Here is a 72,089-nt window from a genome sequence, read left to right on the forward strand (position 1 = left end):
TCCGACCGTGTCACTCAATTGATCAGGACCTGAATATCCTCAGACTATAAATGTGGAATGAAAAATGTTTGTTCTGTTTGTGAGAAAATATTTCAAACATCAGTGTGACTGGAAAAGCACCGAGACACACACGCACCTGAGTGAGTCCGTTCCAGTGAACTGACTGTGGAAAGAGCTTTAACCAGTTACAGCCTGAAAAAACACAATACCATTCATGAAGGGAAGAAACCATACACATGTTTTGTGTGAGGACGAAGCTTCATTTGATTGTCGAAAGAGGAAATGCACAAAGACACTGACTCCATGGAGATACCGTGGAAACGTGGAGATTATGGAAGTTGGATGTTCAACAGTTTAATGAGAATCGAGCCAAAGGAGCAAAGAGTAAGTCACACAGACAAGATGAGCTCTGGAAGAGCATGATGGGAGATAGCAGGAAAAGAGGGAAAAGATGTGAGTTCAGAATTTGGACAAGAAACGACTTGAGGCAGTTTTACAGAGTGGTTTAGTGGAAGAGGAGCAGCAGAATCAGCTGATCAGATTGTTTCAATGTGTGAGGTTTTCCAGCCATTCCTGCTGGCTGGATCTTCCAGTCCCACAGGTCTCTCGGTCTGCTATTCCGATTCATTGGTTGTCTCATTTGGTTCGCTGTCGGTCTCTTGAGGTCTCTGGAAGAACTGCCAGAGCCTCATTCACCTGATGAATTCCCTGGAGCGGAGAAACTAGGACATCATCTTCACAGGCTTGAACACGTCATCGATGAAGATGAACATCTTGCCAAGGCCATCCCCACACCCCCACTACTTGCCTTCAAACATCTGCGCAACCTCAAACGGACCATCGTTTGCAGCAAACTACCCAGCCTTCAGGAGAACAGCGACCATGACACGACCCAATCCTGCCATGGCAACCTCTGCAGAATGGACCAGATCGACATGGGTACCACCATTACATGTGAAAACACCACTCACCAGGTACCCAGTACAGACTCGTGCAACTTGGCCAACGTTATCTACCTCATATGCTGCAGGAAAGGATGTTCCGAGGCACGTTACATTGGCGAGACCATGTGACAACGGATGAATTGACATTGCGCGACAATCGCAAGGCAGGAATGTTCCCTTCCAGTCGGGGAACACTTACTCAGTCAAGGGCATTCAGCCTCTGATCTTCGGGTAAGCGTTCTCCAAGGCGGCCTTCAGGACGCGCGACAACACAGAATCACAGAGCAGAAACTGACAGCCACGTTCCGCACACATGAGTACGGCCTCAACCGGGACCTTGGATTCATGTCATATTACATTCATCCCCCCACCATCTGGCCTGGGCTTGCAAAATCCTACAAACTGGCTTGGCTTGATACAATTCACCTCTTTAACCTGCGATTATCCCTCTCTCCAGTCGCACCGTCCGGACCTGTAAAGACTTAATTATCTGCAAAGACTCGCATTCAAAGAACTATATCGCATCATTGAATTTTTCTATATATGTGTTTGTGGAATCCACCTCTTCATTAACCTGAGGAAGGAGCAGCGCTCCGAAAGCTAGTGATTCTAAACAAACCTGTTGGACTTTAACCTGGTGCTGTGAGACTTCTTACTGTGCCCACCCCAGTCCAATGCCGGCATCTCCACATCATAAATCAGAAGCATTTAATGCTTCTGCCAGTTTCCAACCAGGCACCTTTTGCTCGTTAGGTGAATGTGATAACATTCACATCCACAGAAACAGCTGGCAGCACGGTACCCAGTGGCCCTGTGCAACGTTTAACTGCACAGTCTTGCTGCAGCTTTCAATGGTTCGGCTGAGAGGCCAGGTCCCTGATTACATGAAGACAACTGTTCCTTTAAAACAGATGTCTCAACTTGTAAGACCATAAGATATAGAACTTACGCTGAACTTTAGCATTTGTTCAGTAAATATCTAACGGAACAATGTTTTCTGTTCAATTAATGCATCATTCTTACCTTCCGACTGAAAATTTCCACCAATTTTACTCAATATTTGTTTCATTATTCAATGTTGAACATCAGTATATTTATTTGTTATATATGACTTCATTTTGAATTGAATCGGTCTCGAGTCTTCACTCTGAATAACTCTGAAATATACACCATTGAATTGCAAACATGACTGACCAAGAAAAGAAAGCGTTTCACTGGGTAACAGAAATCCCATGAATCTTTGTTGAGTTTGACCACAGTCAGCTTTTAAACAAAGTCAAATACAATTAAATGGAAGTGAATTGAGAATTATGTGTTGCTTATATGTGACCCGTGTGTTTTGGTGTGAAACATTCTGCAGCCTAAATACATGTAAAAGAAAGGAGGGGAGACAGCAAATCCGGACTAAGCCTGGATTTCCACATCCCCCGGGTGGCTTTTCCTATTTCTCGATCATTAAAGTCGAATTTCTCAAGGTGTTTCAGTTAAATCTCTGCCATTTCCTCTAATTCAGTTACAGTATTGTTTGTGTCTGTCTATATGAGCATACATTACCATTAGGTTTGTTTCAGACGGTGATTAAAATGTTAATCTGCATCTACAAAGCCATTAAATTCTTTAGTGACCTGAGCAAACTGCCAAGATCCGCACTTTGTTTTTCCATGTGTGAAATGATTTGTCTGGACTGTACGCAGAACAATACTTTTCACTGTACTCGGTACACGTGACAATAAATCAAATCCAATCAAAGAAACAGTTTCTTACTCATCTTCAGGTTGAACAATGAGCCGCCTTAAAAATTATTCATTCATGGGAGGTGGACGTCACTGGCTGGGCCAGTATTTACTGCTCATTCCAATGGCCCTTGAACTAAGTGTCTTGTGAGGCTATTTCAGAGGGCACTTACAAATCAACAACAACATTGCGTGGATCTGGAGTCACGTGTAGGCCAGGCCACATAAGGAGAGCAGATTCCCTAAAGGACATTTGTGACCCAGACGGGGTTTTCTAACCATCATGAGACTTTTAATTTGAGACTTTTATTCAATTTCATTATCTGTCAGGCAGATTCAATCCCAGATCCCCACCCAGAGCATTAACCTGGGTCTCTGGATTACTTGCCCAGTAACAATACCATTATGCCACTGCCTAGCCCACATAGTCTCGGCAGAATATGATGTCTAGTAACTTCTCAAAATTACAAGGAATTTATTTTTTCAAACAAATTCTGATAGCTCTGCAGTTTCTGGAAACATTTTCGTTGATCGTGTTATTTTTAAAAATAAAGATCTAGTCTTGACAAAATAATTACCTAACACACCAATTCACTAATGATAATCAATGTTCACTACTGAATAATCATTAATTTAATTGCTGTTATTTGCGATGAAATCAATACATAGTTAATATAGAAAAGGTACAGAAGGTGAAATGGCTGCAGGGAGCCACATGTTTGAGGTATAAAAGGGCTTCCTTGACCATGTTACTAATGACAGTGAATACACTATGAAAATAACAATTTTAAAATTAAATGTGATTACACATGCGTACTTACAGCTTCCTACATTACAACAGTGAATATGTTTCAAAAGTACTCCACTGGGCAGCATGGTAGCACAGTGGTTAGCACTGTGGCTCCACAGCGCCAGGGCCCCAGATTGGATTCCCGGCTTGGGTCACTGTGCCAAGTCTGCACGTTCTCCGTGTCTGCGTGGGTTTCCTCCGGGTGCTCCGCTTTCCTCCAACTAGTCCTGAAAGATGTGCTGTTAGGTAATGTAAGCCTATTTGTGACAATAAAGGTTATTACTATCATCGGATTGAAAACACTTTAGGAGGTCCAGTGGTAGTGAGAGGGTTAATAGAAATGTACATTTGTTCTAATTGCTCTAGTCTGCAAACTCGGATATATTCCACTCGGTGTCCTCACCAGAATCATTGATAAAGATTGAGTCTTAATTTTGTGTAATAACCACGTCATTGACACCATTTTGAATACTCTGTGAACCTCCAGATACACCATAACCACAATTATTTGTTGTAAAACACAGCGAGTTGTTGTGATTTGGAATGCACTGTCTATAAATGGTGCTGGAATCTCATTGGACTGTAACTTCCAAAAGGGAATTTGAAGAATTCTGAAAAAGAAAACAAAATAGTCGAACTCTGGGATTAAATGGGTCGTTGCACGAAGAGCTGGCACAGGGAAAATGGGCCAAATAGACTCATGTGCTCTAGGAGCCTTATGTCCATGTACAACGAGTGGTAACAACCTGGAACCTACTGCCTATGAGGGTAGGAGATGCAGAGATGACGGAAGAATTTCAATCGGAAATTGGACAGGCACTGAGAGAAATAAACCCACAGGGATTTGGGGAACGAACGGGGCAATGGACAGACTGGCTTCCTCCACAGGGAGCCGACACGGTCTCAAAGGGCTGAATGGCCCCATTCCTCACCCTCCAGATGCTGTGATCTCAGGAGAGAAATTCAGCTGCTCCAGTCACTCCAAGTAACTGGAGTCCCTCATCTCTGGTGCCATTCTAGCACAATGGTTAGCACTGTTGCTTGACAGTTCCAGGGTCCCAGGTTGAAAGATTCTTATTTGAAGGATCTTATCCTGCTGAACTACGACAAGTTGTTAGATTCCTACTTTTATTCGACTGTGTAAAGTTGAAGGAATTTATATTATTCCTACAATTCGGTTACCAGTAACACTTTGCGATTACTGGGACTCAGCAGAAATTTAAGTTAAAACTTCTCAGGTGCCAAAAAGAATTGTTTTTTTTTCTTCTATTGATTACAATTTGAAAGTAATTTAAAAGGCAATTCGTAGACAATTTGAAGCTTTCAGAGAATCAAGACATTATCTTCTTGCTTAGGCAGACAGCTCAAAAGTAACTTTTAAAAGGTCAAAGTCTGGAAATGAAGCATGAAAAAGAGAGAGAGAGCTAAACTAAAACTAAACGACGTCAAGACTTCAAAAACACTCTCCAAAACTACACTCCAAAAACACACTAAACACTACTACAGAAACACACTAAAACACGACATCACTACAAAATTCAGATGAACAGACAGACAGACTAAAATGGCGGGGGGAAACTTTTCAGTTATACCCTTCCATATCTGTCTTAAATCATCTAATCATCTAATTAAGCTAGCTTGGCTAATGTAACAATGGAGACTTCATGTCGAGAAAGCTGGAATCAAATATATATTTGATTCAATGTTTTATCCATTAAAATGTTTCGGCCTTATAAGCTATGGAATGTGGTTCACGCTGTAATCACTAATGGCCTGAAAAGAGAACAATAGAGCTTTAGTTACTGGACTCCTGCCACCTCGTTGCCATGGAATTCAGCCCTTGTCCTTGACAGCAGCACAAGTATAGTGTCAAACTGTCTTGCAACTGTGCTGTTTTAATCTATGATGGAATTATGCTGTTTCATGTATCTATTGAAGCTATATGTTTTGAGATGACCTGAGGTTATGGGTGCTGAAAATTTTCATTTTTAAATGGGTATTTAAAACTGGGGCTAAATATTTATGTTTAAACAGCTATCTTTTACCTATACTAGTTGTATTAGAAATACCTGGCCTCTACACAGGTTCGATTCCCGGTTTGGGTCACTGTCTGTGCGGAGTCTGAGTGTCCCTGTGTTTGGGTGAGTTTCCTCTGGGTGCTCCAATTTTCTCCCACAAGTCCCGAAAGATGTGGTTAGGTGAATTGGACATTCTGAATTCTCTCTCGGTGAACCAGAACAGGCTCCGGAGTGTGGCAACTAGGGGATTTTCACAGTAACTTCAATGGAGCGTTAATGTAAGCCTACTTGTGACATTATTTTTATTGTAAATGTCCTCTACCCCCTCTAAGAACTTCACATCCTTCCTAAAGTGTGGGGTTCATCTATAGGGTTCCATTCTAGAGGGATAGAATTGACAAGCACGGACGAAATGTTCAACTTGTTTAGAACCAGGGTTAGACTACACTGGGAGCACTGTCAACATTGGTGATCTCCATTTAGAAAAAGGAAATAAAGGCATTGGATAAAGTGCAAGATTCAAAATATACAGAACTGAGAGCATTTAACACTCAGGAAAGGCTGGGGCTGCTTTTTTCTGGAAAAGAGAAGACTGATGGGTGACCTGATGTTATCTTTAAGATTATGAAGGGATTCAATAATCCAATAAGAATTTCAGCAGAAACCTCTTTACCCAGCGAGTGGTGAGAATGTGGAACTCACTCCACAGCGAGTGGTTGAGGTGAACTGCATGAATACATTGAACGGAAACCTAGATACATACATGAGGGAGAAAGAATAGGAGATGCTGATGGGGGAAATATAGAGGGGTGGGTGGAGGATCATGTGGAATATAAATACTGACACCGACCATGGATAATCTCAGCCGGTATGGGAATTTAACGTGTGCTGTTGGTGTCACTCAGCACAAACCAGCCATCCAGCCAACTGAGCTAACCGATCCCCGTGTAAATCTGTAATAATTCCTTAAATATTAGTGATTGCCTGTCTCCCACCATACTATTTAATGTAGTTTCCCAGTGCACCTCAGACAACATGCCCCTCAGACCCTGATATTCTGTGAGAAGCATCAAGATAACTTAAACAAAAGAACCATCGGGCATCACGGTGGCGCAGTGGGTTAGCCCTGCTGCCTCACGGAGCCGAGGTCCCAGGTTCAATCCCAGCTCTGGGTCATTGTCCGTGTGGAGTTTGCACATTCTCCTCGTATTTGCGTGGGTTCACCCCTACAACCCAAAGATGTGCAGGCTAGGTGGATTGGCCACGCTAAATTGCCCCTTAATTGGAAAAAATGAATTGGGTACTCTACATTAAAAAAAAAAGAACCATGTAAGCACCATAGCCCATCGTCATGGCAATGTGGCATGCTTTTTGGGGTTTCTAAACAGAAATGGCAATGAAACATCTTCCAACCTCCAAACCCTCTTTCACCCCTTGTGAAAGGGCAGCACGGTAGCATTATGGTTAGCACAATTATTTTACAGCTCCAGGGTCCCAGGTTCGATTCCTGACTTGGGTCACTGTCTGTGCGGAGTCTGCACATCCTCCCAGTGTGTGCGTGGGTTTCCTCCGGGTGCTCGGGTTTCCTCCCACAGTCCAAAGATGTGCGGGTTAGGTGGATTGGTCATACTAAATTGCCCATAGTGTCCAAAATTGCCCTTAGAGTTGGGTGGGGTTACTGGGTTATGGGGATAGGGTGGAGCTGTGGACCTTGGGTAGGGTGCTCTTTCCAAGAGCCGGTGCAGACTCGACTCGATGGGCCGAATGGCCTCCTTCTGCACTGTAAATTCTATGATCTATGAAATGTGCAACCAGATATTCGCAAGAAGGCTCAGAGAGAATCAGCCCACTAGAGGCGAAGTTGTGAGACCGGCCAGTCCAGCAGAAAGAAACCCTCTGACCACCCCCATTGACCAACAGAATGAACAAACTGCAGTCCTGGATGTAATTGAGAACAGAAAAAATAACAGCAGAATCCAATCCCTGTAATCAGTTGTGAACTTGTTGGTGTCTCAGGGAGTGCGATGAATTACAAAATCCCTTTGCACATTGAGAGCAGGTGAACGGCCTCTCCCCAGTATGAACTCCCTGGTGTGACTGCAGATGGCATAACCGAGTGAATCGCGCAAATAGACATAAACGGGTGTGAGATAATCAGGGTTATGAAGACATGGCTGCAGGATGACCAGGGATGGGAACTGAATATATTCAGTATTTAGGAAGGACAGACAAAAAGGAAAAGGAAGTGGTGAGGCAGTGCTGGTTAAAGAAGAAATTAATGCAATAGTGAGGAAGGATATTAGCTCCGACAATGTGGAATCTGTATGGGTAGAGCTCAGAAACACTAAGGGGAAAATAAATTAGTAAAGAGACCCCCAAGCTGCAGTGGTGATGTTGGGAATGGCCGAATACAGGAAATTAGGCTGATTGTAAAAGTTCCTATGGGTACATGAAGAGAAAAAGATTGGTGAAGACACATTTAGGTTCCTTTCAGCCAGAAACAGTGGAATGTATAATAGGGGACAAAGAAATGGGTGAGCAAATAAATACATAATTTGGTTCTGTCTTCACAAATGAGGGCACAAATCAGATACCAGAAATGTTGGGGAACGCAGGATTTAGTGAGAGGGAGGAACTGAAGGAGATCAATATTAGTAAAGAAATGGTGTTGGGGAAATTTATGGGATTGAAGGCCGATAAATCCCCAGGGCCTGATAATCTGCATCCCAAAGTACTGAGGGAAGTGGCTCTAGAAATAATGGATGCATTGGTGGTCACCTTCTATAGACTCTGAAGCAGTTCCTGCAGATTGGAGGGTGGCTTATGTAACACCACTATTTAAAATGAGAGAGAAAACAGGGAATTATAGATCAGTAAGCCTGACATCAACAGTGGGAAAAATTCTAGAATCCATTATCAAAGATTTTATAGCAAAGCACTTAGAAACCAGTGGCAGGATCGGACAGAGTCAGCATGGATTTATGAAGGGGAAATCATGCTTGACGAAATTGACTGGAATTCTTCGAGGGTGTAACTGGTAGAGTTGACAAGGGGGAGCAAGTGGATGTGGTATATTTGGACTTTCAGGTGGCTTTTGACAAAATCACTCACAAGAGATTAGTGTGTAAAATTAAAGCACACGGGATTACGGGTAGTGCATTGAGATGGACAAGAAACTGGTTGGCAGACAGGAAACAAAGAGTAGGAATTAATGGTCTTTTTCAAAGTGGCAGGCACTGACTAGTGGGGTACTGCAGGGATCGGTGCTAGGAGCCCAGATGTTCAGAAGACAGATTAATGATTTTAAAAAAAATTTAAAATACCCAATTCTTTTTTCCAATTAAGGGGCAATTTAGCGTGGCCATTTCACCTACGCTGCACATCTTAAGAAGAATAATCTTTATTGTCACAAGTAGGTTTGCATTCACACTGCAATGAAGTTGCTGTGAAAAGAGTTGGATGATAAGCCATGATCATAATGAATGGCAGAGCAGGCGCGAAGGGACAAATGGCCTCTTCCTGCTCCTATTTTCTATGTCATCCCTTCCCACACTAAGAGCAGGTGAATGGCCTCTCCCCAGTGTGAACTCGCTGGTGTGTCTGCAGGATGGATAACTGTGTGAATCCATTCCCACAGAGGGAGCAGGTGAATGGCTTCTCCCCAGTGTGAACTCGCTGATGTCTCTGCAGACTGGATAACTGTGTGAATCCCTTCCCACACTGACAGCAGGTGAATGGCCTCTCCCCAGTGTGAACTCGCTGATGTTTCTGCATGCTGGATAATTGTGTGAATCCCTTCCCACAGAGGGAGCAGGTGAATGGTCTCACCCCAGTGTGAACTCGCTGATGTTTCTGCAGATTGGATGAATGTGTGAATCCCTTCCCACAGAGGGAGCAGGTGAATGGCCTCTCCCCAGTGTGAATTCGTTGATGTTCCCGCAGGTTGGATGAATCACTGAATCCCTTCCCACACACAGAACAGATGAACGGCCGCTCGCCAGTGTGAATTCGCTGATGTCTCTGCAGGGCGGCTGAATCACTGAATCCCTTCCCACACTGAGAGCAGGTGAATGGCCTCTCTTCAGTGTGAACTCGCTGGTGTGACTGGTGGGTGGATAACTGAGCAAAGCCCTTCCCACACACAGAGCAGGTGAACGGCCTCTCCCCAGTGTGACTGCGTCGATGAGACTCCAGCCGAGATGGGACTCTGAATCCCTTCCCACAGTCCCCACATTTCCACGGTTTCTCCATGTTTTGGGTCTCCTGGTGTCTCTCCAGATTGGACAATCAGTGGAAGCCTTGTCCACACACAGAACATGTGCACTGTCTCTCCTCACTGTGAATGGTGCGATGTTTTTTCAGGCTGTGTAACTAGTTAAAGCTCTTTCCACAGTCAGTTCAATGGAACACTCTCACTCGGGTGTGTGTTGTGTGGGTCTCGGTGCTTTTCCAGTCACACTCACGTTTAAAATCTTTTGAAGCCAACAGATCGGACAAATATTTTGCCTTCTCGCCAAGGATATTCAGTTCAGGAGGAATCGATTGAGTTTGTCACATCGAGACGTGACCTTTGAGATTTCGGTCTATAATTCCTCCTCTTCCAATATCCTTTGAAAACAATTAGCAAAAGTCATCATTGTTAGTACAGGATAGAAACTCAGAACAGACAATTCTAGTTCGTATGAAATGTAATTTCCTCTATTGTTCTCCAAAAGCTGTAAATCTCCATCCCGCACAATCTCACTCCATTCTCACTCTGCTGTATCTAATATTCACCCTCCCAATTCTCCTGAAGGTGCTGATTCATGTTGATTGACAGATCAGAGCTCAGCTCACTGCTTCCTGACCAGGACACAGAGATTATAATAGGAGCAAGAGTAGGCCATTCGGCCCACCAAGTCTACTCAACCATTCATTGAGATCCTTGGCCGATCTACTTCAGCACCATTTTCCCACACGATCCCCATATCCCTCGATCTCTTCAATATCTAGAAACCTATTAATATTTGTCTTGAACATACCTGATGACTGAGGCTGCACATTCCTCTGGGGTAGAGAATTCCAAAGCTTCATCACATCCTCGAGTGAAGAAATCCCTCCTCATCTCAGCTTTCTCTCTATTTTCCTACCTGTTCCCCATAACCCTTAACTCCATTGTCAATAAAATATCTGTCAAACTTGTGCTTCAATATATTCAATGACCCCCAGATACAACTGGTCCCTATGGAAGAGAAATCCAAAGACTAACAACTCCCTGAGGGAAGAGACGACTGGAAATCTATAACGTAGCTACAGTCTTATATTACAAAGTGAAAAATATTACATTTACTTTATTACACAACGGTAAATAATATATCTAATCTGTACCATGTAACAACACTGGACATATCCCTGTCCATTATTAATTTAATTGCCCTGAAATGCCAGCCATCTCCTGGGGAACCCACCCCTTTAATTGTGAACATGAGGAAAGAGACAAGCCTTTTTTGAAATAAATTTAGAATAACCAATTTTTTTTTTGCAATTAAGGTGCAATTTAGCGTCGCCATTCCACCTACCCTGCACATCTTTGGGTTGTGGAGCTGAGACCCACACAAACACGGGGAGAATGTGCAAACTCCGCACAGACAGTGACCTGGGGCCAGGATCGAACCGGGTCCTTGGTGTTGTGAGGCAGCAGTGCTAACCACTGTGCTGCCAGAGACCATCCTTTTAGTCAGTCAAATAAATGCGTCAACCTGTTAAGGAGATGGGTGGGAGGAGATGGAAACACTTTGTGCAGCCGCTAACCTTCATGTAATTCTTTTCCCCAATTAAGGGGCAATTTAGCGTGGTTCCAGGTTGGGCTCAAAGCATCAATGAGGACTCTGATCTCTGGCAAGGAAGGAAACCCTGGCAGGCGGGAGGGAAGAATTCACAAACACCCGGTGGAGGCCCCAAACCCCCCAATAACACCCATTGATTTTATTGTCAGTCTGCAGACAGGAGCTGGAGAACTGAACCCAGGCAGAGGAGAGGGAGGGAGAAAACTGGGAGTGGAGGAAAGAAATGGTGCAGATGGTGAGATGGGTTTGGATTTCAGCCCAGGGAGGAGGGAGAGTGTGTGGGACGGGGATTTACAGCTTTGGGGGAACAAGAGAGGAACAAATGTTCAAGAGAAACTAGAATTGTCTGTTTAGAATTTCTACCCTGGATTGACAGTGATGTCTTTTGTTTATTTTTAATTAAAAGTTTTTTTTTTTTTTAAAAAGAGTACCCAATATTTTTCCCCCAATTGAGGCGTAATCTTTGCGAGGCCAATTCATCGACCTGAACATCTTTTTGGATTGGGGGGTGAGTCCCACACAGACACGGGGAGAATGTGCAAACTCCGTACGGGCAGTGACCCGGGCCGGGATCAAACCCCGGTCCTCGGTTAACCAGATGGAAACTCAAATCAAACTTCACATCAAGACTTAAGTCACTCCATTCATCAGGACCTGAATATCATTGGCCTGTGAATGTGGAAGACAAAATGTTTGTCTGTTCTGTCCGTAGGAAAAGATTTTCTTTTTTAAAATAAATCTCGAGTACCCAATTATTTTTTTCCACTTATGGGGCACTTATAGGAGAGAGAGAGAGGAGAGAGAGAGACGGGCCCGTTGGAAACTAGATCTAGTAAGGGACTGCATTCCGAAATATGTTTTACCCTCGAAGTGGGTAATATTGTTGTTTTGCTTTTCTTGGTGTCCTAAGAGAGCTGCCCCGGCAGCAGTAAGCTGGTGAATGGGAGTGAGAAGGGGGGTGGGTAAAGCTGCAGCCGGTGAACCAGTTTTGGCTGGTTCGGCAAGCTTAGCTTCTGGGTCAGAGCCTGGGGAGTGGGTTTGATTTCAATTTGTGTGTCTAGGTGGGGCGTTGGTGGGAAATGGGGGCATGGGGGGGAATGTGGTAGCTCACTGATGATGACTATAGAACTGTTTTTGATTTACTCTGAGGCTAGGGGTATGGCGGTCATCTTGGGTGGACCCTATGCCTGTACTTTTTGAAGATTTGCTGGATAGTCCTTCACAGTGGAAATGGCTGATTCCGTGATTTTCATAGAATTTTACAGTGCAGAAGGAGGCCATTCAGCCCATCGAGTCTGCACCGGCTTTTGGAAAGAGCACCCTACCCAAGGTCAACACCTCCACCCTATCCCCACAACCCAGTAACCCCACCCAACACTAAGGACAATTTTGGACACTAAGGGCAATTTAGCATGGCCAATCCACCTAACCTGCACATCTTTGGACTGTGGGAGGAAACCGGAGCACCCGGAGGAAACCCACGGGGAGGATGTGCAGACTCCGCACAGACAGTGCCGGAATCGAACCTGGGACCCTGGAGCTGTGAAGCAATTGTGCTATCCACAATGCTACCGTGATGGGAGGGGCGGGGGGGTGATCCCCTAATTCAGGGCTGGTCACCTGGACCGTAAAGGAATTGGGTGAACCAGTGAAGGTCAAGGGTTTTCACTCACCTGAAGATTCTAAATGCTGGTGTGGTGTTCTTGCAGGAGACTCACTTGCGGGTTAGAGATCCGACCAGATGCGGAGGGGTGAGCCAAGTGTTTCACTCGGGCTTTGACGGAAGGGCTCGATATGCTGCAATTTTAATCAATAAAGGGGTCACTAGGGTCATTGCGGACACTAATGGGAGATACATGGTGGTCAGCGGGTACATTGGTGGTGCTGGTGAATGTCTATGCCCCTAACTGGGACGATGTGTCATTTTAAAATTAAATTGTTGGGACCTATCTCAGACCGGGATACACATCAATTAATTCTTGGAGCGAAATTCAATTGTGAACTGGATCCAAAAATGGACTGGTACAAGCCCATTCGGCCACTATAAACACAGAAAAATGGAGTGAAATCTGGACGAACCACCCAGCACGACCCAGGCACCGGAAACGACCACAGCAAACCCGGCAAAGGATAAAGAAATCTGTTCCCATCAGTAGATTGTAAAAGGATTATGGGACACAGATTTAAGATTATGAGCAAGATCTACAGGGGGGATATGAGGAAGAAATTTTACACAGTGAGTGGTAATGATCTGAACTCAATGCTTACACACAAAGGTTGATAACCTCCAGGTCCTGATAACTCGAATGGTGCTGTCAGAATTTGATGTGAGGATAGGTTGTGAGTTTCCTGTCTGCGAATCCCTTTCTAAGCCCCTGTGAAAGAAGTTTACAAAGGCATCACTGTCAGTCCAGAAATAAAATTCTGGAAAGATAAATATTTCTCCCGGTTTGAATTTACTGTGTAAATCCACCCCGACTAATCCCCTGTAAAAGGAGTTTCCAAATTAATCACTATCAGTCCAGGATAGAAATTCACCACATTCTCTCCTCCTGCTCCCTGGTCCAGGATGACCGCTCATGCCCTCCCCCTCACCGCTGCACACTGTCCCTCTTATCATCAGCAGTCCCCTGATTTTAGGGTGATGTTGACTCACGGTTGTGAGTTTCTGCCCTGGGTCTTTGTGTGGCTGAACAGAGCCTCAGAGCTTTCGACACATGGGGCAGGACGTCCAATGAGACAGTGACATCCGGAGACCAGGATTGGCTTCCTTTCCATCTCTGCCACCGCTTTGCATCATCAATAAGACATTGGGACTCAAAGGGTGAGGCAGTTTGATGGACAAGTTGTCTCCATTCTGAACAATGAGGAACAAGCTCCTCCCACTCACTGAAACATCGCCCCCGACAAAGATGACAAACGCGCATGTGCCCTGATGCACATCCAATAAAGATGGCGGCCGTTAACCCGAGCCGAACATGAGGAGCCGTAGCTCCGCTCAGTACAAACTGGGTACCGGAAACTCTTTTCCTTTTTAAAAAAAAAAAAACTTTTTATTGGCATTTCTCATATTTATAAACAATCTTCAACTCTTTTCCGAGGTTTGCGGCTTACAACAGCTTTACACAACGTTTCCGCCCACCCCCACGATCTCTCGCTCCCTCCATATTGTTAATCGCCTCTCACCGATTTCGGATCTGAAGACACAGCCCTTCTGCATCTCCATTACCCACACTGCGCATGCTTCAATCACAGCGGGCCCCACCCCTCATTCATTGGTTGGAGGACCAGTGCTCTCGGTCGGTCCTCCAGTCCTGCCCCTCCACCTTCTATTGGTCCAGAGCTGCCGTCAATCACCCAGGCATTGTGACGGTTACAGATGGTGAGAGCGGCCACAGGCTCAGACTGTGCGCTGATTGTCCAATAATAACAGTGGGAGTCTCAGTGGGACAATCAGACAATAATAGTGGAGATGGGGCCCAGAGGAGAAACAGCAAAGGATTCACTCACTTGGAGAGAAACAAACACAGTGTCTGTTCCCATAAGAGTCAGGCTGCAGTGTGTGAGTGAATATATCATTGGGTCCAATGGAGAATCATAGAATCCCCTCAGTGTAGAAGGAGGCCATTCGGCCCATCGAGTCTGTGGCAACCCTCTGAAAGAGCACGCTACCATGGCGAATTCCCCACCCTATCCACGGAACACCTCCAGGGGACAATTTAGCACAGCCAATCCACCTAATCTGCACATTTTTGGACTGTGGGAGGAAACCAGAGCACCCAGAAAGGAAATCTATGCAGACGCAGGCAAACTCCACAGAGACAGTGATCCAAGGTCGGAATTAATCATAGAATCTACAGTGCAGAAGGAGACCATTCGGCCCATCGAGTCTGCACCGGCGTTACCTGATTTGGCCAACTCACTGAAATGTGGTTAATTCTGAATTGCCCAGCAAGCCACTCAGTTTAAGGGCAATTAGGAATGGGCAACCCAGACACTCACACCCCATAAAGAATAGAGAAAATCAAAGGGCTGTTTCCAGTGCCGGTTTCAAAGGAATCAGTACTGGGCCCTTCACTCCTGGTGACATCACTGATTTGAAAGTAAATGTAGGAACACGTGGATGAAGTTTACCTGTGACACAAAAATAATTGAACACTTGATAGTGAGGAAGAAAGCTGGAGGGAAAACAAGGCAAAGGATTACATGATAAATGACAGGACAGGACTAGTTAGGCCAGAGCTAGATTCCTGTAGAGGAAGATTGCACCAGAGAGAGCACAGAGCGGATTTAAGATCATTGACCCGAAATTGACAATGTTTGCTCTGAGGAAAGTTTGGATAAACTGGGGCTGTTTTCTTTGGAACAGAAAAGGCTGAGGGGAGACCAAAATGAAATTATGGAAAGCAGCCTGGCTAGCTCAGTCGGTAGAGCATGGGAGTCTTAATCCCAGGGCCGTGGGTTAGACCCACGTTGGGCGCTTCAGCTTCTTTAATCTGAGAACATTGAGCTCAACTGTTTTATGGACGGCACGGTAGCACAGTGGCTAGCACTATTGCTTCACAGTGCCAGGGTCCCGGGGTTCAATTCCCACTTGGGACACTGTCTGCGCAGAGTCTACACATTCTCCCAGTCTCTGTATGGGTTCCCTCCCACAAGTCCCGAAAGACGTGCTTGTTAGGTGAATTGGACATTCTGATTTCTCCCTCTGTGTACCTGAATAGGTGCTGGGGTGTGGTTCCGGGGATTTTCACAGTAACTTCATTGCAGTGTTAGTGTAAACCTACTTGTGATAATAGTAAAGATTATTCTAAAGGTATAAAATTCTGGGGGATCATGGTGGCACAGTGGTTGTGTGCCTGCGTGCTGGGGACCCGGATTCAATCCTGGCCCCGGGTCACAGTCTGTAAGGAGTTTGCACATTCTCCCATTGTCTGTGTGGGTTTCACCCCCACCACCCAAATATGTGCAGGGTAGGAGGCTTGGCAAAATTAAATTGCCCCTCAATTGGAAAAAAATATAAATTTATATTTTTAAAAATTTCTGAGGGATCTAAATAGATTGGATAGGAAGGTCCGATTCCCTTTGATTAAGGGATACATATAAAAGGGGGCAGAGATTTAGTGAAGGACTAGGAGGTTTAGAGGGTGGTGAGGTTCTGTGACATGCTGCCTGAAATAATGGGACAAACCCTCATAACATTTAAAAAGTATTTAGATAGACATTTGAATTGATATAACTTAAAAATCTACAGACCACAATCTGCAGAGGGCAGTAGAGCGGAGCTGCTGATTGGCTGTTGTGGGGGAAATTTACATACGTGCATTGTGGTCACTGTAACTTGAAGGTGTACCTGTGCAAGAGACCCTAGCTGTTCAAGTGAAGGCAAGCATCCAGCAGAGGGCAGTAGAGTTGAGCTGCTGATTGGCTGTTGCGGGGGAAATTTGCATACATGCATTGTGGTCACCGTAACTTGAAGGCATACCTGTGCAAGAGACCATAGCTGTTCAAGTGAAGGCAAGCATCCAGCAGAGGGCAGTGGACCTTCACTGAGTGAGTGCTTCCTGAGAAGGGAAGTAATTTTTTTTAAAAAACTTACTGTAGGGAGTTTCCAGCTGAACCCAGTCGGAGTGAGGACTGAGTGACTGCTGGGTAAGTAGTAAAGATTTAAATTGTTTGCGCAGGCCCATAACAGCTGATTGCTGTTTTCATGTGGGGCGCAGTGGGTGCTGGTTAAGTGTTTTATTTTTACCTGTATTTAAGTTGGGCAGTTTCTAAACCCTAGACACTACACTTGTAGTGACCCCACCCTTCCACCTCCTTTAAACTAAGGGGTAGAGTGAATAACAGGTAAGCACTTTCTTTCTTTTTCTTTTTTTATCTAGAGGGGATGGCAGGGAAGGCAGTGCAATGTTCCTCCTGCAGAATGTTTGAGGTGAGGGATGCCGTCAGTGTCCCTGCTGATTTCATCTGGGCACTCATCTCCAGCTCCTCAGAAACCACGTTAGGGAACTGGAGCTGGATGAACTTCGGATTATTCGGGAGACAGAGGTGGTTAGAGATAGAAGCTTCAGGGATGTAGATACTCCAAAGAATAAAGATAGATGGGTGATGGTGAGAGGGGCTGGGAAGAAGCAGTCAGTACAGGGATCCCCTGTGGTCGTTCCCCTTAGTAACAAGTATACCGCTTTGGATACTGTTGGGGGCGGACGGGGACGTACCAGGGGTAAGCCATGGGGTAGAGGTCTCTGGCACAGAGTCTGCCCCTGTTGCTCAGAACGGAAGGGGGGAGAGGAATAGAGCATTAGTCATTGGAGATTCCATAGTTAGGGGGATAGATAGGAGATTATGTGGGAACGAGAGAGACTCGTGATTTGTGTTGGCTCCCAGGTGCCAGGGTCCGTGATGTCTCGGATCGTGTTTTCGGGATCCTTAAGGGGGAGGGGGAGCAGCCCCAAGTCGTGGTCCACATAGGTACCAACGACATAGGTAGGAAAAGGGATAGGGATGTAAGGCAGGAATTCAGGGAGCTAGGGTGGAAACTTAGATCTAAGGCAAACAGAGTTATTATCTCTGGGTTGTTACCCGTGCCACGTGCAAGCGAGACGAGGAATAGGGAGAGAGAGGAGTTGAACACGTGGCTACAGGCATGGTGCAGGAGGGAGGGTTTCAGATTTCTGGATAATTGGGGCTCATTCTGGGGTCGGTGGGACCTCCACAAACGGGATGGTCTACACCTGGACCAGAGGGGTACCAATATCCTGGGGAGAAATTTGCTAATGCTCTTCGGGAGGGTTTAAACTAGTTCAGCAGGGGATTGGGAACCTGAATTGTAGCTCCAGTTTACAGGAGGTTGAGAGTAGTGAGGTCATGAGTAAGGTTTCAAAGTTGCAGGAGTGTACCAGCAGGCAGGAAGCTGGTTTAAAGTGTGTCTCCTTCAATGCCAGGAGCATCCAGAATAAGGTGGGTGAACTTGCTGCATGGGTTGGTACCTGGGACTTCGATGTTGTGGCCATTTCGGAGACATGGATAGAGCAGGAACAGGAATGGTTGTTGCAGGTGCCAGGGTTTAGATATTTCAGTAAGCTCAGGGAAGGTGGTAAAAGAGGGGGAGGGGTGGCATTGTTAGTCAAGGACAGTATTACGGTGGAAGAAAGGGCGTTTGATGAGGACTCGTCGACTGAGGTAGTATGGGCTAAGGTTAGAAACAGGAAAGGAGAGGTCACCCTGTTAGGGGTTTTCTATAGGCCTCCAAAAAGTTCCAGAGATGTAGAGGAAAGGATTGCAAAGATGATTCTGGATAGGAGCGAAAGCAACAGGGTAGTTGTTATGGGGGACTTTAACTTTCCAAATATTGACTAGAAACGCTATAGTTCAAGTACTTTAGATGGGTCAGTTTTTGTCCAATGTGTGCAGGAGGGTTTCCTGACACAGTATGTAGATAGGCCAACGAGAGGCGAGGCCATATTGGATTTGGTACTAGGTAATGAACCAGGACAGGTGTTAGATTTGGAGGTAGGTGAGCACTTTGGTGACAGTGACCACAATTCGATTAAGTTTACTTTAGTGCTGGAAAGGGATAGGTATATGCCGCAGGGCAAGAGTTATATCTGGGGGAAAGGCAATTATGATGCGATGAGACAAGACTTAGGATGCATGGGATGGAGGGGAAAACTGCAGGGGATGGGCACAATTCAAATGTGGAGCTTGTTCAAGGAACAGCTACTGCGTGTCCTTGATATGTATGTACCTGTCAGGCAGGGAGGAAGTGGTCAAGTGAGGGAACCGTGGTTTACTAAAGCAGTCAAAACACTTGTCAAGAGGAAGGAGACGGCTTATGTAAAGAAGAGACATGAACGTTCAGTTAGGACGCTCGAGAGTTACAAGTTAGCTAGGAAGGACTTAAAGAGAGAGCTAAGAAGAGCCAGGAGGGGACATGAGAAGTCTTTGGCAGGTAGGATCAAGGATAACCATAAAGCTTTCTATAGATATGTCAGGAATAAAAGAATGACTAGGGTAAGAGTAGGGCCAGTCAAGGACAGTAGTGGGAAGTTGTGCGTGGAGTCCGAGGAGATAGGAGAGGTGCTAAATGAATAATTTTCGGCAGTATTCACACAGGAAAAAGACAATGTTGTCGAGGAGAATACTGAGATTCAAGCTACTAGACTAGAAAGGCTTGAGGTTCATAAGGAGGAGATGTTAACAATTCTGGAAAGTGTGAAAATAGATAAGTCCCCTGGGCCGGATGGGATTTATCCTAGGATTCTCTGGGAAGCTAGAGAGGAGATTTATGAGCCTTTGGCTTTGATCTTCAAGTCATCTTTGTCTGCAGGAATAGTGGCAGAAGATTCGTGGATAGCAAATGTTGTCCCCTTGTTCAAGAAGAGGCGTAGAGACAACCCCGGTAACTATAGACTAGTGAGCCTTACTTCTGTTGTGGGCAAAGTCTTGGAAAGGTTTTGTGATGAATGATATCTGTATACACATGTACCTTTAATGCGTAGGCCCCTTTAAGACCGGGTTTGGAACCCTGGGGGACTCCGGCTCCGCCCCCAGGAAGCTGTATATAAGGTTACGTTCAGTAGGCAGCGTGCAGTGAGCACACTTCTCGGCAGCTGTCTGGTTTTCTGGTAATTAAAGCCTTTGTATTATCAAACTCCTCTCCTGAGTCGTAATTGAGGGTATCTCAATTTAATTACCAGATTACATCAAGATGGACAGCGGTCTAAAGCCATAGAAGCTCAATTTGGACGCTCGGTCGCCGGAAGCCACTGAAATTTTTAAATACTGGCTCCGGTGCTTTGAGGCCTGTCTGAATTCCTCAGAGACTGAAGTTGACGGACCTCGCAAGCTGAGCTTACTACATGCCCTGGTGGGCCACCCACTATCCTCCGTGATCGAGAAAGCTACGACGTATGAAACGGCAGACATTTGCTCTCGCCCTGCTGCCAGGGCTCTGGGGAAACGCGCTCGCCAGGAACTGCGACCATAAAGAGGTGACGGCAAAAGTCCACATGAACTTCCATATTCGTGATGCTTTCATGTCCAGTATCCGATCCACGTACATCCGGCAGTGGCTCCTAGAAGACGGAGCGAAGGAACTCCAAGGCACGGTAACGCTCGCCTCTTCCCTGGAAGCGGCCCGCCAAAATCTCTGCACGTACTCCGCGGAACTTGCGAACCCCTCCAGACTCGGCCACGCTTCAGGCCTGCGCCGTGCGGCGACCCGCTCACAACGGGGGGCCCCAATGCCATTTCTGTGGGCCAGGCCAGCACTCACGCCAGCATTGCCCGGCCCGCTCCGCTATCTGCGGCGAATGCGGAAAGAAGGGGCACTTCGCGAAGGTCTGCCTGGCTGGGCCCAAAGGTCTCATCGGACCCAGAAATCGAACTCCCGGGACCACAGGCCCCGCAACGCGGCCGCGCGGTGGCTAGACACGCCTACTTCCGACGCATCGTAGGACTCGTGTGAGTCATGGGGTGGCCATCTTGGCGGCAGCCATCTTCAAAACTCAAAACATGCGACCGACGGCGGCGGCCATTTTGCAAGTCCGATTCAACCGAGGACTCTGACTGCCCGCAACTAGGAGCGATCACGCTCTATCAATCTCGGCCAAAGCACCTGCGAAACTCAATGATGCAGGTTCAAATCAACGGCCGCGACACCCCCTGCCTTTTTGACTCCGGGAGCACGGAGAGTTTTATCCATCCAGACACGGTAAGACGCTGCTCCCTGCGCACCTAATCCCACCTCCCAAACTATCGCCCTCGCATCTGGGTCTCATTCGGTCCAAATCACTGAGTATTGTTTCGCGAACCTCGCTATCCAAGGCGCCAAATACACCCGTTTTAAACTTTATGCCCTCCCTCACCTCTGCGCCGCCCTGCTGCTCGGTCTGGACTTTCAGTGCAGCCAACGAAGCCTGACCCTGAAGTTTGGCGGACCCCTGCCCCTGCTCACGGTATGTAGCCTGGCGACATTCACAGTTGCAACCCCCCCCTCTTCGCGGACCTCACCCCTGACTGTAAGCCCGTCGCCACCAGGAGTCGACGGTACAGTTCCCAAGACATGACTTTCATCAAGTCAGAGGTTCAGCGGCTACTAAAAGGGGTCATAGAGGCTAGCAACAGCTCTTGGAGGGCACAAGTACTGGTAGTCCGCTCCGGAGAAAAACAATGTATGGTGGTGGACTACCGCCAGACCATAAACCGCATTACGCAACTCGATGCGTACCCACTTCCCCGCATTGCAGAAATGGTGAACCAAATCGCCCAGTATCGCGTATTCTCCACAGTCGACCTAAAATCGGCCGATCATCAACTCCCTATCCGCCCAGAGGACCACCCCTATACGGCCTTCGAAGCAGCCGGTCGGCTCTTCCACTTCCTCAGGGTCCCTCTTGGTGTCACAAACGGAGTCTCCGTTTTACAAAGGGCAATGGATCAAATGGTGGACCAGTACGGCTTACGGGCTACATACTCGTACTTGGACAACGTCACCATCTGTGGCCATGATCAGCAGGACCATGACGAAAACCTGAGGAAGTTCCTCCAGACCGCCCGGGCCCTCAATCTGACAATGAAGAGAAATGCGTGTTCCACACAACCCGGCTAGCCACCCTCGGCTATGTCGTGGAAAATGGGGTCCTAGGGCCAGACCCCGGCCGTATGCGCCCCCTGAAGGAACTTCCCCTCCCCCGTAGCCTCAAGGCACTCAAACGTTGCCTGGGGCTCTTTTCCCATTATGCCCAGTGGGTCCCCAGATATGCGGACAAAGCCCATCCACTCATTAAGACCACGGTTTTTCCCCTGACGGCTGATGCTCAGTCAGCTTTCAGTCGTATCAAGGCCAATATCATCAAGGCCGCCATGCACGCGGTGGACAAAACTATTCCCTTCCAGGTAGAAAGCGACGCATCAGACGTCGCTCTGGCTGCTACCCTCAACCAGGCGGGCAGACCTGTAGTGTTCTTCTCCCGAACGCTCACCGCCTCGGAAATTCAACACTCTGCAGTCGGGAAGGAGGCACAAGCCATAGTGGAGGCCGTGCGGCACTGGAGGCACTACCTAGCCAGTAGGAGGTTCGACCTCGTCACCGACCAACGGTCGGTCGCCTTTATGTTCGATAACGTATAACGGGGCAAAATAAAGAATGATAACATTCTGAGGTGCAGGATCGAACTCTCCACCTACACGTACGATATTACATATCATCCGGGAAAGCTCAACGAGTCCCCAGATGCCCTGCCCCGCCACAGATGCGCCAACGCGCAGAAAGACCGTCCGCGGGCCATCCACGATGACCTCTGCCACCCGGGGGTCACCCGGCTTGCCCATTTCATCAAGTCCCGCAGCCTGCCTTACTCCACCAAGGAGGTCAAGGCCATGACCATGGCTTGCCAGATCTGTGCGAAGTGCAGACCGCACTTTTATCGACCAGACAAGGCTCACCGAGTCTCTGGGCCCTTTGAGCGATTAAGCGTGGACTTCAAAGGGCCCTTCCCTTCCACCAACCGCAACAGTTATTTCCTCACTGTCATCAATTAATTCTCCCGCTTCCCCTTCGCTGTCCCCCGCCCCGATATGACCTCGGCCTCCGTAATCAAGGGACTGCACAGCATCTTCATGCTGTTTGGTTTCCCCGCTTATATCCACAGCGACCGGGGTACATCGTTCATGAGCGATGAGCTGCGTCGAGATCTGCTAAACAAGGGCATTGCCTCGAGCAGAACGACCAGCTATAACCCGCGGGGAAACGGGCAGGTGGAGAGGGAGAACGTGACAGTTTGGAAGGCTGTTCTTCTAGCCCTATGGTCAAGAAGTCTCCCAATCGCCTGCTGGCAGGAGGTCCTACCCGATGCCCTACACTCCATTACACTCGCTCCTCTGTACGGCCACAAAAGAGACCCCTCACAACCGTTTGTTTGTCTTCCCCAGGAGGTCCACCTCTGGGGTCTCGCTTCCACGTTGGCTGACGACTCCGGGGCCAGTTCTACTCCGGAGGCACGCGAGGAGCCATAAGACAGATCCACTGGTCGAGAGGGTCCAACTACTACACGCAAACCCTCAATACGCCTACGTCGAGCACCTCGATGGCAGGCAGGACACCGTTTCCCTGCGAGACCTGGCACCCGCTGGTTCGCCCCCCCTTCCACCGATGCTCCCCTCCCAGCACCAGCAGTCGACTCCGACAGCGCCCCCCTCCCCTCCCCCAGCCGGCGCCGGCACCAATCACCCTAGACACCACGGATACCCCCCCTGCTCCAACGCGGGAAAAGGCTCAGACAACCGTGCTCCCGGATATACCACCACCGAGGACGACCGTATCTGTCGCACCACCGCCGGAGCTGAGAAGGTCGACATGGGCAATCAGACCACCCAAAAGACTGAACTTTTCATTCCACTTCACCCCCGATGAACTATGCATTTTTTTAAACAGGGGGTGATTGTGATGAATGATATCTGTATACACATGTACCTTTAATGCGTAGGCCCCTTTAAGACCGGGTTTGGAACCCTGGGGGACTCCACCTCCGCCCCCAGGAAGCTGTATATAAGGTTATGTTCAGTAGGCAGCGTGCAGTGAGCACACTTCTCGGCAGCTGTCTGGTTCTCTGGTAATTAAAGCCTTTGTATTATCAAACTCCTCTCCGGAGTCATAATTGAGGGTATCTCAGGTTTATAAGAGATTGGATGTATAATCATCTGGAAAGGAATAATTTGATTAGAGATAGTCAACAAGGTTTTGTGAAGGGTAGGTCGTGCCTCACAAACCTTATTAAGTTCTTTGAGAAGGTGACCAAACAGGTGGATGAGGGAAAAGCAGTTGATGTGGTATACATGGATTTCAGTAAAGCGTTTGAGAAGGTTCCCTATGGTAGGCTACTGCAGAAAATATGGTGGCATGGGATTCAGGGTGATTTAGCAGTTTGGATTAGAAATTGGCTAGCTGGAAGAAGACAAAGGATGGTGGTTGGTGGGAACTCTTCAGACTGGAGTCCAGTTACTAGTGGTGTACCACCAGGATCTGTTTTGGGGCCACTGCTGTTTGTCACTTTTATAAATGACCTGTGAGGAGGGTGTAGAAGGATGGGTGAGTAAATTTGCAGATGACACTAAAGTCGGTGTAGTTGTGGACCGTGTGGAAGGATGTTACAAGTTACAGAGGGACATAGGTAACCTGCAGCACTGAGCTGAGGGGTGGCAAATGGAGTTTAATGCAGAAAAGTGTGAGGTGATTCATTTTGGAAGGAATAACAGGAAGACAGAGTATTGGGCTAATGGTAAAATTCTTGGCAGTGTGGATGAGCAGAGCGATCTCGGTGTCCATGTACATAGATCCCTGAAAGTTGCCACCTAGGTTGAGAGGGTTGTTAAGAAGGCATACGGTGTGTTAGCTTTTAATGGTAGAGGGATTGAGTTTCAGAGCCATGAGGTCATGTTGCAGCTGTACAAAACTCTGGGGCGGCCGCATTTGGAGTATTGTGTGCAATTCTGCTCGCCGCATTATAGGAAGGATGTGGAAGCAATGGAAAGGGTGCAGAGGAGATTTACCAGAATGTTGCCTGGTATGGAGGGAAGATCTTATGAGGAAAGGCTGAGGGACTTGAAGCTGTTTTCGTTAGAGAGAAGAAGGTTAAGAGGTGACTTAATTGAGGCACACAAGGTGATCAGAGGATTGGATAGGGTGGACAGAGAGAGCCTTTTTCTTCAGATGGTGATGTCTCACACGAGGGGACATAGCTTTAAATTGAGGGGAGATAGATATAGGACAGATGTCAGAGGTAGGTTCTTTACTCAGAGTAGTAAGGGCGTGGAATGCCCTGCCTGCAACAGTAGTGGACTCGCCAATACTAAGGGCATTCAAATGGTCATTGGATAGACATATGGATGATAACGGAATAGTGTAGATGGGCTTTAGAGTGGATTCACAGGTCGGCGCAACATCGAGGGCCGAAGGGCCTGTACTGCGCTGTAATGTTCTATGTTCTACGAATACCTACTTTGTAAACACGATGAGCGGAATGAAATGCAACAGGAACAACAAACCTAACAAAATCCCGGATAGTAACTCTCACTACTAAGAAGGTCAGCAGTTTGCCCAGTTGACCTGCCAAGTATGCTAATTCGGTAATTTCAAAATGTACCTGCATACATAAGAGTACAACAGCAAATTATTTAACTTCCCCAATGTGATGTATAATTAGTCTCAAATTTACCCTGGAATGGTCATTTAAATTTTCCCAGTCACTCTGAAATCTTTATCCACGGACAGAACAGACAAACCATTTTACCTCCCAATGATATTCAGGTCCTGATGAATTGAGTGATGATGATGATGTGATGTTTGGTTTGAAGTTCCTGTGAGTAAATCCTCCTCTTTCTAAAGGAGTTTCCAAAGAAACTTCACTCTCAGTCCAGGAGAGAAATTCACAAGATTCTCTCTTCCGGCTTCCGGGTGAACGACGGCCGCACATGCGCTCTGCTGCACCTGAGAAAGATGGCGGCCGCGCAGGCGCCCTGTGGCATATCGCCCCCTAAACAGATGACAGCCGTTAACAGGGACCGTTCAGAGAGAAAAACACCGATGCGGCCGCCCCATTCGGTACAAACAACGAACTGTATGAAAAGTGCCGGAACCAATTTAGCAACCTGAGGAACGTAATGAAATAATGGCGGGTAAGACTACCCCCAATGCCGGGCGAGGATGAATACGCCCTATCTTCGTCACTGGAGCCAGGACGCGCCCCGGAAGTCACCTATCTGTGTGGAGCATGCGCGGTGCTGCTCCGGGCTGAGCGCAGCCGCAGTGAGAGTGAGTGCGGCTTCCAGAGGCTGAATCAGAGCCGCTGCGAGCGGGGACAATGGTGAGAACCCAAACCCCCCAATAAGACCCATTGGTTTTATTGTCAGTCTGCAGACAGGAGCTGGAGAACTGAACCCAGGCAGAGGAGAGGGAGCGAGAAAACTGGGAGTGGAGGAAAGAAATGGTGCAGATGGTGAGATGGGTTTGCATTTCAGCCCAGGGAGGAGGGAGAGTGTGTGGGACTGGGATTTACAGCTTTGGGGGAACAAGAGAGGGAAAATTGTTCCAGAGAAACTAGAATTGTCTGTTCAGAATTTCTACCCTGGATTGACAGGTGATGTCTTTTGTAAACTCCTTTTACAGGATATTGGAAGTGGAGGATTGGCCGACAGAAAACTCAAACCAAACATCACATCGAAATCTGACAGTCACTCAATTCATTGAGAGCTCAATATCATCAGGCTTTGAATTTGGAAGGAGAAGTGTTTGTTCTGTTAAAGCAGTGTGACTGCAAAAGCACCAAGACCCACCCCCAATGAGAGTTTTCCAGTCCACTGACTGTGGAGAGAGTTTTAACCAGTTACACAGCCTCAAAAAAAGTATCGCATCATTCACGGCAGGGAGACATTAAACGCATGTTTGTGTGTGGACAAAGCTTCAACCGGGAGAGACATAAAGACCCCTCACCATGGAGAAACTGTGGAAATGTGCGGACTGTGGGAAGGTATTCAGTTACCCATCACAACTGGAAGTTCATCGTCGCAGTCACACTGGGGAGAGACCGTTCCTCTGCTCCATTTGTGGGAAGGGATTCACCCATTCATACAACCTTCTGACACACCAGCGAGTTCACACTGAGGAAAGGCCATTCACCTGCCCTGTGTGTGGGAAGGGATTCACTCGGTCATCCCACATTGTGACTCATCAACTTGTTCACACTGATAAAAGACCGTTTACATGTCCTGACTGTGAGAAGAGTTTTAAATGTAAAAAGGATCTGCTGACACATCAACGTATTCACACTGGGGAGAGACCGTTTTCGTGTTCCTTGTGTGGGAAAAGATTCATTCAGTCATCCCACCTGCAGACACATCAACTTGTTCACTCTGATAACAAATTTTTTAACTGTCCTGACTGTGAGAAGAGCTTTAAAAACAAAAAGGATTTACTAACACACCAATACGCTCACACTGGGGAGAGACCATTCACCTGCTCTGTGTGTGGGAAAGGATTCAGCCGTCCATCTGCCCTACTGAGCCACCAGAGAATTCACACTGGGGAGAGGCCATTCACCTGCTCTGACTGTGGGAAAGGATTCATTAATTCATCCAACCTTCTGATACACCAGCAACTTCATACAGGGGATAGACCGTTCACCTGCTCTGAATGTGGGAAGGGATTCACACGTTCGTACAACCTTCTGACACATCAGCAGGTTCACAGTGAGGAGAGGCCGTTCACTTGCTCAGTGTGTGGGAAGGGATTCACTCGTTCATCCAACCTATTGAATCACCAGCGAATTCACACTGGGGAGAGGCCGTTCACCTGCTCTGTGTGTGGGAAGGGATTCAGTCAGTCATCCAACCTGCTGACACACCAGAGAGTTCACAGTGGGGAGAGGCCGTTCACTTGCTCCATATGTGGGAAGGAATTTTCTCATTTATCTTATCTTCTGAAACATCATCGAGTTCACACTGGGAGCGGCCATTCAACTGCAATGTCTGAGGAAAGGGGTTTACTCACTCATCCCACCTGTTAACACACCAGCGAGTTCACAAGCGACTACAAGGTTTAGATTAAAGCCTGATTGATGCTGTTAATCATGTCCAGCACTGAATAATGTTCACTCTGACAGTCTTAATCTGCTGATGAGGTTTATTATTCTGAATAAATGTGTTTGAAACGTTGTTGCAGATTTTTGTCTTTCCCACCTGAGTTTTGAACATCACTGGTCTGGAGCTCAGAAAGGACAATCTGGGGGAGGATCATTTGGCAGGAACAGAACTTCAGCCTGGACACAGTCCTTCAGGGTCACACTGAGAGGAACAAATGACACTTTGGTCTTTCTCATCACTCTTCACTGTCAGCAAAGTCCCCGTGTGGACTTAATCCTGAGATGTGTAAGAAATATGTTCCATCCGCTCTCCTCCAAATCTCAGAACCCCTAGACATGGAACAGCAGTCTTCTTTACAACTGTGTTCAGAGTCGGGAAGAACAATGGTGAATGCTGGAAATGTAATAATAATAATTGCTTATACATGTAGGCTTCAATGAAGTTCCTGTGAAAAGCCCCTAGTCGCTGCATTCCAGCGCCTATTCGAGGAGGCCGGTACGGGAATTAAACCCACGCTGCTAGCCTTGATCTGCATTACAAGCCTGCTGTTTAGCCCACTGTGCTGTCAAATCAGCGATTGGTGTAAAACTGATGTTCCTGATTGAATGCAAAGCAGCTGGTTTCAGTTTCCAGGCTGAAAATGCATCGGAATCGTCTAAAACATTTTAATGTGTTTGTGTGACAGTCACAATGAATTCATTGAATTGAAACCTACTTAAAATAGATTGGTTGACGTTTGCATTAAAAACCAGCAGGAGGTCATCACAGGAACCTGGTAACAGCAGGGAGAATTAGACAATAGTTTCATTCCCAGGTAAAGAAGGAGCTGCAGCCTGTGTCCAAGAATTCCCAGTTTCACTGATCTGTGCTTCCCACATTCTGTCCTTTTAAATAAACCTCACCCCTACCAGCCTTTAACAATCATAAACATAACCGAGAAAAGGGCGAAGCTGTGCCTGCCCTTTTAACTGGGAGCTGAGCATTGTCAGAGCTCCGACTGTCCCTTTAAGAATGTGTGATGTTTTCAGCTGAAGATTCCTATTGGCCGTTTTCTGGGTTGTCTCCTTATTCTGATCGTTCTCAGTGATCCTTGGGTATGTGAACCTGCTCTCCTGTCTCTCATTCTCTTCTCTCTCAGATTCTCACTTAACCTCTCTCCGCTCTCACACACACTCATTTCACATACCTCCCACCTCTCTCTGTCTTTCTCTCTGACACTCACTCCTTTAACCTTTCTATTTCACAGAGCGCCTAAATTCACTAAACATTTCTCTCATTATCTCTCTCTGAAGAAGCACCGAACACACTGAACCTCTCCGTTTTCTGAGTGAACATCTCATTTATGGAGACTCAATCCTTTCTCTCTCCACCTCTCACTTTCTCTCTCTCTCCCTCTGATTGGCCCTGACTCACTTTATATCTCCTATTTTCTAATAACCCTCTTTGAGGAAAATGTAATTTTGTATAATGTCCCCTTATTTCTCCCAGTGATAATCCTCAGTCCATCTTCCAATTCAGTGAACATGTAAAAAAATTAAATAACCTCATATTTTGTTGTTTAAAATGGGAAGTGAGGTGAATGTAATGCTGAGACCAGCAGCAATCTGTGTGGGTGTTCTTGATGCTGTCAGAGTGAGTTCACCCTCACAGGCAGGAAGACTGTTCACGGTGATAACATGAAACTGACGCCTGCTTTTTCATTCTCAGGTAACACAACTTCCTGTTTCTGTGCTGCCGGTTCCAATCAGCACATCTCACTTCTGAGCAGAAAATAAATCCAGGGACCACAATCTGGTGAGAACATCTGTCAGTGCAGCCGATATCTGTCCACAGAGTCAGGGCAGAGTCACACAGATCACATTGTGGTGACATTTACAAATGAGCCGGTTATTTCCGTTCAGAGTCTCCATTCCCGGACAGAACCGGCTGTGTCTGTGAATCAGTCACTGAGTTCCCTCTGCTCTCTGTAGCTGGGAACTGATAACCTGCTCCCTTATATTTTATATCATTCTTTCTGTGTTACTTGTTTCCTCCATTTCTCAGTTTTTATCTCTCGCCACCTCATCTTTCTGTTTTTTAAAATCTCTCAGTTCTTCTCCCAGTCAGTCTCTCTCCTTTCCTCTGTATCTCTCTTGATCTTTGTCTGTTCCTATTCAATTGAGGTGTTCAAATCATGAAGTGTTTGTGATAGATTGAAGAAAGAAAAAGAGGGAGAAAAACATAAAATGTTGGAAAACCCTTTTTTTTTCTTTTTTTGTCTGTAGGAAAAACTCAGCAGTTCTGGCAGCATCGGTACAGAGAGAAACAGAGTTAACATTTTGAGTCCTTAAAAATCAAAGAATTTACAGTGCAGGAGTCCATTCAGCCCATCGAGTCTGCACCTGCTCTTGGAAAGACCACCCTTCCCAAGCCCACACCTCCACCCTATCCCCATAATCCAGTAACCCCACCCAACACTAAGGGAAATTTAGCATGGCCAATCCACCTAACCTGCACATCTTTGGACTGTGGGAGGAAACCGGAGTACCTGGAGGAAACCCACGCACACACCGGGAGAACGGGCAGACTCCACACAGACAGTGACCCAAGCCGGGAATCGAACCTGGGACCCTGGAGCCGTGACGCAATTGTACTAACCACTATGCTCCGAGCTGCCTTGTGACTCTTCAGTGCAGGGTAAACCGGGATTGTCCCTCTGATATCAGGGAAGGTGAAGAGGAGATGTAATAGAGGTGTTTAAAATGAGGAAGGATTTGTGATAGTGTCGATGGGGAGAAACTGTTTCCCAAGAGCAGGAGGGTTTGTAACCAGAGGACACAGAGATTTAAGGTATTTGACAACAGAACCCAAGGGGGTGATGAGGAGAATTGTTTTTACACAGTGATGTGATGTGATCTGGAATTCACACCAACCGGCTGCTGGAAGCAGATTTCACAGTAACTTTCAAAGGGAATTGGATAAACACTTGCAGAGGGTAAATTGGCAGAGTTATGGTGAATGGGGTAATTGGACAGTTCACTCACCTTTGTGACATTCTGAATTTTCCTCAAACTGATGTTTTAACATTTGACCTTTTTAATCACGAAGTATCTCAAAGAGAAGATTAAAACTTTGGTTTTGATGAGCTGTCAGATACATTTCCTGTGTGACTGTGTAACTCGAGAACTATGAGAAGGATCTGAAAATTTTCAGTTCCTCGACCAGATGTACCTCAGATATCAGAAATCTCTGGAGTTCCCCATGTCCTCATTGCTGTCTCCTTGGGTATAACAGCTCTCAGTCAGGTGGAGTCAGTCACACGTTTCCATTCCTGTTTCCATTCCTGTTTTATCCCACACCTCCCAGTGACACTCACCACAACACAACCCTCAAAATATCATTGCTTCCTTTCACCTTGTCCTCCTATTACAATTGGATGTTTATTGGGCCTTTTGTCTCCATTAACATCAGATTATCTGCAGTTGAAATGACCTCAGAGACACTGGAACCACACTCTGATTGTTATACCAGACTCCAGTCAGCCCAGGACCTGCAGTGGTGACATACACCAGAATTGGAATAAAAGGCAGGTTATTGTCCAATAAAGGGGGCAGCACGGTGGCAGTGCTTAGCACTGCTGTCTCACGGTGCCAAGGTCCCGGGTTCGATCCCGGCCCAGGGTCACTGTCCGTGTGGAGTTTGCACATTCTCCCTGTGTCTGCGTGGGTCTCACCCCACAACACAAAGATGTGCAGGGTAGGTGGATTGACCACACTAAATTTCCCCTTAATGGGGAAAAAAATGAATTGGGTACTCTAATTTTTTTTTTTAAAGGTTATGGTCTAACAGTGGCAGAGTAACAGACACCAGAAGCGGATTATGTTATGTTGTCAACAAACCATGACTAACTCACTGTGAAAACCAAACTTTAGTTATGATTCTCTAGATACTGACTGTATTATCATTATATTGGATCCAATGATGTGTTCACTCTCACACTGCAGCCTGACTCTTATTATTGGAACAGACACTGTGTTTGTTACTCTCAAAGTGAATGAATCCTTTGCTGTTTCTCCTCTGGGCCTCATCTCCACTATTATTGTCTGAGACCCTGTGGTTTTACAGGGTTTAACAATTTCATATGAGAAGGGCAGATAATTATAACTTTTTTATTTTTTGTTTTTTGAGATTTGTGAGTGATAACCTGCTGCGTTTATCACCACACAGCATCCGCCACTTAATCTGGCGTGATACACTGTGAAAACTATGTAAAGGAACAAAAATTAACTTATGGTCAAAACAAAGGGGGCTGCTCCCAAACAACGAATGGAGCACAGCCCAAAAAGAACTGGAAAGGAAACGGAAACTTAACAAAACCCGTCAAATCAAAGTGCCGAAATCAGGGTCTATAAGGCAGCCCAACCCCTGAGGCGCCCACCGAGCACGGAAGGCCTCGACCGTGCCCGTGGACACCGCATGCTCCAGGGACACCCGGCCGCGAACAAGACTGCGGAAGAGGGTCAGACAGTCAGGTCGGATGACCCCCTTGGTCGCCGCTGCTTGGACCTATTAATGGCAAGTTTGGCCAGGCCCAGGAGCAGGTTCACAAGGAGGTCCTCCGCCTTCCCCGCCCCCCTCCGCACCGGACGTCCGTAGATCAGGAGCGTGGGGCTGAAGTGCAAACAAAATTCCAACAACAACATTGTAAGGAAAGCAAAAAGGAAGTGCAGCCTAGGACAGACAACATACACGGCCCATGGTATCCACCAGGCCACAGAAGTGTGAGGTCTCTGGGGAGGCCGTGTGGTGGCTTAACTTTACTTAGTTTTCACACCGCGTATCACACCAGACTAAGTGCTGGATGCAGGATATACTCCGGTTGAACGGCACTGCCCTGTGCAACACCCTCCACCCCAGGTCCCCATGTTTTATGGGGAGGATGCGTCCGTAGAGGGACCTCCACCGCCGGACGACAACAAGGCACGCCAAGGCGTGTCCGGACGGCAGGCGAGGGCAAGGAGGTGGAAAGTGTGCAATTGCAGGCCATACAGGAAACCCCTCCGCGCGGTGCGAAAAGGAGGGTATTTTCGAAAGGCGGCTGGGATTGTGGGGCACCGGCGCCTGCGGAGGGGGGGCGGGTCCCAGTGCCTGGGACAAGTGTAGAATTCCATCCAAGCTGGCATCCGCCCAGACGGGATGCCACCGCACAACTGCGCCGTCTCGAGTCCAAGTGTGCCCACTGGGCCAAGCACGACTGATTTGAGGCCTCGGATGCCTTTGGCCGCGCGCTGGACGGACACTTCTCTGTGCTCGGCGAGCTTGTAGGGCATTATCCAGCCCACACCTCCACCACCCAGCACGTCCCAATCCTGGTCACCCGGCATCCACAGCCCTCCGCTCGGCCAGTCACCGGAATGGATATTGGCGGAGGTGCGGATTCCTGAACAGCGGCTCCATTACGTTAGCCACTACTCCTAACGGGGGAGAGCTGCGGTGCGTGGCGACCATGTTCCAGACTTTGAGGAGGTCCTGGTGCAAGATGGGCAGTGCCAACAAAGAACTCTGAAAACTTAACTGGTCAACGAACAGGAGCTACACATGGTAGTTCAGGCCATACACCTGGCAGAAGAAATACGTCGCCAGGGCACACCATCGTGGAGGAGGCTCAACGTACAGGTAACGCTGCAGACTCTGAAGGCGGAAAGTCGCTCCCTGGGTGCGAAGGCACACCAGCGCCAAACTGCCCTCCGCAATCAGGAGATGCAACACCTCCGCAGCGACCCAGTGCAATCCACTGTTCCAGAAGAACCGAATCAGAATTCTCTGGATGCGTGTGACAAAGTCAGGGGGAGGAGTCAAAGTGACCAGCCGGTACCACAACATGGAGGCAACCAGCTGGTTTATGACGAGAACTCGACCCCTGTGGGACAGCACTCGGAGCAGTCCTGTCCAGCGTCCCATGCGAGCGGTGACCTCGGTCTCCAACTCCTGCCAGTTCACCGGCCAGGCTTCCTCTGCCGGGCAAAGATGGACTCCCAGGTAGAGGATGTTGGTCCGGCTCCGGCTGAAGGGCCTGAGCTCCTCTGGGAGGGGGTCCATTTGCCATGGACCGACCAGGAGTCCGGAACATTTAGCCCAGTTAATCCCAGCAGAAGACGCGGCAAAGTACACAGGCACTCTCGCATCCTCCGCAGGTCACCAGGATCAGTGAACATAAGGAGCACGTCCTCAGCATAAGCCGAAAGAACCACCCCAATGCCCGGTTCATGCAGAACCAGCTCCGACAACCTCCTCCGCAGGAGGCGCAGGAAAGGCTTCACGCAAATAGAATAAAACTGGCCGGACAAGGCGCAGCCCTGATGCACTCCTCTCCCAAAGCGAAGGGGCACCGTCAGGGACCCGTTAACCTTAATCAGACACTCCGAGGCAGCGTACAGTAATCGGATAAGGGCAACAAAGTGCGTCCGAACCTGAAAGCTCGCAAAGTCCCGAGCAAATACTCGTGCCCCACCCTGTCGAACGCCTTCTCCTGGTCAAGAGACAGGAAGGCGCTCGACATACCAGATCTCTGCTTTGGACACAAAAGCAGCGCCAGATTTCCCCAGCTCTCCAGGGCCAGCCGCACACAATCCCGGTGACCATGATGCTCTTCAAAAATGCCCGGAGGGAGACTGAGTGCCGGGCATGAGGGCACTCGCTGCAGAGAGCATCTAAATCCTCCTCGCCCGCTACTGAGCAGCCTTCCTCCTGCGAGCGGTCACTGCCTGAGCACGAGCCCCCCGCTACGTGGAGTGTGGCGGGCGCCGTGGGCCCACCGGCTAGCCCTTGGTCCGAGTTGATCCAGGGCTGGTTTAGCACAGGGCTAAATAGCTGACTTTTAAAGCAGATCAAGGCAGGGCAGCAGCACGGTTCAATTCCTGTACCAGCCTCCCCGAACAGGCTCCGGAATGTGGCAATTAGGGGCTTTTCACAGGAACGTCATTTGAAGCCGATTTGTGACAAGCGATTTTCATTTAACTTCTCATTTCATTCCACCCCCAGGATCGTTCTCAGGCGGGTTCCTTGCAGGCTCCCCACCACGATACAATGTCCGTGGACGGCTCCGACCCCGCCGTCGATGCCGAGCCCTGGGAGAGACCTCCAAGGTCCCCCGGGAACAGCTCTGGGATGGAACCTGGCATCATCTGCTTGGGTGTTGTGAGCGGGGAGCCTTCCTCGCCGTCGCACGCCCATGACCCGAATATATAAGGACACTGGTGGCTGCCGCGATGAACAAAAGGAGGTGACCGGGGTGTAAAACTGTACCGGGCGGAACGAGCCTTCGGGGGTCACGTCTCCGCCAGGCCCTGGGCCTCCATGCTCGGGCATCTCGGTGGCCTTGGAGGCCACCTTGACCTTTTTAACGGGACTGGGCATCAGGGTGATGGGAATAAACACAGGAGATACCAAACCCCGCTTGCCTGGAGAGGGGGTAGCGAGATGCACCAGCTCCTCCACCCGAGGCAGGCGGAGCTTGCAGGGGGCAGGATCACCTTGCTGCGGGTCCTCCACCGCTGGAGGGCCCTCAGCAGCGTCAACATCACCCCCCTCCCCCCCGCGCATCGCCCAGCCCCTGGGACTGTGGTGAGGCTGAAACAGCCTCATGCTCGGGGCCGTACATAGGGTCCCCACTGCCCTCTGGAGCCCGTGTGGTGGTCTCTCCAGGCACCCCAGGATGTTGCGAGGCGGCGGATGTGTCCCAAGGTCAGGCTGCGGCCTTAGAGTTGGTTGGGGCGGGCACAGGGTCAGTACCCGTGATGGGACCAAGTTGTGGATGGGCGCGGTCCAACCGCTGTGCCGTCTTTGGCCTTTTTAGGCCGCTCCTGGTCTAGCGGAGGCTCCTCCGGTGTTGTCAGGGGCCGGCTGTTGGGAAGACGAAGAGGAGATGGGGACAGTGCCAGCCGCAGCCGCCCTGGAGGTGGTGTTGGTGGTGGCCATTAGGGTGGGGCAGTTCCGACGAATATGCCCCAGCCCTCTGCAGGCATGGCACCGCATGCCAGCCACAGACCAGAACACTTTATGGTCCTCCCCTTGGTGGGAAACCACAAAACCTCCCTCTGTGACCTCCTCCCGGGTCAGGCGGACAAAAACCTGACGCCGGAAGTGGTATACATGGCGGAGGGAGAGGTCCCGCAGGCCGAGTGTCAGTGGCTCCACCCCGGACCTGACCTCCCCCAGTAGGTTGAGATGGGGAGGAGAAGCTCGGTGGGGAGGTAGGCCAGGACATTTGAAAGAACCACACGTTCAGCGATGGCCTCCAGTGGATCCACCGCCACGTGTGTCCCACCCACCGTGAGCTCCCTTTCCAGGACATGGTGGATCGCCTGCTCGGCCCTCAGGAAAATCATGCCCTTGCCGTACATCCTAGAGGCGGCTACAATGGTCGAGTCGCCGAAGCCCCCGGCCATCGCATGAGTGCACGCCTCGATGGGCATGGTGGGGTGGGCATAACATTTGACCCCCAGGTTGCCTCATTAGTAGGTGGAAAGGCGAGAGGGCCGCCCCCGCATTGGTTCTTGGCCGCCCTGCCCCCGGCAGAGTGGAGGATGCCCCTGGCCATCCGAGGTACAGCTCGGCGGTGTAACTGAGACCAGGGTAGTAGGGAAAGGGGGGAATGGACGTGGCACCACAACAGCAGATGCCACGAGGAAAGGTGCTGCAGGGCAACAGCAGAACGGGACAGCGTTCTTCAGCCCTGGAGGGGCCTAAAACAATGTCCCAGGCTGCCCCACACCCACCACAGGTGGTGAATAGGTGGGTGGACGGCGCTCTTCAGCCCTGTGGGACCCAAAACAAAGCCCTTGGTTTTCACGACAGCCCCAGGTGGTCCCACTTCCACCTCAGACAGAGGGGTGGGAGGACAGAGGTCAGGGCCTGCAGTCCCAGGTGGTCCCACTCCCACCTCAGACAGAGGGCAGGGCCTGCAGTCCCAGGTGGTCCCATTCCCACCTCAGAGGGGAGGGAGGACAGAGGGTGGGGCAGCAGAAGAGGGGATTGGGGAGGCGGAGGAGTCAGAGACAGGAACAATCAGCGAGTCAGCCTGAGCCTGTGGCTGTTCTCACCATCTGTCACCATCACAATGTCCAGGTGTTTGACGGCAGGTCTCGACCAATAGGAAGAGGAGGCGGTAGTGGAGGACCGAGTGAGGGATCCTGGTCCTCCAACCAATCGGAGTGAATGAGGGGCGGGGCCCGCTGTGATTGAAGCATGCGCAGTGTGGGTAATGGCGAAGGTGAAGGAAGTATTTTTCAGATCGTAAATTGGTAAGAGGCGTTTAACAATATGGAGGGAGCGAGAGATGGAGAGGGTGGGCGGTAACGTTGTGTAAAGCTGTTGTCAGCCGCAAACCGCCGAAAAAAAGTTCCGGGACCCAGTTTGTACCGAGCAGAACTGCAACTCCTTTTGGCTCAGGTTAACGGCCGCCATCTTTATTGGATGTGCATCAGGGCGCATGCGCGTTTGTCATCTTTGTCGGGGCGATGTTTCAATGAGTGGGAGGAGCTTGTTCCCCATTGTTCAGAATGGAGACAACTTGTCCATTAAACTGGATTAGTCTTTGAGTCTAAATGTCTTATTGATGATGCAAAGCGGTGACAGAGATGGAAAGAAAAGGAAGCAAATCCTGCTCTCCGGATTTCACTGTCTCATTGGACATCCTGCCCATGTGTTCAAAGCTCTGTGGCTCTGTTCAGTCACATGAAGATGCAGGGCAGAAACTCGCAATCCTGTGTCAACATCACCTTCAAATCAGGGGAGTGCTGATGACAAGGGGGTGAGTGTGCATCCTGGATCAGGGAGCAGGAGGGGAGAATGTAGTGGATTTCTTTCCTGGACTGACGGTGATTAATTTTGGAAACTCGTTTTACAGGGGATTAGTAGGGGAGGATTTACACACAGCAAATTCAAACCAGGCGAAATATTTATCTTTCCTGAATTAAATTTCTGGACTGACAATGGTGCCTTTGTAAACTTCTTTCACAGGGGCTTAGAAAGGGATTCGCAGACAGGAAACTCACAACCAATCCTCACATCAAATTCTGACACCACTGTTCGAATTATCAGGACCTGGAGATTATCAACCTTTGTGTGTAAGCATTGAGTTCCAGATTGTATAAAATGACTACCTCCTGTCTCCCCTGTAGATCTTGTTCACAACCTTAAATCTGTGTCCCGTCATCCTTTTATAATCTGCTGATGGGAACAGTTTTTAAAAATCTTTTGCCGGGTTTGCATTGTCGTTTCTGGTGCCTGGGTCGATGTTGGATGGTCTGTCTGGTTTCATTTCCTTTTTCTGTGATATTGTAGAGGTTGAATGGGCTTGGACCAGTTCATTTAAGATCCAGAACACAATTGAAGTCCCCTCCAAGAATCAATTGATCTGTGTCCAGGTCTGGGATGGATCCCAACATTTTTTTCACAAATGCTGCATAATAATAATCTTTATTATTGCCACATTCTTTATTGTTAACACTGCAGAGAAGTTACTGTGAAAATCCCCGAGTCACCTATTCCAGCGCCTGTTCAGGTACTCTGAGGGAGAATTCGGAATGTTCAAATTACCTAACAGCACATCTTTTGGAACTGTGGGAGGAAACCAGAACACCCGGAGGAAACCCACGCAGACACGGGGAGAACGTGCAGACTCCGCACAGTGACCCAAGCCGGGATTTGAACCTGGGTCCCTGGCGCTGTGAAGCAACAGTGCCAACCACTGGGCTGCCGTGCTGCCCATCGTCCCAGTAAGGGGCATAGACATTCACCACCAATGTACCTGCCAACGACCCATTGACCACCATGTATCTCCCATTAGTGTCCGCAACAAGCCCAGTGACCGAAAGAGGAATCTGTTTATTGATTAGAATTGCAGCAGCTCGAGCCCTTCGTCAAAGCCTGAGTGAAACTCTTGGCTCACCCCGCTGCCATCTGGTCTGATCTCTATTTTTTCCTTCTATATATTTAGAGTACCCAATTATTTTTTTTTCCAATTAAGGGGCAATTTCACGTGGCCAATACACCTAACCTGCACAGCTTTGGGTTGTGGGGCGAAGCCCATGCAGACATGGGGAGAATGAGCAAACTCCACACAGCCAATGACGCGGGGCCAGGATCGAACCTGGGACCTCAGCGCCATGAGGGAGCAGTGCTAACCACTGCGCCACTGTGCCACCCTGGTCTAATCTCTAACCTGCAAGTGAGTCTCCTGCAAGAACACCACACCAGCATTTGGATTCTCTCAGTGAGCAAAAACACTCGACCTCTTCACTGAACCACCCAATCCCCTAACATTCTAGATGACCAGCCGAATCCAGGGTCTCCCACCCCCACTTCCCCATCATGGAGTCAGCCATTTCCATCGTGAGGGACGATCGAGTAAATCCTCAAAAGATACAGGCCAAGGGCCCACACAAGATGGCCGCCACACACGCCCTGAGAGTAAAACAAAAACAGTTCTATAGTCATCACCAGCAAGCTAACCCCTCTCTCCCAACCCCATTTCCTGCCAACGCCCCACATAATACATAAATTGAAACCAAACCCCCCCCACCCCCCCCAGGCTCAGACCCAGACAAGACCAGCCAAAACTGGTTCAAAAACTGCAGCCCCCATCTCACTCTCATTCACCAGCTTCTGGCGGGGCAACCCCTCTCAGAACAAAAAGAAAAAGAACGATGATATTGCCCACCTCGAGGATAAATCCTCACTGGAATAACTGAGTGAATCCCTATCCACACTCAGAACAGGTGAATGGTCTGCCGCCGGTATGACTATGGTGATCAGTCTCCAGCTCACATAGGGACCTGAATCCCTTCTCGTATTTCCATGGTTTCAGCATGCTGCTGGTGTCCTTGTCGCTTTCCACGTTTGACGATCAGTTGAAGTCTTGTCCCAACAGAGAGCACGTATACGGTCTCTCCCCACTCTGAATGGTGAGATATATTTTCAGACTGTGTAACTGGTTAAAGCTCTTTCCACAGTCAGTTCACTGGAACACTCTCACTCGAGTCATGTGTGAATCGGTTTTTTTTTAGTCACACTGATCTTGAAAATCTTTTCCCACAGACAAACATTTCTTCTTCCACATTCACGGGCCAATGATATTCAGGTCCTGATGAATGGAGTGACTCTGTAAAATCTTGATGTGAAGTTTGTTTTGAGTTTCCATCTGTAAATCCTCCCCTTGTAGTATCCTGTAAAAGGCGTTCACAAAAGTCATCACTATAAGGGCAGGTACAGTGGTTCAGTGGTTAGCCGAGGACCCGGGTTTGATCCTGGCCCTGGGCCACTGTCCGTATGGAGTTTGCACATTCTCCCCGTGTCTGTATGGGTCTCACCCCCAAAACCCAAAGATGTGCAGGGTAGGTGGATTGGCCACGCTAAATTGCCCCTTAATTGGAAAAAAATAATTGGTTACTCTAAATTTATTTCAAAAAAGGATTGTCTCTTTCCTAATGTTCACAATTAAATGGGTGGATTCCCCAGGAGATGGCAGACATTTCAGGGCAATTAAATTAATAATGGACAGAGATATGTCTAGTGTTGTTACATGGTACAGATTAGATATATTATTTACCGTTCTGTAATAAAGTAAATGTATAATTATTTCTCGTCTTGTAATATAAGACTGCAGCTCCATTATAGATTTCCAGTCATCTCTTCCCTCAGAGGTTTGTTAGTCTTTGGATTTCTCTTCCACAGGGACCAGTTGTATCTGGGGGTCATTGAATATATGAATATATTGAAGCACAAGTTTGACAGATATGAGGGCAGCGTGTGGAGCAGTGGCTAGCACTGGGACTGCGGTGCTGAGGACCCGGGTTCGAATCCCGGCCCTGGGTCACTCTCTGTGTGGAGTTTGCACATTCTCCCCATGTCTGTGTGGGTTTCGCCCCCACAACCCAAAGATGTGCTGGTTAGGTGGATTGGCCACGCTAAATTGCCCCTTCATTCAAAGAAAAATAATTGGCTACTCTTAAAAAATTTTTTTTTTAAAAATAAATAAATAAATAAAGTTTGACAGATATTTTTTGACAATGGAGTTGAGGGTTATGGGGAACAGGTAGGAAAATAGAGAGAAAGCTGAAATGAGGAGGGATCTCTTCACTCGAGGATGTGGTGAAGCTTTGGCATTCTCTACCCCAGAGGAATGTGGAGCCTCAGTCATCAGGTATGTTCAAGACAAATATTGATAGGTTTCTAGATATTGAAGTGATCGAGGGATATGGGGACCGTGTGGGAAAATGGTGCTGAGGTAGATCGGCCAAGGATCTCATTGAATGGTTGAGCAGACTCGGTGGGCCGAATGGCCTACTCTTGCTCCTGTTCTAACAGCTGTGTCCTGGTCAAGAAGCAGTGAGCTGAGCTTGGATCTGTCAATCAAGATGAATGAGCACCTTCAGGAGAATTGGGAGGGTGAGTATTAGATACAGCAGAGTGAGAATGGAGGGAGAGTGTGTGGGATGGAGATTTACAGCTTTTGGAGAACGAGAGAGGAAATAATGCCCCATAGGAACTAGAACCGTCTGTTCTGAATTTCTATCCTCTACTGACAATGATGACTTTTGTAAATTGTTTTTAAAGGATATTGGAAGAGGCGGAATTACAGACAGAAATCTCAAACATCACGTCTCGATGTGACAAACTCACTCGATTCCTTCTGATCTGAATATCATTGGGCTCTGAATATCATCGGCGAGAAGGAGAAATGTTTGTCCAATCTGTCGGCTTCAAAAGATTTTAAATGTGAGCGTGACTGGAAAAGCACCGAGACCCACACAACACACCCGAGTGAGAGTGTTCCAGTGAACTGACTGTGGAAAGAGCGTCAACCAGTTACACAGCCTGAAAAAACATCACACCATTCACAGTGAGGAGAGACAGAGCACATGTTCTGTGTGTAGACAAAGTTCCGCTGATTGTCCAATCTGGAGAGACACGAGGAGACCCAGAACATGGAGAAACCATGGAAATGTGGGGACTGTGGGAAGGGATTCAGATTCCCATCGAGGCTAGAGATTCATCGACGCAGGCACACTGGGGAGACGCCATTCACCTGCTCTAAGTGTGGGAAGGGATTTATTGATTCATCCATCCTGCAGAGACATCAGCGAGTTCACACTGAGGAGAAGCCGTTCACCTGCTCTCTCTGTGGGAATGGATTCACACAGTTATCCAGTCTGCAGACACACCAGCGAGTTCACACTGGGGAGAGACCATTCACCTGCTCCATCTGTGGTAAGGGATTCACTTCGTTATCCATCCTGCAGACACACCAGCGAATTCACACTGGGGAGAGGCCGTTCACCTGCTCTCAGTGTGGGAAGGGATTCACTTCGTTATCCATCCTGCAGACACACCAGCGACTTCACACTGGGGAAAAGCCATTCACCTGCTCTCAGTGTGGGAAGGGATTTACTTCGTTATCCATCCTGCAGACACACCAGCGACTTCACACTGGGGAAAAGCCATTCACCTGCTCTCAGTGTGGGAAGGGATTCACTTGGTTAGCCAGTCTGCGGAGCCATCAGCGAGTTCACATTGGGGAGACGTCATTCACGTGCTCTCGGTGTGAGGAGAGATTCAGTGATTTATCCAGCCTGCAGACACACCAGCGAATTCACACTGGGGAGAGGCCGTTCACCTGCTCGCAGTGTGGGAAGGGATTTATTGATACATCCATCCTGCAGAGACATCAGCGAGTTCACACTGGGGAGAAGCCATTTACCTGCTCCCTCTGTGGGAATGGATTCACTCAGTTATCCAGTCTGCAGTCACACCAGCGAGTTCACACTGGGGAGAGACCATTCACCTGCTCTTAGTGTGGGAAGGGATTACATAGAAACATAAAAAATAGGAGCAGGAAGAGATAATTTGACCCTTTGCACCTGCTCCGCCATTCATTCTGATCATAGTTTATCATCCAACTCCATAGCCGAATCCCGTTTCCCCCTCCATATTCTTTGATCCCCTTCGCCCTCAATGCTATATCTAACTGCTTCTTGAAAACATACAATGTATTGGCCTCAACTATTTCCTGTAGTAACAAATTCCACAGGCTCACCACTCTCTGGTTGAAGACATTTCTCCTCATCTCTGTCCTAAATGGTCTACCTCGTATCCTCAGACTGCGACCACTGGTTCTGTACACTCCCGCCTTCGGGAAAATCTTTCCTACATCTACCCTATCAAGCCCTGTTAGAATATTATAGGTTTCTATGAGATCCCCCGTTCTCTGAACTCCAGCGAATACAATCCGAACAGATTCAATCTCTCATACGTCAGTCCACAGTCCCACCATCCCAGGAATCAGTCTGATAAACCTTCGCTGCACTCCCTCTAGAGCAAGAACATCCTTCCTCAGATAAGGAGACCAAAATTACACACAATATTCCAGGTACGGCCTCACCAAGGCCCTGTATGGAACAAAGAACAATACAGCACAGGAACAGGCCCTTCGGCCCTCCAAACCTGCGGTGATCACGTGTCCTATCTAGACCAACCGCCTGTATCCTTCTAGAACCCGTCTGTTCATATGGCTATCCAGATAAGTCTTAAAAGTCGCTAACTTGTAAAAACCTTCCCCCGCACATCTCCACTGAACCTTTTCCCCCCTCACCTTGAACTTGTGTCCCCTTGTAATTGTCATTTCCGCCCTGGAAAAAAGCCTCCAACTGTTCACCATATCTATACCCCTAATAATTTTATAAACTTCTATCAGGTCGCCCCTCAACCTCCGTCTCTCTGGGGAACACAATCCCGTTTATTCAATCTCTCCTCATAGCTAATACCCTCCATACCAGGCAACATCCTGGTAAACCTTTTCTGTACTCTCTCCAAAGCCTCCACGTCCTTCTGGTGGTGCGGTGACCAGAATTGGACACAGTGTTCCAAATGTGGCCTAACCAACATTCTATGTGAAATGAAATGAAAATCGCTTATTGTCACAAGTAGGCTTCAAATAAAGTTACTGTGAAAAGCCCCTAGTCGCCACATTCCGGCACCTGTTCGGGGAGGCTGGTACGGGAATTGAACCGTGCTGCTGGCCTGCCTTGGTTTGCTTTAAAAGCCAGCACTTTAGCCCTGTGCTAAACCAATTCTATGTAATTGTAACACAATGTTCGAGCTTTTATACTCGATAACCCCGTCCTATGAAGGCAAGCATGCTATCTGCTTTCTTCACCACCACCATAAGGGGCTGGTTTAGCTCACTGGGCTAAATCGCTGGCTTTTAAAGCAGACCAAGGCAGGCCAGCAGCAAGGTTCAATTCCCGTACCAGCCTCCCCGAACAGGCGCCGGAATGTGGCGACTAGGGGCTTTTCACAGTAACTTCATTGAAGCCTACTCGTGACAATAAGCGATTTTCATTTCCACCTGTGCTGCCACTTTTAAGTATCTGTGGACCTGCACGCCCAGATCTCTCCGCTTGTCTATGCTCCTGATGGTTCGGCCATTTATTTTATAGCTCCCACCTGCACTGGATCTACCAAAATGCATCACCTCGCATTTGTCCGGGTTAAATACCATCTGCTATTTCTCTGCCCAATTTTGCAGCCTATCTATATCCTGTTGTATTCTCTGACAATCTTCACCACTGTCCGCAACTCCTGCAATCTTAGTATCACCCGCAAACCTGCTAATCAGACCCGCTACGTTTTCATCCAAGTCATTTATATATATTACAAAGAGCAGAGGTCCCTGAACTGATCCCTGAGGAATCCACTAGTTACAGACCTCCATTTGGAAAAACACCCTTCCACTGCTATCCTCTGTCTACTGTGGGGAAACGAGTTCTGGATCCATCCAGCTAGTTCACCCCTGACCCCATGTGATCTAATCTTTTGCACCAGCCTGCCATGAGGGACCTTATCAAATGCTTTACTGAAGTCCATGTAGACAACATACACAGACCTTCCCTCATGAATCATTTTTGTCACCTCTTCAAATAATTCAATCAAATTAGTGAGACATGACGTCTCTCGTACAAAACCATGCTGTCTGTCACTAATAAGACCATTCATTTCCAAATGTGCATAGATCCTATCTTAGAATAATTCTTTGAGTATAATGAGTACAATTGCAGCAAGATAACCCTGCTCCTGTACTCCAATCCGCTAGCATACCATTTACTTTCTTTACCGCCTGCTGTAGCTGCATGCTTACCTTCAATGGCTGGTATCCGAGGATACCCAGGTCTCATTGCATAGACCCCTCTCCTAATCTATGGCCGTTCAGATAATAGTCTGCCTTCTCACTTTTGATCCCAAAGTGGATAACCTCGCATTTCTACAAATTATATTGCATCTGCCATTCATTTGCCCACTCACTCAACTTGACCAAATCACACTGAAGGATCTCTGCATCCTCCTCGCAGCTCACCCTCCACCTAGCTTTGTGTCATCTGCAAATTTGGAGATATTGCATTTTGTTCCCTCATCTAAATCATTAATATATAGGGTGACACAGTGGTTAGCACAGCTGCCTCGCGGTGCTGAGGACCAGGGTTCAATCCTGCCCTGGGTCACTGTCTGTGTGGAGCCAAGTTCTCCCCCTGTCTCCAGGGGTCTCACCCTCGCAACCCAAAGATGTGCAGGATAGGTCAATTGGCCACACTAAATTGCCCCTTAATTGGAAAATACGAATTGGGTACTTAAAAATTTTTTTTTAAATCATCAATATATCTTGTGAATACTGGGGTCCCAGCAGGGATCCCTGCGGTGCCCCACTAGTCACTGCCTGCCAATTTGAAAAAGAGCATTAATTCCTCTTTGTTTCCTGCCTGACAAACAGTTTTCTATCCATCTCAATATACTACCGCTAATCCCCTGTGCTTCAATTTTACACACTAATATATTGTGCGGGACTTTGGTCAAAAGTCATCTGAAAGTCCAAATATACCACATCCATTGGCTCTCCCTCGTTAACTCTACCAGTTACACCCTCAAAGAATTCCAGTAGATTTGTCAAGCATTATTTCCCCTTCATAAATCCATGCTGACTCTGTCTGATCCTGCCACTGATTTGTAAGTGCTTTGCTAAAAAATCTTTGATAATGAATTCTTGATATTTCCCCACTGCCGATGTCAGGCTTACTGGTCTAAAATTCCCTGTTTTCTCTCTTTAAATAGTGGAATTACATACTCCACCCTCCAATCTGCAGGAACTGTTCCAGCGTCTATAGAATCCTGGAAGATGACCACCAATGCATCCACTATTTCTGGAGCCACTTCCTTAACTACTTGTGAATGCAGATTATCAGGCCCTGGGGATTTATCAGCCTTCAATCCCATCAATTTCCCCAACACCATTCCTCTACTAATATTGATCTCCTTCAGTTCCTCCCTCTCACTAAATCCTGCGTCCCCAACATTTCTGGTATCTGATTTGTGCCCTCATTTGTGAAGACAGAACCAAATTATGTATTTATTTGCCCAGCAGTTTCTTTGTCCCCTATTATACATTCCCCTGTTTCTGAATGTAAGGAAGATGCATTTATTTTCATCAATCATTTTCTCTTCACATACCTATAGAAACTTCTACAATCAGCCTAATTTCCTGTTTGTGCTAATCCCAACATCACCACTGCAGTTTGGGGGCTATGTACGATGTCCATTATTTTTTTTGTCCCTTGCTGTTTCTCAGTTCGACCCATACAGATTCCACATTGTCGGAGCTAATACCCTTCCTCTCTATTGCATTAATTTCCTCTTTAACCAGCACTGCCACTTCACTGCCTTTTCCTTTTTGTCTGTCCTTCCTAAACACTGAATATATTCAGTTCCCATCCCTGGTCATCCTGCAGCCATGTCTCCATAATCCCCATTATCTCACACCCGTTTACGTCTATTTGCTCGATTAACTCGGTTATGCCGTCTGCAGTCACACCAGGGAGTTAATATTGGGGAGAGGCCGTTCACCTGCTCTCAATGTGTGAAGGGATTTTATTAATTTATCGCAGTTCCTGAGACACCAACAAGTTCACAACTGATTACAGGGATTGGATTCTGCTGTTATTGTTTCTGTTCTCAATTACATCAAGGACTGCAGTTTGTTTATTCTGTTGGCCAATGGGGATGGTCAGAGGGTTTCTTTCTGCTGGACTGGCCGGTCTCACGACTTTGCCTCCAGTGGGCTGAATCTTTCTGAGTCTTCTTGCGAATATTTGGTTTCACATTTCACAAGGATCAAAGAGTGAAAGGGGGTTTGGAGGTTACAAGATGTTTCATTACCATTTCTGTTTGGAAACTCCAAACATCATGCGACATTGCCATGAAATTGGGCTATGTTGTTACATGGTTCTTTTGTTTAATTTATCTTGGTGCTTCTCACAGAAGAAAACTATTAGGGTATGAGGGGCAAGTTGTCTGAGGTGCACTGGAAAAGTACATAAAATAGTATGATGCGAGACAGGCAATCACTAATATTGAAGGAATTATTACAGATTTACACGGGGATTGGTTAGCTCAGTTGGCTGGATGGCTGGTTCGTGCTGAGTGACACCACCAGCACAGGTTAACTTCCCATACCGGCTGAGGTTAGCCATGGTCTGTGTCAGTATTTATGCTCCACATGATCCTCCACCCACCCCTCTATATCTCCCCCCCCCCCCCCCCCCCCCTCCATGAGCATCTCCTTCTATTCCTTTCTCCCTCATGTATGTATCTAGCTTTACGTTCAATGTATTCATGCTGTTCACCTCAACCACTCGCTGTGGTAGCGAGTTTCACATTCTCACCACTCGCTCGATAAAGAGGTTTCTACTGAAATCCCTATTGGATTATTGAATCCCTTCATAATCTTAAAGATTCCATCAGGTCACCCACCAGTCTTCTCTTTTCCAGAAAAAAGCAGCCCCAGCCTTTCCTGAGTGTTAAATGCTCTCAGTTCTGTATATTATGAATCTTTGTTGCACCTTATCCAGCGCCTCTGTTTCCTTTTTCTAAATGGAGATCACCAATGTTGACAGTGCTCCCAGTGTAGTCTGACCCCAGTTGAACAATTCCTCTGCTTTTCAATTCTATCCCTCTGCAATGAAACCCTATATATGGGCCCCATACTTTGGGAAAGATATGAAATTCTTAGAGAGGGTGTAAAGGACATTAATGAGAATGGCACCAGAGTTGAGGGACTCCAGTTACTTGGAGTGACTGGAGCAGCTGAATTTCTCTCCTGAGATCACAGCATCTGGAGGGTGGGGAATGAGGCCATTCAGCCCTTTGAGACGGTGTCGGCTCTATGGAGCAAGCCAGTCTGTCCATTGCCCATTCTATCACTAAATCCCTGTGGTTTATTTCTCTCAGTGCCTGTCCAATTTCCTACTGAAAGCCATCATCTCTGCATCTCCTACCCTCATAGGCAGTAGCTTCCAGGTCATTACCACTCGCTTTCCATGTACACCAGGCTCCTGGAGCACAGAGGAGTCTATTTGGCCCATTTGTTCCATGCTAGTATTGTACCATGACCCATTTCATCCCACAGTTCGACTATTTTTTTCAGAATGCACCAAATTCCTTTTTGGATGTTACAGTCCAATGAAATTCTAGCACCATTTATAGACCGTGCATTCCACACTTGATGTGTTTTAGAACAAATAATTGTGGATATGGTGTATCTGGAGATTCACAGAGTATGCAAAATGGTATCAGTGACGTGGTTATTACACAAAATTATGACTCAATCTTTATCAATGATTTTGGTGAGGACACTGAGTGTAATGTATCCTAGTTTGAAGACAATTAGTACAAATGTACTTTTCTATAAAACCTCTCATGACCACTGGACCTCCTAAACTGTTTTAAAGCCAATGGAGTACTTTTGAAACATATTCACTGTTGTAATGTAGGAAGCTGTAAGTACACATGTGTAATCACATTTAGTTTAAAAATTGTTTTTTTCATAGTGTATTCACTGTCATTAGTAACAAGGTCAAGGAAGCCCTTTTATACCTCAAACATGTGGCTTCCTGCAGCCATTTCACCTTCTGTCCCTTTCCGATTTAACTATGTATTGATTTCATAGGAAAAAACAATAAATAAATTAATGATTATTCAGTAGCGAACATTGATTATCATTAGTGACTTGGTATATTAGGTTATATTGCAAAGACTCGATCTTTATTTTAAAAAATAAACAAGATCAACCAAAATGTTTCCAGAAACTGCAGAACTATCAGAATTTGTTTGAAAAAATCAATTCCTTTATAACTTTGGGAAGTTACAAAACATCATATTCTGCCAAGACTATGTGGGCTAGGCAGTGGTGTAATGGTATTGTTACTGGGCTAGTAATCCGGAGACCTAAGTTAATGCTCTGGGGACCTGGGATTGAATCTGCCTATGAAAGATATTGAAATTGAATAAAAGTCTCAAATTAAACTTCTCATGATTGTTGGAAAAACCTGTCTGGGTCACAAATTCCTTTAGGAAATCTGCTCTCCGTACGTGTCCTGGCCTACACGTGACTCCAGATCCACAGCAATGTTGTGATTGACTTGAACGTGCCCTCTGAAATAGCCTCAAAAGACACGCAGTTCAAGTGCAATTGGAATGCCAGTAAATGCTGGTCCAGCCAGTGACCCCCACCTCCCATGAATAAATAAGTTTTAAGAAGACTCTTTTCAATTTGAAGATGAGTAAGAAAATGTCTCTTTGATTGGATTTGATTTATTAATGAGGTACAGTGAAAAGTATTGTTCTACAGTCCAGACAGATAAGTCCAGACATGAAAAAACAAAGTGCGGATCTTGGCAGTTTGCTCAGTTCACAAAAGAATTTAATGGCTTTGTATTTTTTTTTTATAAATGTTTTATTGAGAATTTTTTCCCAAACAACAATTTTTCCCCTCTTACAAAGCAAACGCAACAATAACAATACAGAAATTTTAAACAATACACAAGTAACAAAACCCCTTTATCTTTGACCTAAACTAAACCCCCCCCCCCCTGGGTTGCTGCTGCTGGTCATCTGTCTTCCCTCTAACGTTCCCCTAGGTAGTCGAGAAATGGCTGCCACCGCCTGGTGAACCCTTGAGCCGATCCTCTCAGGGCAAACTTTATCTGCTCCAGTTTAATGAACCCCGCCATATCATTTACCCAGGCCTCCAGTCCGGGGGGTTTTTAATGGCTTTGTAGACGCAGATTAACATTTTAGTCAGCATCTGAAACATATCTAATGGTAATGTATGCTCATATAGACAGACACAAACAATACTGTAACTGAATTCGAGGAAATGGCAAAGATTTAACTGAACCACCTTTTTGAAAAATTCGGCCTTCATGACAGGGAAACAGGAAAAGCCACTCAGGGAGATGAGGAAATCCAGGCTCAGTGCGGATTTGCTGTCACCCCTCCTTTCTTATACATGAACGGTATATAGGCTGCAGAATGTTTCACACCAAAACACAGAGGGGTCAAATATAAGCAACACATAATTCTCAATTCTCTTCCATTTAACTATATTTGACTTTGTTCAAATGCTGACAATGGTCAAACTGAACAAAGATTCATGGGATTTGTATTACCCAGTGAAAAGCTTTCTTTTCTTGGTCAGTCGTGTTTGCAATTCAATGGTGTATATTTCAGAGTTATTAAGAGTGAAGATTCGAGAGCTATTGAATTCAAAACAAAGTCATATATAACAAATAAATAAATATATTGAATACTGAAACATATTGAGTAAAATTGGTGGAAATTTTCTGTTGGAAGATAAGAATGATGCATTAATGATTTAAAAAATAAAATATTTAGAGTACCCAATTCACTTTTTCCCAGTTAAGGGGCAATTTAGCGTGTCCAATCCACCTACCCTGCACATCTTTGGGTTGTGGGGGCAAAACCCATGCAAACACGGGGAGAATGTGCAAACTCCACAGGACAATGACCTAGAGCCGGGATCGAACCTGGGACCTCGGCGCCGTGAGACAGCAGTGCTAACCACTGTGCTGCCCTGTGATGCATTAATGATTGACCAGAGAGCATTGTTCCGTTGGATATTTGCTGAACAAATGCTAAAGTTCAATATAAGTTCTAAATCTCATAGTCTTACAAGTTGAGACATCTGTTTTAAAGGAACCGCTGTCTTCATGTAATAAGTGACCTGGCCTCCCAGCCGAACCATTGAAAGCTGCAGCAAGACTGCAGTTGAATGTTGCACAGGGCCACTGGGTACTGTGCTGCCAGCTGCTTCTGTGGTGTAGCGGTTATCACATTCACCTACCGTGCGAAAGGTGCCTTGTTCGAAACTGGCAGAAGCATTAAATACTTCCGATTTATGATGTGGAGATGACGGCATTGGACTGGGGTGGGCACAGTAAGAAGTCTTATAACACCAAGTTGAAGTCCAACAGGTTTGTTTCGAATCGCTAGCTTTCGGAGTGCAGCTCCTTCCTCAGGTTAATGAAGAGGTGGATTCCACAAACACATATATAGAAAAATTCAATGATGCGATATAGTTCTTTGAATGCGAGTCTTTGCAGGTAATTAAGTCTTTAAAGGTCCAGACGGTGCGACTGGAGAGAGGGATAATCACAGGTTAAAGAGGTGTGAATAGTCTCAAGCCAAGCCAGTTTGTAGGATTTCGCAAGCCCAGGCCAGATGATGGGGGGTGAATGTAATGCAACATGAATCCAAGATCCCAGTTGAGGCCGTACCCGTGTGCGAAACGTGGCTATCAGTTTCTGCTCGGCGATTCTACGTTGTCGCGCGTCCTGAAGGCCGCCTTGGAGAACGTTTTCCCGAAGATCAGAGGCTGAATGCCCTTAACTGACGGAAGTGTTCCCTGACTGGAAGGGAACATTCCTGCCAAGCGATTGCCGCGCAATGTCAGTTCATCCATTGTCGCATGGTCTCGCCAATGTACCACGCCTCGGGACATCCTTTCCTGCAGCATATGAGGTAGAAAACATTGGCCGAGTCGCACGAGTATACTGGGTACCTGGTGGGTGGTGATCTCACATGTAATGATGGTATCCATGTCGATCTGGCACATCTTGTAGAGGTTGCCATGGCAGGGTTGTGTGGTGTCATGGTCGCTGTTCTGAAGGCTGGGTAGTTTGCTGCAAACAATGGTCTGAGGTTGCCCGGTTGTTTGAAGGCAAGTAGTGGGGGTGTCGGGATGCCTTTGGCAAGATGTTCATCTTCGATGACGTGTTCAAGGCTGTGAAAATGATATCCTAGTTTCTCCGTTCCAGGGAATTCGTCAGACGAATGAAGCTCCAGAAGTTCTTCCACAGACCCCAAGAGACCTACAGCGAACCCAATGAGACAACCAATGAACCGGAACAGCAGACCGAGAGACCTGTGGGACTGGAAGATCCAGCCAGCAGGAAGGGCTGGAAAACCCCACCCATTTGAAACAAACCGATCAGCTGATTCTGCTGCTCCTCTTCCACGAAACCACTCAGTAAAACTGCCTCGAAAGTCCTTTCTTGTCCAAATTCATCTTTCCCCTCTTTTCCTGGTCTCTCCCATCATGCTCCATCAGAGCTCATCTTGTCTGTGAGACTTACCCTTTGCTCCTTTGACCCGATTCTCACTAAACTGTTGAACATCCAACTTCCACAATCTCCACCTTTCCACGGTATTTCCATGGAGTCAGTGTCTTTGTGCATTTCCTCTTTAGACAATCAAGTGAAGCTTCGTCCTCACACAGAACACGTGTATGTTTCTCCCCTTAGTGAATGGTGTGGTATTTTTTCAGGCTGCAACTGGTTAAAGCTCCTTCCACAGTCAGTTCACTGGAACACTCTCACCCGGGTGTGTGTTGTGTAGGTCTCGGTGCTTTACCAGTGACACTGATGTTTGAAATATTTTCCCACAAACATTTTTCATTCCACATTCATCGTCTGAGGATATTCAGGTCCTGATCAACTGAGTGACACAGTCAGATCTTAATGTGATATTTGGTTTGTATTTCCTGTCTGAAAATCCTCTCCTAATGCCCTGGAAAAGGTATTTTCAAAGGGCACACTATCAGTACGGGATAGAAATTCAGAACAGATAATTCCAGTTTCTGGGGAACATTTTTCTCTCTCTTCTGTCCCCAAAGCTGTAAATCCCCATCCCACACACTCCCTCCTACCTGGGGCTGAAATCCAAATAAAGTATTAGATCATTATTTCTGCATCCTTTTACCAAAGTTCTCATTAGAGGTAAGAATATGCTTTATAAGTCACTTCATTCATGACTTATGACAGATATTAATCTGAATCACCCTGACTGAGCAAACAGAATAACAGATGTTAACCTTGTGTCCAGAACTGACTGTGTGGAGATTAGATGGGCAATCACGAAGGTCGTTTCTCCAAATCTTCCAGGGTTTCCTTCGTTCTTCCTCTCCCACTCGAACTAAGTTACACCGGATATCAGACTCAGGGTCCATTCTGGTTCTCTTTCTGCTGACTAAATAACTTCAATCAAATATGGGGAAGACTGAATCCACTGTTCGTTTCCTGCTCCAACCTTCATTCCTGACATACCGACCCTATCCCTCTCCCTGGCAAAAGTCTGAGACTTCGCCAGTCTCTGTAAACTTTGTTTCACATTTGATCCCAATATGAGCTTCTGACCTCATAGAATCATAGACTTTACAGTGCAGAAGGAGGCCATTCAGTCCATCGAGTCTGCACCGGCCCTTGGAAAGAGAATCCTACCAAAGCTGACATCTCCACCCGATGCCCGTAACCCCACCTAATCTTTTTGGACATTAAGGCAATTTAGCATGGCCAATCCACCTCACCTGCACATCTTTGGACTCATGTCTGTGCTATCACTAAGACTTCCTGTTTCCACCTACGTTACATTATCCGGCCTCTCTCCTGTGTCTGTGCGCCTGGGGCTGAAACCTCGGTCATGCCATCGTAACCCCCCGATTCGACAATTCCATTTCACACCTGGCTGCTCTCCCACATTCTACCTCTGTAAAAGTAAAGCCATCCAAAAGTCTGCTACCCATGTCTTAATTCACAGCCAGTTCCTTCCCCCTATCACCCCTGTGTCCGAGACTTGCATTCGCTCCCAGTCTATTCCCACCCTTGTTTTCAAACCCCTCCATGGCCTCATCTCTCCCTGTCTCTGTCATCTCCTCCAGCCCCACAAACCCCTGAGATATCTGCACAGCTCTGATCCTGGACTCTTGCACACCCCCGATTCTAATTACTCCGCCATGGTTTTAAGTTCCTTCGGACCCAAGAACTGAATTCCCTCCCTAAACCTCCCAGTCTCCACCTCACATACCTTATTTATAACTCTCTTTAAAACTCACCTCTTTGACCAAATTTTTGGTCACCTGTCCTAATATCTCCTTTTGTGTCTGACTTTGTTTTATAATGTTCCTGTGAAGTTGACTGGGATGATTTATGATGTTAAAGGTGTTATATAAATAGAAGTTGTCGTTGTTGACTGTAACCCTGACCTCCTGTTTTACAATAACCCATTGGTTTCACAACAAACTCTATCTCTGATTTATTTCCCCCTGCGGGTTTGCAGCCTCTATAAAAACTGTGGCCGTTAACTCAGGCCTGTCACCGGGGTCAGGCCGCAGCTGTCTCCATGGAGCTCAATGCAAAGCCGAGCCCGGAAACTTCTTGTTGGGGTTTGCAGCCCCCACCGGTCTTCAGTGAAACCTCGCAGCCTGGTGCATCATCGGCACTGCGCATGCTCCAGTTCACAATGCCCGGGGACTGATTGACTGCTGCTCTGGACCAATTGCAAGAGATGGGCGGATCTGGAGGACCAAGCGGAGCTGCTGGTCCTCCAACCAATCAGACTGAATAAGGGGCGGGGCTGGGACCCGGTCTCACACGTTGGTTGGTTGACAGTTCAGGATTCAGGCGATCGGGTGGAAATCGTGAGCCGGTCAGATCCCGCCTGGTGAGTCCTGAGGGAGGGATGGAGCCGGCGGGTGCGTCGGGAGGCTTCATAAACACTCCGTGTAGACCGAAACTCCGAATACGAAGCTCGGATACATCAGTTGAACCGGCGAAAGCTACTCGGGCTTTTCCCGAGACAGGCCCGAGTCGCCTGGCGCATGCCGAGGGAGCGAGAGCCCCGGCTTTGCTCCGCCTCCCATTCACTCTGATTGGCTGAAGGACCGGCTGCGCTCGTTCCATCCTCCAGCCCCGCCCCCTCTTCCCATTGGTCCGAACCCGCCGTCAATCAGTCCCCGGGCATTGTGAGCTGGAGCAAACCCTTCACAATCATTGTCAGCTCCCTGGTTTGCAGCTGCGGAGCTTCTCCCTCCCTCCCGGGAACAGGCCCAGGTTAACTGGCACCATCCCGCTTCAGACACTGGAGGATGGTTCACATCAGAGGATGGGGCGGGGGACAATAAATAAGACCGTACACTTTTTACTCAAATCAATGAGGACAGCAATTTCACACTTGGAGTACAGTGTTCAATTCTGGTTGCCACACTACCAGAAGGAAGTGGAGGCTTCAGAGAGGGTGCAGAAGAGATTTACCAGAATGTTGCCTGGTATGGAGGGCATTAGCTATGAGGAGCGATTGAATAAACTCGGTTTGTTCTCACTGGAACGAAGGAGGTTGAGGGGCGACCTGATAGAGGTATACAAAATTATGAGGGGCATAGACAGAGTGGATAGTCAGAGGCTTTTCCCCGGGGTAGAGGGGTCAATTACTAGGGGGCATAGGTTTAAGGTGAGAGGGGCAAGGTTTAGAGTAGATGTACGAGGCAAGTTTTTTACGCAGAGGGTAGTGGGTGCCTGGAACTCGCTACCGGAGGAGGTGGTGGAAGCAGGGACGATAGGGACATTTAAGGGGCATCTTGACAAATATATGAATAGGATGGGAATAGAAGGATACGGACCCAGGAAGTGTAGAAGATTGTAGTTTAGTCGGGCAGCATGGTCGGCACGGGCTTGGAGGGCCGAAGGGCCTGTTCCTGTGCTGTACATTTCTTTGTTCCAGCACGGCGGCATAGTGGTTAGCACAATTGCTTCACAACTCCAGGTTGAATTCCTGGCTTGGCTCACTGTGCGGAGTCTGCATGTTCTCCCTGTGTCTGCGTGGGTTTAGAACAGAGAACATACAGTACAGAAGGAGGCCATTTGGCCCATCGAGTCTGCACCGACACACTTAAGCCCTCACTTCCACCCTATCCCCGTAACCCAATAATCCCTCCTAACCTTTTTGATCACTAAGGGCAATTTATCATGGCCAATACACCTAACCTGCATGTCTTTGGACTGTGGGAGGAAACCGGAGCACCCGGAGTAAACCCACGGGGAGAACGTGCAGACCCCGCACAGACAGTGACTCAAGTCGAGAATCGAACTTGGGACCCTGGTGCTGTGAAGCCACAGTGCTATCCACTTGTGCTGCCCCCTTGTCCAAAATTGCCAGAGAAATTAGAATTGCCTGTTCAGAATTTCTATCCTGGACTGAAAGTGATGGCTTTTGTAAACTCCTTTTACAGGGGGTTAGAATTGGAGAATTTGCACACAACAAACTGAACCCAACAGAAAGGTTTGTCTCTTTGCAAATTCTATCCTGCATTGACTTTTGTAAAATGATAGATTACAGCGGTCAGGAAATATTAAATGGAGTGGGGCCTTTTTTCTATTGAAAACAAGGAATTAAGCAGTGGCCTGATACAAATCTTTAAAATTATCAGTAGTTTGGAAAGGGATAGATAGATAGAATTTACAGTGCAAAAGGAGGCCATTCGGCCCATCGAGCCTGCACCATCTCTTGGAAAGAGCACCCTGCCCAAGCCCACACCACCCTATCCCCATAACCCACTAACCCCACTCAACCAACACTAAGGGCAGTTTTGGACAGTAAGGGCAATTTAGCATGGCCAATCCACCTAAGCTGCACATCGTTGGACTGTGGGAGGAAACCGGAGCGCCCGGAGGAAATCCACGCACACATGGGGAGAATGTGCAGACTCCGCACAGACAGTGACCCAGCCGGGAATCAAACCTGGGACCCTGGAGCTGTGAAGCAATTGTGCTAACCACTATGCTACCATGCTGCCCACTATGGGATGATGTGGGAGAGTCCAATAACAGGGATCATCAATAAACAATGAGTCATAAATTCAAGAAGTTATGAATAAATCAAAGGGGGCAATATGGACAAATTTATTTACTTACAGGTTTGGAATGTGCAATTCATTACCATGGAAAGATGAGATAGGTGGGACAGTAGGAGATTTGTGCCAAGTGAGGACAGCAGCAGAATCTGTGCCAAAAAGGCCTGTTTGTGTCTTATATATTCACAGTAATTCAATGCAATCACCTTTTACAGAATATTTGCAGATGCAAACATCATGTTGAGATCTGACAGAGACACTTGATTCATCAGGACCGGCCTTTCAACGTGGAAGGACCATAAGACATAGGAGCGGAAGTAAGGCCATTCGGCCCATCGAGTCCACTCCACCATTCAATCATGACTGATTTCAACTCCATTTACCCGCTCTCTCTCCATAGCCCTTAATTCCTCGAGAAATCAAGAATTTATCAACTTCTGTCTTAAAGACACTCAACGTCCCGGCCTCCACCGCCCTCTGTGGCAATGAATTCCACAGACCCACCACTCTCTGGCTGAAGAAATTTCTCCTCATCTCTGTTCTAAAGTGATTCCTTTTTATTCTAAGGCTGTGCCCCCGGGTCCTTGTCTCCCCTGCTAATGGAAACAACATCCCTACATCCACCCTATCTAAGCCATTCATTATCTTGTAAGTTTCTATTAGATCTCCCCTCAACCTCCTAAACTCCAATGAATATAATCCCAGGATCCTCAGACGTTCATCATATGTTAGGCCTACCATTCCTGGGATCATCCGTGTGAATCTCCGCTGGACCCGCTCCAGTGCCAGTATGTCCTTCCTGAGGTGTGGGGCCCAAAATTGCTCACAGTATTCTAAATGGGGCCTAACTAATGCTTTATAAAGCTTCAGAAGTACATCCCTGCTTTTATATTCCAAGCCTCTTGAGATGAATGACAACATTGCATTTGCTTTCTTAATTACGGACTCAACTTACAAGTTTACCTTTAGAGAATCCTGGACTAGGACTCCCAAGTCCCTTTGCACTTCAGCATTATGAATTTTGTCACCGTTTAGAAAATAGTCCATGCCTCTATTCTTTTTTGTCTGTTTCGTCTTTGGGGGAAAAGGTTAAAAATCACTGTGATTGGAAAAGCACCGAGACACAGACATCTAAGTCATTTTCCACAGTTAGCTGGAACTGAGGTTTAACCAATCACACAGCATGAAATTAAATTGCAGCATTTACATCAGAGAGAGGCCGTACTCAGGCTTCAACTGATGATCCAAGCTGGAGAGAGATAAGGACATTCGCACCAAAGGAATAAAGAAGCAGCAATTGGACATTCAGCCCCGTGAGCCTGTTCCACCATTTAATAACATCACGGCTGATCTGATAGTGATGTAAAATCTGCATCCCACCTACACCTGATAACCTGTCAATAACTATGAAGAAACCATGGAAATGTGGGGACTGTGGGAAAGGATTCAATTCCCCGTCTGAATTGGAAACTCATCGACGTGTTCACACTGGGGAAAGGCCATTCATCTGCTCTGTGTGTGGGAAGGGATTCACTATGTTATCCAACCTCATCACACACCAGCATGTTCATACTGACCAGAGACCGTTTAAATGTGCTGACTGTGAGAAGAGCTTTAAAAGCAGAAAGCATTTACTGTTCCACCAACGCAGTCATACTGGGGAAAGGCCGTTCACCTACTCCGTGTGTGGGAAGGGATTCACTCAGTCATCGAATCTCCGGACATACCAACGTGTTCACACTGATAAGAAATCTTTCAAATGTTCTGACTGTGAGAAGAGCTTTAAAAGTAAAAGGTGTTTAATGATACATCAACGCACTCACACTGGGGAGAGGCCGTTCACCTGCTCTGTGTGCGGGAAGGGATTCACTTGTTCATCCCGGCTTCTGATTCATCAATCTGTTCACACTGACCAGAGACCTTTTAATTGTTCTGACTGTGAGAAAACATTTAAAAGCAAAAGGGATCTTGTGAAACACCAACGCATTCACACTGGGGACAGGCCATTCACCGGCTCCAAGTGTGGGAAGGGATTCACTCGGTCAGCCCACCTTCTGAGACACCATCGAGTTCAGACTAGGGAGAGACCATTCAGCTGCCCTATGTGTCAGCAGGAATTCAATGTTTCATCCAACCTTCTGCAACATCAGCGAGTTCACACTGGACAGAGACTGTACTCTTGCCCCATGTGTGACAAGAAATTCACTCAGTCATCCCACCTGAATACACACCAACTTGTTCCCACTTGTTCAGAAACCTTTTAAATGTTGCGACTGTGAAAAGGGATTTAAAAGTAAACCGAATCTGCTGAAACACCAGCGAGTTCACACGGAAACAGAATCATAGCATTTACAGTGCAGAAGGAGGGCATTCAGCCCATTGAGTCTGCACCGGCCCTTGGAAAGTGCACCCTACTGAAGCCCATACCTCCACCATAACTCCATAACCCCACCAACCTTTTTGGACACGAAGGGCAATTTAGCCTGGAAAATCCACCTAACCTGCACATCTTTGGACTGTGGAGGGAAACCGGAGCACCTGGAGGAAACCCACACAGGCACGGGAAGAACATACAGGCAGACAGTGGCCAAAGCCGGGAATTGAACCAGGGACCCTGGAGCTGTGAAGCAACAGTGCTAACCACTGAGCTACCATGCTGACCACACATGGGAGCGGTGCTGGGGAGTCACTGGGAGAGGCTGTTCAACTGCTCCACGTGTGGGAGGAGATTCACTCAGCCAAACAACCTGCACAGCAGGGTCACAGGCAACAGCAGGGTTTGGATTCAGCTGTTGTTGCTGCTGTTAGTCACATCCAGGACTGAATGATGCCTGGACGCCTGTTTCCAGTGGGGCTCCACAGTTTTCCGGTATATATCAATGATTTAGACTGAAACGAATGCACTAGGATTATACAAAAGTTGCTCATGTGTTTTAGACAATGAGGGAGAAAGCCATGGACTGGGCCAGGTGGACAGAAAAGTGGTAAATGGAAATTTAGATAATGAGAGGTTACTAATGTTAATAATGAAATAAATAAAGACATGGCAGGACATCCCAGCCCAGTGGAATACACATCCAGTTCCATGTGGGAAAACCAGGGCACTTCCATTATGCTGGAAATGTCATCAGCTGGAGCAGCAGGAAGCAAAGGGGATTGGTCCAGGGGTATTTTTGTGACCAGAAGACTGTTTCCAGCGGAGTTCTGGATTGTTCAGGACAAGATTCCAAGCTTTGTGTGTTATACAGGAATGATTTAGACTTCAACAAAGGGTCATGGTTGAGACATTTGCAGTGTTGTGGTTGACAGTGAGGAATAAAGTTGTAGACTACAGGAAGCTATCGGTAGACTGATCAGCTGGACAGCAAAGAAGCAAATGGAGATCAATCTGGAGGAGTGTGAGGTTATAAATACACTTGTGGTTCGTGTACAAGGACACACAGATCCTTCTCTACTGTGGTATTTATTCTGCAGTCTCTCTATTTAAATTATTATTATTCCCAACTTAACTTTATTATTGGACAACTTCACTTTTTCCCCAAATTATACTTTGGGCGGGATTCTCCCAGCCCCGGGCCGGAGAATCCCCGCAATCGCGCCCCGACGCCGGTATGAGATTCTCCACTCTGCGGAGAATTGACGCCGGCGCGTTTGGCACGGCGCCGGTTAAGGCCGCTGCATGCGGCCGGGCCAACGATTCTCTGGCCCGCATGGGCCAAGTGGCCGCTCTGAAAAGGTAGTCCCGCTGGCGCCGTCCACACCTGCTCGCAGTCGGCGGGAACTCTGCGCTCAGGATCAGGGGTGCGGCCTGTGGGGGAGGGGTAGGGGGCTCTGACCCTGGGGGGGGGGGGGGGGGCTCCGGGGAGAAACTGTGGGAATGTGGGGACTATGGGAAGGGATTTTATTTGCCATCCCAGCCAGTAGTTCATCAGTGCACTCACACTGGGCAGACGCTTTTCATGTGCTCTGATTATGGAAAGGGATTCACACACTCATACCACTTGCAGACACACCAACATATTCACGCTGGGGAGAGGCTGTTCACCTTCTCCCAATGTAGCAAGGGATTTGCTCATTCCTCCAATCTGTTGAGAGACCAGTGAGTTCACACTGGGAGAGACCATTTAAATGCCCAGACTGTGAAGAGTGTTATAAAGATGCTGGGGAACTGATGTCCCATTATCATGTTCACACTTAAGAGAGACCATTCAGATGCTCTCACTGTATCATAGAATTTACAGTTCAGAAAGAGGTCATTTGGCCCATCGAGTCTGCACTGGCCCTTGGAAGGTGCACCTGACTTAAGCCTATACCTCCACCCTAACCCCGTAAACCAGTAACCCCACCTAAACCTTTTGGACAATAAGGGCAATTCAAAATGGCCAATCCACCTAACCTGCACATCTTTGGACTATGGGAGGAAACCGGAGCACCTGGAGGAAACACACAGAAATACGGGGAGAATGTGCAGACTCCGTACAGACAGTGACCCAAGCCAGAAATCGAACCTGGGACCCTGGAGCTGTGAAACAACAGTGCTAACCACTGTGCTACTGTGCTGCCCAATCAGCAGCTTACCACTCAAAGGTCTGGGTTCAGACAATCGTCTCACCTCACTGTACAGCGTCTTCACACAGGGGAGAGGCCATTCACCTGCTCCCAGTATGGGAGGGGATTCACTCAGATTCCAACCTACTGATGCACCAGCAAGTTCACAAGTAACTTCAGTGATTGGATTGTTTTGCGAATCACAGCCTGGACTGAACCATATTCATTGGGGTCTGTTTCTCCCACAAGCCCCGAAAGATGTGCTTATTAGGTGAATTGGACATTCTGAATTCTCCCTCTGTATACCCGAACAGGGGCCGGAATGTGGCGACTAGGCGATTTTCACAGTAACTTCATTGCAATATTACTATAAGCCAACTTGTGACAATAATAAAGATTATTATTATGATGATGTTCATAAACTCCAACCCTGTTGTAAGAAATTAAATTCTGAATAAAAATCAAGTCAAATCAGTTTGTGTTAATCATAGTTACTCAATGGGCGGCACATTAACACAGAGTTAGCACTGTGGCTTCACAGCGCCAGGGATTCGGGTTTAATTCCTGGCTTGGGTCACTGTGCGGCGTCTGCACGATCTACCCGTGCCTTTGTGGGTTTGCTCCAGGTGCTCCGGTTTCCTCCCACAAGTCCCGAAAGACGTGCTTGTTAGGTGAATTGGACATACTGAATTCTCCCTCAGTGTACCCAAACAGGCGCCGGAATGTGACAACACGGGGCTTTTCACAGTAACTTCATTGCAATGTTAATGTAAGCCTACTTGTGACAATAATAAAGATTATCATTATTATGACTGTGGAATTAATTGGATGAATCTTCCAAAGAGCCAGCACTGGTATAATGGGCTAAATAGTTTCCATCTTTGCTGTATCGTTCCATAGAATAATTAATATTCAATGGGACCAGCAGTAAGCCATTCAGCCTTTCAAGCCTGCTCCTCCATTTAATAAAAAAATGACTGATCCAACACTAAGTCCATTTTCCTGCCTTCTCTCCATAACCCTGATTTCCCTAAATTATTAAAAACCTATTGATCTCAGCCCTGAAAATGTTCAAGGACATCCACCCAATATTTACCCTGTCTAACCCTCTAAAAATCTTATATGTTTCAGTCATATCATTTCTCACACTTCTGCACTCCTGGGAGTACAGACTCAACTTGTTTAATCTTTCCTCATATGGAAATGTCTCCATACCCGGGATCATTGGTGTAAATCTCCTCTATACTGCCTCCAATGATATATCTTTCCTTAAATGAGGGGACCAAATCTCCCTTGAATAAGCACCCGCATCACATTTGCCTTCCCTATTTCCTTCTGCTCCTCTATGCTAGCTTTCTGAGCTTCATGAACAAGAACCCCAAGTCCCTTTGGGCTACAGCTTTCTGCAGTCTCACCATTTAAACAAGAATCCGACTTCTCATTCATTCTTCCAAAATGAACAACTCACATTTTCCCTCATTGAATTCAGCCATTGAGTTCAGCATCAGTAAATAGAGGAGAGGAACCAGTGACTGTCGGATTGACGCAGACAGACTTAGCACCCTGAGAGAAGGAGTCAGGGAAAAGTTGGAAAAAGTTCAAAAAACGAATCATGTACCGACAAGAAAATAACGGTCTTTTAGGAATGGAATACAACAGCGCAGATATTCACAAGAATGTAGGTGTTGTATTTATTCATTTCTTTGAATGGCGTAACAAAATTTGTTTCCTTCTGTTTGGATACTTCAATGGCGCTGCTGTTACCCAACATTCCCTGCGGGTGTGAATGTGCCCTATTCACTGAGGGAGGCCAATACGCAGGCGCAGTGCTGAACTCTCCGGAACATGCGCAGTGTCACCTTGCTCAGAGGCGGGTGAGTGCGGGAGAGGTTTTTGTTAATGGGAGAGAGCGGGCGGGGCGGAGGGAGGAATGGAGCCGGGAGGTGAGGGTGGGGAGGGAGCGGAGGCTTCATAAACACCGGGTGTAGGCCCCAAACCCAAATATGACCCAGCAGGTCCGGAGTTTGTATATCGGAGGCTTTTTCCTGAGAATAGGCCTAGGTTTAAAAAGCATCTTGTTTCAGCAGGAGCAGTGCGCATGCGGGACTATTTGTTCACGTAGTGCAGTGGGCTGGGCTTCAGGGTCCCAGTGACCTGGGGCGAAATTCTCCCGAAACGGCGCGATGTCCGCCAACTGGCGCCCAAAACGGCGCCAATCAGACGGGCATCGCGCCGCCCCAAATCTTTGGGGGCCGAGCCCCAACATTGAGGGGCTAGGCCGGCGCCGGAGGAATTTCCGCCCCGCCAGCTGGTGGAAACGGCCTTTGTTGCCCCGGCCAGCTGGCGCGGAAATGACATCTCCGGGCGGCGCATGCGCGGGAGCGTCAGCGGCCGCTGACAGTTTCCCGCGCATGCGCAGTGGGGAGAGTCTCTTCCGCCTCCGCCATGGTGGAGACCGTGGCGGAGGCGGAAGGGAAAGAGTGTCCCCACGGCCCGCGGATCGGTGGGCCCCGATCGTGGGCCAGGCCACCGTGGGGGCACCCCCCGGGGCCAGATCGCCCCGCGCCCCCCCCAGGACCCCGGAGCCCGCCCGCGCCGCCTTGTCCCGCCGTTCAAAAGGTGGTTTAATCCACGCCGGCGGGACAGGCAATTTATCGGCGGGACTTCGGCCCATCCGGGCCGGAGAATCCAGCGGGGGGCCCGCCAACCGGCGTGACGCGATTCCCGCCCCCGCCGAATATCCGGTGCCGGAGACTTCAGCAATCGGCGGGGGCGGGATTCACGCCAGCCCCAGGCGATTCTCCAACCCGGCGGGGGGTCGGAGAATGATGCCCCAGGAGAGAGAATTTCTGACTCGTTGATCTCAATCTGCTAATGGATGGGAAATGCCTCAACGAGTAAATAACGGCTGATTATAGGAGGGTAATTGAGGTGGCAGAATGGACGTGGGGGCTCCATAAACACCCTGTGGAGATGGCAGAACAAAATTAAGAATCTAATGTTTAATGGGGGGGGGGGCAACATCTGGGTGACTGACATTTTGGGGGGGGGGGCAGGAGTGCGCATGCGTACTGTCAGCAGGAGAAGAAAATGTTGTGAATTTCTCTTCTAGACTGACAGTAATGGATTCTGGAAACTCCTTTTACTGGAGGTTAGAAGGGGAGGATTTACACACAGCAAACTCAAACCAAGAGAAATGTTTTTCTCTTCTGAATTTTTAATCCTGGACTGACAGTGATGACTTTTTACAGGACATTAGGAAAGCAGAATTTTAAGCTGAAAAACTCACCGAAGATTCACTTCAAAACCTGAGAGTAACTCAGTTTATTAATACCTGAATGTAAGTGTTTCTGTTTTATTTGTGGTTCAAGATTTAAACATCTGTGTAGCTGGAAATCGGGTGGAGCAAGATTTGCAAACAAGGATGTTGCTTTACTGGGGCCCAGTGTAGATCAGTGAGAACAGGGGTGATGAGTGAGTGAGTGGGACTCAGTTCAGGGGGCATGGCCGCAGAGATTTGGATGAACTCAAGTTTGGCAGGTTTCCTACCCTAAACAACATCACTGAACCAGTTTGGTTTTTACAACAATACAGCAGTTTTTATGGTCACTTTTTCCTAGTGTCTGCCCCACAAATGACCAGATTCATCAGCTCAATTTTACAACCTGTCTCTGTCTCTTTGTAGGTTTCCACTGACACCTTTTTCTGGTTTTAATCAATTTCACAGGGTGTTAGAAAGAGACAATTTGCAGTTTGGAAACTCGAATCCAATATCACAACAGGATCTGATTGAGTCGCCCAATTTATTGTAACCTGAATATCTTTGGATTTTGAATATGGAAGGAGAAAGCACCATTTGCAGTTGGGAGAAACTGAACACATGCTCTGCGTGTGAACGAGACATCAGCCAATTGTCTGACCTCTTGAACCACAAGTGCAGACACAACGGGGAGAAAGCATGGACATGTGGAGACTGTGGGAAGGGATTCAAATATCCAGTTGAGCTGGAAACTCATCGGCGCAGTCACACTGGGGAGAGACCGTCCACCTGCTCCATGTGTGGGAAGGGATTCAGTCTGTCTTGCAACCTGTTGGCTCACCAGCGTGTTCACTCTGATGAGACACCTTTTAAATGCCCAGACTGCGGCAATTGGCACAAAAGTTCTGGGGAAGTGATGCGCCATCAACGTATTCACAGTGGCGAGAGACCATTCAGGTGCTCTGACTGTGGGACTGGGTTCAGGTAATTATCTGACCTCACTGTACACCAGCGAATTCACACTGGAGAGAGCCCGATTACCTGCAACGAGTGTGGGAAGGGATTCAGTTGGTCGTCACGCCTGATGACACACCAGCGAATTCACACTGGAGAGAGACCATTCTCCTGCTCTGTTTGTGGGAAGGGATTTACTAATTCCTCAGCCCTGCTGAAACACCAGCGAGTTCACACTGGGGAAAGGCCATTCACCTGTTCTGTCTGTGGGAAGGGATTTACTGGGTCCACCGACCTGCTGGAACACCAGCGTATTCACAGCGGGGAGAGACCATTTGGCTGCTCCATGTGTGGGAAGAGATTCACTCAGTCATCAACCCTGCTGACACACCAGCGAGTTCACACTGGGGAGAAGCCATTCACCTGCTCCATATGTCAGAAGGGATTTGCTCACTCATCCACCCCGCTGAGACACCAGCGAGCTCACAAATAACTGTTTTGATTGAATTTTGCTGTTTATCCATTTGTCCTTCAGGGTTTGTTTCGGAGTTTAAGAGAGTCCAGCCCTGTTCTAGGAATGAATAATCCGGTTAAAAGTCAAATCAGTTTTGTGCTGAGCACACAGTGTGTTAGGTCTTTTTAATATCTTCAACACAAGTTAGTTCCTTTTGAAGGGATCTCCCTCTCCCCTCTATTCCCTATCCTCCCCTCCAAAAAGACAGAGGAGCCTTGAGTTCTTTGAGGATATAATAAGCAGGGTGGATAAAGGGAACCAGTAGATGTTGTGTGTTTGGATTTCCAAAGGCTTTCAGTAATGTATCTCAAAGAAGGTTACTGCATAAGATAGGAGCTCATGGTGTTGGGGGTGATATATTCGCACAGATCGAGGTCTGGGTAACTAACAGCAAAGAGTGAGTTGGGATAAATGAGTCATTTTCAAATTGGCACACACTAACTAATGGACTACCCCTGGGATCAGTGTTGTGGCCAAAACTATCTAGATCTATGTTAATGACTTAGAACCATAGCAGTTGTACAGTGCAGAAGGAGGCCATTCAGCCCTTTAAAACTGCACCAACTCTCTGAAAGAGCACCCTACCTAGGCCAATCCCCCACCCTATCCCCATAACCCGCACATCTTTGGACACGAACAGGAAATTTAGCATTGCCAATGAAATGAAAATGAAAATCACTTATTGTCACAAGTACGCTTCAATGAAGTTACTGTGTAAAGTCCCTAGTCACCACATTCCGGCGCCTGTTCGGGGAGGCTGTTACGGGAATTGAACCGTGCTGCTGGCCTGCCTTGGTCTGCTTTCAAAGCCAGCGATTTAGCCCTGTGCTAAACAGCCTCTATCCATCTAACCTACACATCTTTGGATGATGGAACAAATTGTATTGGAACTAAATTTGCTAATGGACATGGCAGTTCTTGTTGAGAGAGCAGTTAATAAAACAGAAAGTATTGTAGGCTTTATTATTAGGGGCATTGCATTGAGTACACAGTAAGGAAGTCATAGACATAGAACATACAGTGCAGAAGAAGGCCATTCGGCCCATCGAGTCTGCACCGACCCACTTAAGCCCTCACTTCCACCCTATCCCTGTAACCCAATAACCCCATCTAACAGTTTTGGACACTAAGGGCAATTTGGCCTGTCCAATCCACCTAACCTGCAAGTCTCTGGACTGTGGGAGGAAACCAGAGCACCCGGAGGAAACCCATTCAGACACAGGGAGAAAGTGCAGATTCTGCACAGACAGTGACCCAGCGGGGAATCGAACCTGGGACCGTGGCGCTGAGAAGCCACAGTGCTGACCAATGTCTTACCGTGCTGCCCTACATTTGTCCGGATCAAACTCCATCTGCCATCTCTCCGCCCAAGTCTCCAGACAATCTAAATCCTGCTGTATCCTCTGACAGGCCTCATCGCTATCCGCAATTCCACCAACGTTTGGGTCATCCGAAAACTTACTAATCAGACCATTACATTTTCCTCCAAATCATTTATATATACTACAAACAGCAAAGGTCCCAGCACTGATCCCTGCGGAACACCACTAGTCACAAGCCTCCAAACAGAAAAGCACCCTTCCCTGCTACCCTCAGTCTTCTATGACCTAGCCAATTCTCTATCCATCTTGCCAGCTCACCTCTGATCCTGTGTGATTTCACCTTCTGTACCAGAGTACCAAGAGGGACCTTGTCAAATACCTTACTGAGGTCCATGTAGACAACATCCACTGACCTACCCTCATCAATTATCTTCGTCACTTCCTCGAGAAACATGATCAGTTAGTGAGACTCGACCTCCCGTTCACAAAACAATGCTGCCTCTCGCTAACAAGTACACTTGCTTCCAAATGGGAGTAAATCCTGTCTCGAAGAATCCTCTCCAATAATTTCCCAAGCACTGTTGTAAGGCGGCTCATCAGCCTGTAATATCCTGGATTATCCTTGCTACCCTTCTTGAACAAAGGAACAACATTAGGTATGCTCCAGTCCTCTGGGACCTCACCTGTAGCCGGTGATGATACAACTATTTCTGTCAAGACCCTAGCAATTTCCTCCATCAGTATTCTGGGGTAGATCCCATGAGGCCCTTGGGAGATATCGAGCTGGATGGTTTCAAGGCGCCCAACATCTTTTCCTTTTTGATCTCACTGTGACCCAGAATATCTACACGCCCTTCCCCAGATTCATCATCCACCCAGTCATTCTCTAGGGGCTGTTTAGCACAGGGCTAATTTGCTGGCTTTGAAAGCAGACCAAGGCAGGCCAGCAGCATGGTTCAATTCCCGTACCAGCCTCCCCGAACAGGCGCCGGAATGTGGCGACTAGGGGCTTTTCACAGTAACTTCATTTGAAGCCTACTTGTGACAATAAGCGATTTTCATTTCATTTATTTGGTGAATACTGATGCAAAGTACTAATTTAGTACGTCGCTCATTTCATCTGGCTCCATTCATTGATTCCCTCCCCTGTCATTGAGTGGGTCAACCCTTTCCCTGGCTACCCTCTTGCTCTCTATATATGTATAAAAAGCCTTGTGTTTTTCCTTAATCCTGTTTGCCAATTACTTTTCGTGACCTTTTAGCCCTCCTGAATCCTTGATTAAGTTCCTGCTGAGTTTGTCCAGTGTTTGCTCTTTGTATTTGAGATTTTCAGCAACGACAGTCTTTTGCTTTTATTTTATAGCAGCCAATGGTCACTGAATCTATTCTAGATATAGAGATGGACCAATTAAACATTGAATTGTATTGGGGGACGTATTGGGTGTGCAGGTTGGTCCCTTGTATTGGGGGACGTACTGGGTCTGCAGGTTGGTCCCTGGCCTCCGGGATAGATTACTGTGGGTAGGCAAAATGTCCAGTTGTAGTTATTCTTCGATCAGCCATGATGTTACTGAATGGCAGAGCAGGCTAGAGGGGCCGAATAACCCACTTCTCCTAATTTGTATGTTGTGCTGCAATAGAATGATTACAATACAGAAGGAGGCCATTTATCCTATTGTGCCCCTGCTGGTTCTCTGCAAGAGCAAATCAGAAAGTCCGATTCCCCAACCCTTCCCTAGTAGCCCAGCACTTCTATTCTCTTCAGGGGCTTGTCCAATTCCCTTGTGAAAGCCTTTTTTGTTTCAGTTTGAGTTGGAGTGGAGATGGTGTAGATTGTGGTTAAGCTTATCTCAGGGTCACATATTATACTGGCGTTGTGATCTGTCTGGTTCAGTTTCCAGGGAGATGGATGGTCAGTGGGAAGGGAGTGGAGTTTGTGGAAGGGATTGAAGACATTGGCTTTGATCTTCTCAATATTTACTTGAAGGAATTTTCTGCTCATTCTATTCTGGATGCCAGTCAGGTCAGGATGAATGTGACTTTGTGGGAAACTTAGAGGTGATAGTTTTCACATACACCTGTTCTGGGCGGCAGGGTGGAGCAGTGGTTAGCACTGCTGCCTCACGGCACCGAGGACCCAGGTTCAATCCCGGCCCCGGGTCACTCTCCATGTGAAGTTTGCACTTTCTCCACGTGTAAGTGTGGCTCTCACCCCCACAACAAAAAGATGTACAGGGCAGGGGGATTGGCCATGCTAAATTGCCCATTTTGGGGAAAAAAGAATTGGGTACCTAAATTTATAAACTATTGTCCTGGTTTTTCTGGGTGGAGGTTCCGAGTTTGGGTGATTCTATCAAAGATCTGATGGAGTTGTAAGAATATAATATACTGTCCATCACCCCGCCTCACCCCCTCTCTCTTTCTGACATGAGGTTAGCATCGTCTGTAAGTCCAGACCGGGTGGCAGGTTCCCTGAAGGACATGAGTGAACCAGTTGGGTTTTTATGACAATCCAGCCGTTTTCATGGTCACTTTTTCCCAGTGCCGGCCCCATAAATGACCAGATTCATTCAGCTCAATTTCACAACCTGTCTTTGTGTTTCTGTGGGTTCTCTCTCACTCCCTATTTTCGGTTTTAAATCAATTTCACAGGGTATCAGAAAGGGACAATTTGCAGCCAGAAAATTCAAACCAAGCATCACATCAGGATCTGATGAACTGGTTCAGTTTATCATACTCCGAATATTATCAGAGTTTGAACATAGAAGGGAATAGCACCGTTCACAGTGGGGAGAAACCGTACACGTGTTCTGTGTGTGGACGAGGTTTCAGCCATTCTTCTGGCCTGTCAAGACACAAGCGCAGTCGCACATGGAAGCAACCCTGTAAATGTGGGGACTGTGGGAAGGGATTCAATTACCCATCATTGCTGGAAGCACATCAACGCGCTCACACTGGGGAGAGGCCATTCACCTGCTCCGTGTGTGGGATTGGATTTACAAAGTCAAACAACCTTCTAAAACACCAGCGGACTCACACTGGAGAGACCTTTCAAATGCTCAGACTGTGAGAAGTCCTTTAAAAGCTCCAGTGAACTTATGTCCCATCAACGTGTTCACAGTGACAAGAGACCATTCAGGTGCTCTCACTGCGGGACTAGGTTCAGATGGTCATCTCAACTTACAGTACACCAGCGAGTTCACACTGGGGAGAGACCATTTACCTGCTCCGAGTGTGGGAAGGGATTCATTCATTCATTCATTCCACCTGCTGACACATGAGCGAGTTCACTCTGGGGAGAAACCATTCACCTGCTCCATGTGTGGAAAGGGATTCACTACCTTATCAAACTGGCTGATACACCAGTGCACTCACACTGGGGAGAGGCCATTCACCTGCTCCATGTGTGGGAAGGGATTCATTCAGTCATCTGCCCTGCTGATACACCAGCGCACTCACACTGCGTCAGGCCCATTCACCTGCTCCAAGTGTGGGAAGAGAGTCACTACCTTATCCAATCTGCGGATACATCTGCGAGTTCACACGGGGGAGAGGCCATTCACCTGCTTTGTGTGTAAGATGAGATTCACTCACTCATCCGCCCTGCTGAGACACCAGCGACTTCACGAGTAACGACAGTGATTGAACTTTGCTGTTAATCACATCCAAGACTGAACCATGTTCATTGGGGCCTGTTTCTGCTGTTGTTAATAAACTCCAGCCCAATTATTGGAGTTAATAGTGTGGATAAAAGTGAAAAAAGTCAACTTTCTATTTCACACACATCATGTTGAATCTTTTTAATATCTCGAAGACAAGTTAGGTCCTTTTGAAATGTTCTCCCTCTCCCCTGTCTCCTCCATCCCCACCTCCAATAAGTGCGAGACAATCCAAACAGCTGCCTCTGCTAGTTTCCTCACTTCCACCAATTAAGAACAAACAAAAGAACAAAGAAATGTACAGCACAGGAACAGGCCCTTCGGCCCTCCAAGCCCGTGCCGACCATACTGCCCGACTAAACTACAATCTTCTACACTTCCTGGGTCCGTATCCTTCTATTCCCATCCTCTTCATATATTTGTCAAGATGCCCCTTAAATGTCCCTATCGTCCCTGCTTCCACTACCTCCTCCGGTAGCAAGTTCCAGGTACCCACTACCCTCTGCGTAAAAAACTTGCCTCGTACATCTACTCTAAACCTTGCCCCTCTCACCTTAAACCTATGCCCCCTAGTAATTGACCCCTCTACCCTGGGGAAAAGCCTCTGACTATCCACTCTGTCTATGCCCCTCATAATTTTGTATACCTCTATCAGGTCGCCCCTCAACCTCCTTCGTTCCAGTGAGAACAAACCGAGTCTATTCAATCGCTCCTCATAGCTTATGCCCTCCATACCAGGCAACATTCTGGTAAATCTCTTCTGCACCCTCTCTAAAGCCTCCACATCCTTCTGGTAGTGTGGCGACCAGAATGAACA

General features: G+C 47.5%; 2 protein-coding genes, 1 long non-coding RNA gene and 1 other non-coding gene across 9 annotated transcripts; 3 read left to right on the top strand and 1 right to left on the bottom strand.

Moving 5' to 3' along the window:
• Window positions 1-3,287: 3,287 nt before the first annotated feature.
• Window positions 3,288-25,830, bottom strand: LOC140418306 (uncharacterized). 2 transcript variants are annotated; one of them, XR_011944920.1, is made up of 5 exons: window positions 25,605-25,830; window positions 13,579-13,685; window positions 12,984-13,107; window positions 9,949-10,093; window positions 3,288-3,724 (listed from the first exon to the last, which is right to left on the bottom strand). It is a non-coding gene; the product is annotated as an uncharacterized lncRNA (long non-coding RNA). The 2 variants fall into 2 exon arrangements; XR_011944921.1 differs by lacking the exon at window positions 9,949-10,093 and having other exon boundaries at window positions 25,605-25,829.
• On the top strand, window positions 15,720-15,790 carry trnak-cuu (transfer RNA lysine (anticodon CUU)). Its single transcript has one exon. It is a non-coding gene; the product is annotated as a tRNA-Lys (tRNA).
• A 639-nt stretch (window positions 25,831-26,469) lies between the features above and the next one.
• On the top strand, window positions 26,470-28,023 carry LOC140418297 (uncharacterized). The gene has a single exon (XM_072501764.1). The coding sequence runs from the start codon at window positions 26,805-26,807 to the stop codon at window positions 27,873-27,875; it is 1,071 nt and encodes a 356-aa protein (XP_072357865.1). The 5' UTR covers window positions 26,470-26,804; the 3' UTR covers window positions 27,876-28,023.
• Window positions 28,024-37,183: 9,160 nt separating this feature from the next.
• On the top strand, window positions 37,184-54,410 carry LOC140418304 (uncharacterized). Of its 5 annotated transcripts, none has more exons than XR_011944918.1 (3): window positions 37,184-37,232; window positions 37,951-38,057; window positions 52,152-54,410. XR_011944918.1 is itself a non-coding variant. In XM_072501771.1 (3 exons), exon 3 carries the CDS (start codon window positions 41,919-41,921, stop codon window positions 42,783-42,785), a length of 867 nt encoding a protein of 288 aa, XP_072357872.1. In that variant the 5' UTR covers window positions 37,184-37,232; window positions 37,951-38,057; window positions 41,548-41,918; the 3' UTR covers window positions 42,786-43,902. The 5 variants fall into 5 exon arrangements, 3 of the variants coding, with proteins under 3 accessions (XP_072357872.1, XP_072357873.1, XP_072357874.1); XM_072501771.1 differs by lacking the exon at window positions 52,152-54,410 and adding an exon at window positions 41,548-43,902; XM_072501772.1 differs by lacking the exons at window positions 37,951-38,057; window positions 52,152-54,410 and adding an exon at window positions 41,548-43,902.
• Window positions 54,411-72,089: the final 17,679 nt, after the last annotated feature.

Source organism: Scyliorhinus torazame, chromosome 5 (genome assembly GCF_047496885.1).
Source record: "Scyliorhinus torazame isolate Kashiwa2021f chromosome 5, sScyTor2.1, whole genome shotgun sequence".
Classification (NCBI taxonomy): domain Eukaryota; kingdom Metazoa; phylum Chordata; class Chondrichthyes; order Carcharhiniformes; family Scyliorhinidae; genus Scyliorhinus; species Scyliorhinus torazame.

Coding starts and splice junctions, on each gene's coding strand:
- LOC140418297 (XM_072501764.1), top strand. CDS start 26,805: ATGGAGAAACTGTGGAAATGTGCGGACTGTGGGAAGGTATTCAGTTAC.
- LOC140418304 (XM_072501771.1), top strand. CDS start 41,919: ATGGAGAAACCATGGAAATGTGGGGACTGTGGGAAGGGATTCAGATTC.